This window comes from Bombina bombina, chromosome 3 (genome assembly GCF_027579735.1).
Source record: "Bombina bombina isolate aBomBom1 chromosome 3, aBomBom1.pri, whole genome shotgun sequence".
Classification (NCBI taxonomy): Eukaryota; Metazoa; Chordata; class Amphibia; order Anura; family Bombinatoridae; genus Bombina; species Bombina bombina.
This window is the reverse complement of record NC_069501.1, coordinates 632,161,263-632,233,351: the sequence shown is the minus strand read 5'-3', so window position 1 is coordinate 632,233,351 and position 72,089 is coordinate 632,161,263.

Genomic DNA, 72,089 nt, shown 5'->3' with positions numbered 1-72,089 from the left:
CTCTATTGCTGGGCGGCACAGGCGAAATACGTCCTAGACTGGCTAACGGGAAATAGTCATTTCACAATCCCAGAACTAGAGCGGCAGGTGGTTCAGCCTTGGTCGCTCTCTGTTCTTCCACATCTTAAGGCTGATAAGCTAGACAAATCTCTGATACATTATCCCCTCATGTCACAGCCTTTACAGGCATGGAGAAAAATATGCAGCAAATTGAAATGTAGTCATGAAATATCAAAGTATTTACCCCTGCAGGGGAATCCACACTTCGTGCCAGGCATGACCACGCAGACATTCAAGACCTGGAAGTCTTTGGGACTAGACAGGGTGTCCAAGATGCTGGAGGGCACTGGGAAAACTATATGTACTTTCTCACAACTCCAAACGACTTACAATCTGCCACGTACGCACCACTTCGCCTACCTCCAGGCTAGGCATTACGTCTTGGAGTTGGTTAACTCAGAAGAGTTCCCTGAACCTAACAGTGGTGTCCACCAACTCTGCAGCCTATACTCTCAGGGTTGCACTTCCATCTCCCCAATATACCAGACATTGTTGGCCCCCACTAATGGACATACCCTGGAATACCTAGGGGAAAAATGGACCGGAATTCTGAATGTTCCTATAGCCAAAGCACAGATCCAAAATAGTATTGAAAATGTTCGGAGAGCCACCTTGGCGATGAACATTAGAGAATCTCACACAAAAATATTGCAGGGCGCCTATGTGACTCCTCATCAATACAGAAAATGGGAAAGGGATCACACGGGGAATTGTCCGAAGTGCTCTAAGGCACAGGCATCCTTGTTGCATATGCTATGGGAGTGCCCTAGGCTGAAGAAGTTTTGGGGAATGATTTGTCATTGGCTACGTTCCCTGAACATACAAGTGGCAACGCTTACACCACAAATGGTATTATTCCTAGATACGCCTAAGCTGCCCAGAAATAAGACAGCTTTTCTACACAATGTCATTCTCCAAGCGAGGAAAATGATTCTGAAGTACTGGATAGATAGACGTGCACCAACCCTACTGCAGTTAAAAAATGAGATACATGCACAGCTGATACACGAACAGGCAGACACTTTGGGAGATATAGCAAACCGCACGGCACGTTTCATGAAGAAATGGGACACTTACTTACACTCACTACATGCTCCACAATTGGCGAGAATCTTATACCCCATACGCAATTCCGAATATCTGTTGGAAGCTCAGTTACGAGGAGAATGGAAGGTAGATCTTGCAGAATAGTAAATAGAGAGATATCGCTTCTTTAGTGGAAGGTGGGACGGGAGGTGGACGGGGAGGACTGACACCCTGGGGGAGGGAAGAGGAGCCGGCTGGCTGAGTAATAGGCGCATAAGGGAGGAGGGGGAGAAAGGGAGGGGGGGGAAACTTAAAAAAGAAAAACTGTGAGAGATATGTCATGTTGATGTAAAACCAATTGATGAATCAATGCTAGTTTGATACTCTGTAACAATCTTCCCAGGAATCGGGAAATGTTTTCTTTTCTTCTGTTTTGATTCATGTTATGTCTCTTCGCTGAATAAATAAAGAATTTAAAAAAAAAAAAAAAGGGAAATGTACTCTAAGTATTTTGCGGCCTCCTCCATTACATTAATCTTAAAAAAAGGCAGAGCCCCAGAAGATCCAGGATCTTACAGACCGATATCACTGTTAAACAGTGACTATAAGATACTAACCACTATCATAGCAAACAGACTCAAAAAAATATTACATAAAATAATCCATATAGACCAGGTTGGCTTTATGACGGGACGTAACCCAGCTAGAAATGTCCGTAAAGTGCTTGTCACACTAGACCAGTGTTATCAAGATGCGAAGCTAAATCCCAAAAAAGATCGCCCAGACTTAGCGGTGCTAGCAATAGATGCGGAAAAAGCATTTGATGCTATAACCTGGGATCATCTTTTCACAGTACTAGGGAAGTTTGGAGTGTAAGGGAATATCGAGTCTTTTATAAAACTTATATATAGAGAGCCAACATCTAACTTAATTATTAACGGCGAAATTACTCCAGATATTATGCTCAAAAAGGGTACAAGACAAGGTTGCCCCTTGTCTCCCATGTTATTCAACCTATCAATAGAGCCATTAGCTATTAGGCTTAGAAAAGAGCTAGAAGGTATTAAAATCCATCAGCAGAAGGTCGTGTTCTCCCTATTTGCAGATGACTTACTTCTGTTTCTCTCAAATACTCCTAATAGTATCAAAAAACTTTTGGACATTATAAAGCAATTCAGTGCATTTTCGGGTTATAAAGTTAATGTTGATAAATCGGAGATTATGTGGCTATATGGATCAAGCCAGAAGTGTAAAGACTGCCCATTCAAGGTAGTTGAACAGATTAAATATTTAGGCTTAACTATTACTAGGAACCCGAAACAATGGTATGGCAAAAATATTACACCATGTCTGGATAAATGTATAGCAGATTGCAAAAGATGGTGTAATTTACCTATTAATATCTCTGCCAGAATTATGTTAATAAAAACAATAATTTTCCCTCGAATATTGTATCTTCTGCAGAATTTACCTATTATATTAACTCAGAAAGATTGCAATAGTTATAATAGGATGTGCAATAGGTTTATATGGGCAGGAGGGAAAGTAAGATGCGCCACAGAAATAATAACTCTTCCCCTCAAGGCTGGGGGACTGGCACTGCCAAATCTCCAAGCTTATAATATAGCCGCATTATCAAAATATGTGATAGATTGGATTATTGAGGGAAATTATGTTTCCTATGGTCCGCTAGAAACAGAGATATGCGCTCCCTATGCACTGAAAGCCCTTCTGCATTGTGAACCTAAAAATCTCCCAAAAAAGATCAGGCAGCGGTTAACATTTAACAACATTATAACAGCCTGGCATAAACTGGGCAAAGGAATAGGAATAAACATCTATAAGTCAAGGTTTCTAACGATATTAGGGAATCCGAAATTCCAAGTAGGCTGTACCGAAAGCGGAGTCTTCCATAGATGGCGTAGGAAGGGCATTGCTAATCTGATACAAATCGAGGAGAGTATAAAACATATAGTTAAATCATTTGATTAATTAAAAGAGGAATTTCAGCTAAAAAATACAGATTTTTTTGCATATCTGCAGGTTAGGCACTTCCATAATGAATTACAGGCTAAATACGGGAATGACTGGTCATTAGGAGAACTAGATAAAATTATTCTAACATTTGCCCAAAAGAAATATGCGATCAGTATGATCTACAATCTCCAAATGAAATACAAAACAGAAACACATTTACAGACATTGAAAGATAAATGGAGTAAAGTACAGGTTATAGTGTCAAGGGAGGAGCTAACAGATAGTCTCAACACTGTCTTAAAGACAACCAAGGTTTCCACTTGGAGAGAATCACACTTTAAAGTAATTAATCAACTATATATTACACCTAGTAAAATGGCAAGATGGTATAAGAATTTGGATATGGCCTGCTATAAATGCGGCGCTAAATAAGCGGATTTAGAACATTGTTTGTTTGTTTGCCCAAAAATACGGCAGTTCTGGTATAAAGTACAATTCTGGCTAAATAGGTGGTTAGACCAAAAAATCCAAATAAACAATAAAATGGTGCTTTTTTTGTACCAGGGTACAGAATGGCACGAAAACCCCAGTCTAATCAATACGACAATTCTCTTAGGCAGATCATTGATTTTGGGCAATTGGAAAACCCCAAAAGCACCAAGTTGGTAAAAGGGATGAAGAATCAGATGGTTTTGGAACAATACGATATTGATCCAGATCTAAATAAAGATATAAAAAGGTTTTTCCATAAATGGCTAAATATAATAGAAACTGAATCAGTGGGTGTACAACTCCAAATTGTTAAACCTCTAATTAAGTCAAAAATAGTTAGATCCATGATTGCCAGGGGAGAATTGCCAGGTGCCTGGAGTACCCTGCTATAGGAGGTGGCATTGACCTCAGTAGGGGTGCTCGCTGTCTGCCCCCCGCCCCCCGCACACCAGAAATTAATTAATTGATCAGAAATTGACTAGCTCGTCATACGCAGATTGGAATCCACAATTGCGTTCATCTGGGTTTTTGCTATGTTTTTTTTGATTTGCTGGTTTATTTTTTTTCTTCCTTATCTCTTTTTGTTTAATTGTTTGTACCCTCTGAGGTTATATATGTAACAAAGGGGGATGTCAGAAAATTCTGTATAACGCTGGTTTGATGTGGGGGGCCAGAAAGATTATGTTATTGTAAGATGTATTATATTTATGTTGACGAATGGCATCGGCCCTGCATACAGAACCAAATGTATTTGTACAATAATTCATAAAACAATAAAAAAAAAAAAAAAAAAGATAACATCAAAACATGTATAAGGCAGTCACATCTGCGCTGTGGTAATTATCATGTAACTAAATTGGTAACTAATACAAACAGCAGAGAGTCTTTTAGGACATAGAACTATGAAACCTCGTTTTAAATTAAATAACAATAGTATTCCATCAGATAGTAATAGAAAGTGAGAAATTATTTAGGCCTATTTGGATATAAGGTACCAACTCTATAACAGTAGATATGATTAAGTACTCCTCTGATAAATAAGAGCCAATGTGTAATTGTATTCCTAGAATTGCAAAAAGAGAGGCACCTCTATTTCAGTTGGGAATCTACTATCGCATGGCCTGGCAGTTTATCAGGTGCCATCTGATGGTGGGTATAAGGGAATTTAACAGCGGGCGAGAGCCGCTCGAAGTGGGGGGATGGGAAGCAAAGCTTTATAAGTTAGGAAAGGGTTTTAGAAAGTAGGGAGCGAATAAAGTTTACACAAAAAAAAAAAAAAAGGGTAGAGGGGGGTATACTTTAATATAATATCTGGCCATATACTGCGGTAGGGGTATGTACTACAGAACTCATGCATATGTCAAAGATAACCTGAGTAATGATATCTTAAGTGATGTAGTTATATATGTACAGAGAACTTAGAGATGTTACAAGGGGCTCAGATAACAAAAGCGAAACATTAAAGTATAGGTACCATAAAAATAACTTTCACAGGGATTAGTAGTGTTAGAGTACAATGTACAATATATGCACTATCACCAAGGTATCTAGCAAGTTAGGTGCTATTACATCCAAAAAAATAGAGTACCTAAAGGCGTGGGCTAGTGGTGTAGAGCTATATATTATCATACTAAAATAGTTAGTCTGTAGGCAGGGATAAAACAGAGTAAGTGAACAAGGTTGTCATGAGCTAGGGGTGTTATAATACAGAGTAGCTTGTGCATCTTAGAAAAGTTCACAATCGTAGCAAGGTTAACATAGATTTCAACACATTATAAACATTGAAGACTGGCTAGTCCTGTTGTGTCCATCCTGTCTCCCAGGGTACTAACTACTAGATACTATTGTTCAATTGCTAAATATAGTTACTGCTGACAGAGGGTCAGTATACAGTATAGTCTATCAAGCAACCCCATAGGACTTTTAAGTAGGGCAGTGGTAAGATGGTTAGGGATACTTTTGCTGATGTTTTGAGATCATAGGCAGTGTTACGCCAGGGTGGCGTTTTATTGAGACCCACTGTGCAGTTATTAAATGTAAACTATCTGAGAATATCTATCTATGCGGCGCAGATGCACCTTAACTTACTATATTACCATAAACCCCTAAGCTATCCCCCATAATATATGAATAACAGTAGAAACATAAGACCTTCAGACTATTCCACTAGCCATCCTCTATCCAGGTTTTTTTTAAAAAAACATTTAAAACATATATCAATAGGACCAATGTTAAATATATGGGTACTAAACAAATAGTTCTCAGTTGTTGAAACAAGGTGATATGAGCTTATGCCTTAGTAGAGTCATTATCGGACATAACTGTCGTCATTAATGGAACAATGGGGGAGTCCATGTCACAAAAGCAAAGTTCTGCGAAGAGATAAGGCATCTCAGAGGATCTCACCCGATGCCAGATTTGTAGCGGCACTGCGATCGGGTCATGGTGGGAAGATTGCAGATCGTCTCAATTAAGAAGCCACACTTTGCTGGAGAGCCTGATGATTGCCACCTGCGCCAGCATCTGGACCATTTGTGGAGCCGGTATTCTGTAAAGGACGGATCAGGGTGATGTATCAGAGGGCCGGCCGCATCCCCCGACACAGACCCCAATACCCGTGCCAAATTTCCTCCAAAAAGGGCTCGTTCACACTGAGTAGTGTCCACTTCTGCACCAGCATTCCGCATTAACAACAGGGAGCAACTCCATGGCTGGACTTCATCTGTCATGGCAACTTTAGGTAACAGTAAGTCGTGTAGGTCCGGCTCGAGCTCCATCTTCAGAGTCGGCTCCCCTATGGATGAGTGAGAGTATTTTAGGGCTTTAGATCTCGACTCGGCTTGGGTGGTCGGAGCCAGCAAGAGGGGATCTATCTGGTTCGGATGTCTATCCGCTCCGCCTCAAACCTTAGCACAGATCCCAAGTCCTCCATTTTCGCGCAGTAATCTTTTTCAAAGTCCTTTAGCAGAGTAAGTATTAGGCAGTGTAGCTCCTCCATAATTGCTAATGGAGCAGGTCCTTATCGGTGCTAGTGTGACTCCTCTCTCGTTTTAATCCCCGATTATGTGTTTGATATTTTGGTGCAAGTGCAGCTTAACCCATGCTGCCGGGGGAAGGGTGAAAGGATTGCATAGTAGGCCACCTTCTTGTAAATCGATAAATAGAAAGAGAACACAGGAAAGTGTTCACAGCATTCTGTGCAGTGAATATTTAGGCTTACACTCTGGGAAACGACTTGGCAACAAGGTAACAAACTACACAGACCATTATCAATGCATTACACTTTAATAGGAAACACAGACCCTGAGAATAAACTTCCTCACTTACTCACTTGGGAATCAGTTCTGAACCTGACTCTGCCCCCACAAGTATGGCAACATGTAATTTCCCTCACTAAAAAAGCACTGCACTGTGTCACACTCTTTGAAACATATTACAAACTCTTAACGAACTGGTACCTCACCCCTGCGAGACTTACTCTCCCCTATGTTGGCGCAATTGTGGCAAAAAAGGAGACTCTCTACACATATGGTGGGAATGCCCCAAGTTAAAACCCTTATGGAGTACATGCTTCCGTACGCTAGGGAGATTAGGCATAACACTTCCTATAACTCCTTCTAATGCCCTCTTACACATAGGCATCACTAAATTACCTAAACACCAAGCATATCTAGCAATCTATTTGCTAACAGCTACTAAAGCGACAATAGCCAAGGCATGGAAAACTGAGACGCCCCCAAAATGGTCATGCATCCTAAACTATATGGCATACATCTACAATATGGAGAAACCTATCTTTTACTCTCTAAATAATTCAGACCTATTTGAATTAGTGTGGGCAGATTGGCAATCTAACCACACCACTACTTGGGCCCCGAACACTAGAGTAAACACACACTAGGTAACCCTCTCCAAGTACCATCCGCATATGAACCAAATCCCTGCCTCTAACAATTACCCTCCCGTTCCTTTCTCCCCAATCCCTCCCCCCCACCCCAGTTAACCCACCCCATCTGACTTGAGCTATATTTCGTTCACTTTTTCATTTTAGGAACACATTCTAACCTGACATATTTTTAATGTTCCAATTTTTCTGTTCATACTTTCTGTAGGAGCCTACGTGCTCCAAATCATTTAATATGTCACTGTTGTATTTGAGAAATCTTTACTAATAAAAATTTGAAATTTAAAAAAAAAAAAAAAAAAAAAAAAATATTTAGGCTTCAGTATGTAGCGGTATGAACACAAGATGCTGGGTATTTCGGGTGATAAATGGTGGGTCTCTTAATCTGCTCTCGGAGCCTCAGAAATTGTGACCGGCCATGTTCCTTGCTTAGCCACGCCCGAGATTCTCTTTTAATATAAATTCGCTATTTTTAAATGGGTATAAGACTCTCTCTCTAACATTCTCTGGTAAATGTAGTAGATATAGTTCCCTTTTCTTAATGAATCAAGATATCCTCTGTTCAATGTTTCCCTTAATATCTGCCTGTTCTATTAGCATTTGGGAGTGTAGTTTAGCAAGGAATTTCGGAAATGCAGGGATATCCTATCTGCCCAATGTTGTAATATCAGTTGTCTAGCAACCAGTATAGCTATATTAACTAAGGTGTCATATGAATATTTGCTGTGTTCCGGAAGTAGGAACAAGATTCGCTGCGCCGAAATAGTTATATGTGTTTTAGTCACCATAGTCAACCAATATGATATTTTGCTCCAGAACCACTTCAACTTGGGACAATCACAAAATAAATTAATCCAATCTGGATTCGCCTGATTACATCTGACACAGACATCCCTCGCTCCAGGTATCCATTTAGTTCTAGCGGCTGGGGTGATATATGCATGTTGAAGAATTTTAGTGTGAGTTTCTCTCAGGTTTGCAGATAATGTCAAATTCCTAATCTCTGTGAAACTATCTGTAAGCTTTTCACTATCTATCTCAATTGCCCTGCACCCAGACCATTTCAACAGTATTTTTTGAGTGGCAGATGCGTCATGGTGTTTGAGTATAAGGTTGTATGTGTTCGCCAGTTTAAATGATCCCTGTTTAGCCAGTGAGCACAGTGTTGCGATATGATTATTTTCAGTGTTAAGGAGGCCTTTACGTTTTTAATTGAGAGATATAATGTTGACCCTGGAAATATGGGAATCTGTATGTATTCGGGAGTTGGTAAGTGTTTTTTAGTTCCTGGAAAGGGTGAATATCCAGGGTTAGAGGATTAAAGAGTTGCCCAATTTTGGTAAGATTTTTCTCCTGCCACACCTTGAACACTTCCGTTGTGTACCCATGCAGGAAGGATAAATTACCCTGGATGGGGAGAAATTTGCTAGTCGTGAATTGAATTCCCCACAGCCTACACAGTTTAGCCCACGCTAGTATAATAATAGTATATGATGTTTGATTTTATGGGGCAGGACATTTAATTTTGCATGTGGCAAAAAGGCCAGATTCAGTGCATGTGTAATGCCAGTCTCCATGGTAGGGATCGTGAACTGTCCCCTCCCCACCAACCAGTCCAGCACAGTCTTTGTCAGTGTCGCCCAATTGTACCAAATGATGTTTGGTAGGCGTAGTCCCCCCCTTAATATATGGCATGGCCAGACCTTCTCTGCTGATCCTCTGTTTTTGTCCCTCCATATAAAGTGGCCTAAAGCAGAATGTATTGTTCTGGCGTTCTTTTGTGTTAACAACAAGGAGAGTATTTGTAATGGGTAGAGTATCTTGGGTAAGGCTATCATTTTGAAGAGGTGTATTCTGCCTGTCAAAGACAGGGGAAGTTTGTCCCATCCACGCAATGTTTCTTTAAGGTTTAATAATGCCTTACCTATGTTCAAGGAATATAATCTATTTGGGTCTACGTGTATGTGGATGCCAAGGTATTTGAATGCACCTTCTGTTATTTGGAGGCCAGTGTTATTAAGGGTGTTATGTTTTGAGTTGAGTTTTTTAACCAAGTGACCTCGACCTCCGATTTATCTTTGTTGTTTTTGTATCCAGAGAAGGTTCCGAAAGTGTCTATAATTGTCAGGGTTTTTTCCTGACTTGTTTGCCATGTGCTGCTGGCAGCCATTTTACTCACCTCTCTTGCTGACTTTGGTGCATTCTGGGAGATGCTGCTCACTTCCTGGACTTCCTTTTATGGCCAGACTGGTTTACATCATCCATGTGAGACAGGATGCAGTCTCAGAATTGTGATGTCATCACTTATTATTTAAAGAGCCTTTGTTCAGTATGCTTTGCCCTTGCGTTGTCTCAGACCTGTTTGTGAGAGCTCCTGTGTATTACCTGGCTGTCTGACGTCCCTCCTGGTTCCTGATCCCTGGCTTGTTCCTGACTCTGCTGTTCTCCTTGTTCCTGATTCCGGCTCGTCTGACTACTCGCTTTGGCTCCTGACTCGGCTCGTCTGACTACCAGCTCTGGTTTTGACTCCTGGCTTGTTATTTGACTTGTGGACTTTTTATTATTTTTTGCTATTAATAAAGGTGTGATTATTTTTGCACTTCTCGTCTCAGTCTGATTTTTGGCACCCTGACATTACGCAAGGGCCATGAATCCTGATGGTGCTAATCAACCACCTTTACCTGCCATAATTTCCAGGATGGATGAACAGGATCACCGCTTGGATCAATTTGCACTAGCCCTGCAAACCCTGCTGACTCGCACTGCACATTTGGACCAAAGTGTCCTGCAAGTTATGGCTGCTCCTGTTTCCACTGATGCACCTAGTCCTACCAGGAGCTTGTCCGGTTCTGCACCTCTACCTCAGCGATATGGAGGCGATCCTAATCAGTGCAGAGGGTTTTTGAACCAGGTGGGCATTTACTTTGAGATGTTACCTCATCTCGTTACTCTCTGACACAGCTCTTGCCTGGGCTAATCCCTTGTGGGAGACTAATAAACCTGTGATTTGAAATTACCCTGAATTTGTGGCCTCCTTTCGAAGGGTATTTGATGTTCCAGCTCGCTCCTCCTCTGCTGCTAAACGACTCATGTCCATTCAGCAAGGTACAAGATCTGTTGCTCAGTATGCCATTGAGTTCTGTACGCTTGCAACAGAGGTATGCTGGAACAATGAAGCCCTTGTTGCCTCCTTCTTTCATGGTCTCTCTGATGCGATGCTGCCAGAGATTTACCAGAAGATCTCGAGGCATTGGTGTCTTTTTTTATCCTAATTGACATCAGACTAAGTGAGAGGCCTTCTTCCAAGGAGCGCTTGTGGAAGCCTCTTGTACCGTTGTCTCCTACGTGTTCGTTCCCACCCATGCCTCCCTCTCCTCCCATGCCTCCTGGTCCCGAGTCACCAGGTACTGCTGAGCCGATGAAGTTGGGATTCACACATCTCTCCGCGGTGCAGAGGGCCTTTAGGAGGAGGGAGGGGCTCTGCCTCTATTGTGGGTTACAGGGCCACCTTTTGAAGTCTTGTCCTACACGGACGGGAAACGCTCACACCTAAGGTCCTGTCGGGGGCAGACCTTCGGTGGTTTATCCTTGTCCCCGGAACTGCTAAAGGAGAAACCTTTGGTCACGGTCGTCCTTTCCTGGGTGGACTCCTCCATAGTCACCCAGGCTCTTGTTGACTCCGGTGCTGCGGGCTATTTCATTGACCATGCTTTTCTATCGAAGCACTCCATTCCTGTTTTGCCTTGGTCCGTTCTGCTTGCTATTGAGGCCATTGATGGCAGGCCCCTTCAGCCCGCACTCGTTACTCATGAAACCGCTCCGTTGTCCATGGCTGTTGGGGCTCTCCATTTTGAAACCCTCCAGTTCCAGGTGATAAACTCTCCGCATTTTCCGGTTGTTCTGGGTTATCCCTGGCTCCAAAACCACAATCCCAGTCTCGACTGGCGCAGGTCTGAAATTTTGTCGTGGTCTCTGCAATGTATTTCCACTTGTCTTCAGAAACCAGTTAAAGTCTTGTGCACTTCTTCAGTATCTCAATTGCCAGAGGAGTACCGAGAGTTCCTAGACGTTTTTGACAAGGTGCGTGCCGGTACGTTGCCTCCTCACCGGTCTTACGATTGTGCCATAGACCTGCAACCCAGAGCCATTCCTCCTCGGGGGCGGGTTTACCCTCTGTCTGTTGCAGAGAATTGTGCTATGGAGGAGTATGTTTCCGATGCTCTGTCGCGGGGGAGCTACTGTCTTTACTAAGCTTGATTTGAGAGGAGCGTACAATCTCGTTAGGATCAAGGAGGGCCACGAATGGAAAACAGCATTTAACACCAGGAGCGGGCATTATGAGTATCTTGTAATGCCCTTTGGCCTATGTAATGCTCCTGCTGTTTTCCAGGGATTTATTAATGATGTCCTATGAGATATGTTGCAACAGTGTATTGTGGTGTACTTAGATGACATCCTCATACACTCACCCACACTTGAGGCTCATCGTTCTGATGTTACACGGGTTCTTCAGAGACTACGTGAGAACGGCCTGTTTTGTAAACTTGAGAAATGTGAGTTCCATCAGACTCAAGTAAACTTCCTAGGTTATGTTATCTCCGTTGCAGGGTTCTCCATGGATCCTGACAAGTTATCTGCAGTTCTGCAGTGGCCTCGCCCAGTTGGTCTTCGGTCTATTCAACGTTTTTTGGGGTTCGCCAATTACTATAGAACGTTTATTAAAAACTTTTCTTCCTTGGTCAAACCTATCACAGACATGACCCGTAAAGAGAATGATCCACTCCATTGGTCACCTACTGCCATTAAGGCCTTTGATAGTCTTAAGACTGCCTTTGCTGCCGCTCCAGTTCTGGCTCATCCTAACCCTGCCCTGCCTTTTGTTCTTGAGGTCGATGCGTCTGAGACTGGAGTAGGTGCTCTCTTGTCTCAACGTCCTACACCTGACGGTTCCTTGCATCCATGTGGTTTCTTCTCTAAGAAATTGTTTCCAGCGGAGTGCAATTATGAAATTGGCGACAGGGAATTACTGGCCATAATTTTGGCACTCAAGGAATGGAGGCATCTTGTCGACGGTACTAGCGTGCCAGTGCTCATTCTTACTGACCACAAGAATTTAACTTATCTATCTGAAGCAAAACGTTTGTCGCCCCGACAGGCCAGATGGGCGCTATTTTTGTCTCGGTTTAATTATGTGGTCTCCTACCTGCCTGGTAGTAAGAATGGTAGGGCTGATGCCCTCTCTCGACAATTTTCACCTCTGTCCAAGGAGGAGTCTGTACCTACTCCAGTTATACCTCCTGACCATATTTTGGCTACCATACGTACTAATTTGACTTCTCCCTTGGGGGAGGAGATCCTGGCTGCACAAACCAATGCACCTCCTGAGAAACCTAGTGGTAAGTGTTTTGTTCCTGAGAATCTTCGAACTAAACTTTTGCACACTTACCACTATCCTAAAGCTGCAAGTAGCCACTATAGATAGAGAGAAACTATTAAAAAACAAAAATAAAAATCATAAAAGAAATGTCAATATGAATGATAATTCAGAAGACTTGTTCATACCATTTATAACAGATTTCAGCTCACAACATCTAGAAATTAAAAAAATTCTAAAGAAACACTGGCATCTACTCAAACAAGATCAAATTCTAGGCCATAATCTCAAAAACCAACCAGATATTATATTTAAGAAAGCTAGGAACCTTAAAATGATACTCTCACCAAGTGAATTTAAAAGGGGTAAACAAGTACATGATAGAGACCTTTTAGGTAATGAATTGAGTGGATATTACCCTTGCAATTCCTGTAAATCCTGTTATTAGATGTACAAGTAGAAACATTGTATATTGTATACAATGCTCTTGCTCACTTTTCTACTTTGGACAAACAAGTAGAATGCTCAAAGATAGAATACGTGAACATCTTTTAAAAATTGAGCATGGAGCCTCAGACACCAAATTATACTCCCATTTTAAAGAGATACATCAGGGAAACCTTAAACATCTCAAATTCTGGGGCATAAAAAAGCTGACTATTAATAAAAGGGGTGGCAACATGAATAAACTACTTATGAGGAAAGAAGCTGAATTGATATTCCACTACAACACTCTATACCCTCACGGTTTAAATTCAGACCTGAATTCACTTATATAAGAATTTATAAATAAAAACTCATGAACAAACATCTTGGTACCATATACAAGTGCTAGAAAGTCTCTCCATTTAATCTACTACATTCCAAAATATGTTTGATTTTATGAAAAACTATGAAAACTATAGAGGGAACAAAAAAAAAAAAAATCTCTTCTAACATCAAAAAAATCTTTTCTAACATCAAAAAATCTCTTCTAATATTAATATTTTCTTTTTATCTAGGCACATTATTTTATGCCCTACCAAAAACAACACAAAAATTTTTTTCAAGAGTTTTCAAAATTTTTAAGAGTTCTCCCCTAATTCATACTCATATTTAATTGATATATATTTTTTTCAATCAATCCGAAGTAGTAATAGATAACCTAAAGTAATCACTATATATAATGCTGATAAGCTTCCAAAATATTTTATATATTCTTACATCTATTTTTTACACATCCAAGTCAGATTAGGTAAATTCAAACAACATCTGGCCTAAAAACATTTATCTAATTCATACTAAATTGTTTAAAGTTTATATGTGATATCATACATTCCAATATTATTTAAAAAATATCACATAAAATTGAACTAATACTTTAGTTTAACTTAACATTTTTATGTTCTATTCCATTAACCGCATTTAAATTCATCTATCCAACTAAAGCGCTTTCATATAAAGCACTTTGCTCTATCTACATATTTCGAAACATTGTTTCTTATTTGATGCTTTAAAGTGTCTTCTCCATTCTCTTTTTATTTTTATCTTTATTTTCCTTTGTCTTTTTTGATTCTATTTATAAATATTTTTCCATTAAACTGGTTGTAATTACAACCGGAACAAACATTTCTAACTTTTAAATTAAACATCTGACCACTGTTAAAAACATAGTGCTCACTTACTCTATATATTTGACTATTGTCGTCATTTCCCTAAGGTGTATATGGAATCAGCAATAATATGAATACATGCACTATAGTAAAATACGGTATCACACATATCAGTTTTTTCTAAGTTCAAACACATTACACCTTTGAGAGATCGATATAGAATACTTACACACTCTATATTTATGCTTCATATTTATTTTAATGTGACTCCTTGTACATGTGTAGACACATTTGTTGTGCTGTTTGTGACTATTGTATTTAAAGAAAAAGTTTCCCATACAAATGGAAAACATTTGACATGCTTTCAAACTTGAATGGCATCAAACACACCTGTGAATCTGATTGGAAACACACCCACCAAGGAGGGAACCTCTCAACCAATAAGGAAGATGTTACAGACATTTAAACCTGGATTACAACAGAACGAGCATCTTGATAAAGGCCTATTGGGCTGAAACGCGTAGATTTGCTCTTCTACTTCCAATCTTTACCTTTGATACAAGTGGTTACAGTAGGTACGGCGCAATATCTCTCTCACACAATATAGAGTGGCTGATATTTGCTTAATAATCCGGCCCATGATCTGCTTACCGCTTGTTGTCTATTTGACAATTACCTCAATACATCTGGGGTTTCAAGCAAGCTCCTGACTCTCATACTGGTAAGGGCAACAGGACTCGTTTGGTATAGCTGTGAAACTAATCACCAGAAGTCAGCTAATACCAGGACCTACCCTTACACCTGCTACTGTGGCCATTATCTTAGGACGCTGCAAGATTAAGCACTGAAGAATTACATAAAATAATAGCGTGCTTTCTATACCGATACTTGCTTCATTCACACCAGGAGAATCACTCTGCACAAAGTCACGGGACTTAATAACAACGGACAACTTTACATACATCAGAGACGGTAATTTGTGTGCCCAATTTGAGAACATTGCTCCATATTTAATACGGACACACTTGCATTTTATGCTGCCATAAGTATCCAGCAAGCCAGCTTTTTTTCTTGCTTTTATATCTCAATAGTTTTAATTCAATATCATTGGTTGTGTGCTAATAACCTGGAATCACTATTTGATATTCTAATGTATTTTATGTCTTATATCATCATATTGTTTTAAACTAGTGCCGGCACTATACTGTTATCCCATTATTGTATATTCAATTTTATTATTCGATCTATACAGATATATTCTTTTTTAATAAACAGCATTTACACATCACTATATCAGTATAGATATACCGTATATATTTAGAGCTCTTTGCTTTCATTAGCGCTACCCTGCAGTCTTTTCCATGTTTTATCTCATTAGCGATTTGGAGATTCGTTAATGTTCTGGGTTAGCTACAGAGCCTGAGAGTGTTAGTATCTTTTACACTATTCCTTTCAGTTTTACTTTTATCTCCTGTTTTAGATCCACTCTCTCTCTTTTTTCTGTACACAATTTAGTGTCATATTGTTATTACCAACATTTCTATCAACACATGCATATTAACCCTTTTATCACTAATTTCATGACCTCATTCTTTAGGCACTTTGATTGAAAGTATTTTTTTCAACTTTTTCAAATTTGAATCATACCCCTGTATTTGATCTTGTATCAACATTTACAATATTAGGTATTAACATTAACATTATTTATCAACATTAACACTATTATGTTGGACTTCACTCTTTAAGCACTTTGATTGAAGATATTCAAATTTTATTTTCTCTTTTCTCACACTCACATTTTATTTTCACTTTTCCCACATTCACATTTTATATTTTTATTTCTTTGGGTTTAAAATAAGAATAACCTCTAAAACTGACAATTGAACCAATATTTTTAATATTTTTATTGACCTCACCTCTAAAAACACTTTGTTTGATAGGAATTTATGTATATGACCCAATCCCGGGTAGATTAATTTTTTGTTAAAGATTTTTTCCTTATAGATGTTTTAATAATAGTGGGACACTCTTTCTGTTTTACAACCCACTGTAGATTTATTTTGTTTATTATTAATTACATCACAGTCACTTTCACTAGAAATATTAGGAAAGATTTTCGTTTATATAATTTTCTCTATACATCTATAAAATGGAGATCTTTGCACAGAGGGACAAGATCTTGAAAAATATTGCTACTAATATTACAATCACACCAGAAGGTCACACTGAATAAAATTTAGATTAAATTTTTTCTGATCTTGAAAATCTACTCCTTAAAGAAATCAAACACACACTGGAGATAAAATATATACAAAACTATATAAATCTAAATATGGTACCGAGAGGTTTAAGGCTCAAAAAGAGCTGCACATTCACCCTACCAGACACATTATCTAGCGAATGGTTCGAAACATTAGAAACAGCATCCATAGGACTTATGAAAATAATTATTAAAGCTAGACAGATTCACCTTACAGATACTAAAAATGAAATTGATACGTTAAAAAATACACTTAATAACTCAGATATTACTGAGGAATACAAACAAATACAACTAGATATTTTAAGCAAACTTTCAGAACAGAAGGAGAATATTATTACAAAAAAAAAATCAAAATTTAATAGAGACACTGAAGACTACAAAGGGGCAGAAGAGAATAGTACCCATACGTGAACATCTTTTAAAAATTGAGCATGGAGCCTCAGACACCAAATTATACTCCCATTTTAAAGAGATACATCAGGGAAACCTTAAACATCTCAAATTCTGGGGCATAAAAAAGCTGACTATTAATAAAAGGGGTGGCAACATGAATAAACTACTTATGAGGAAAGAAGCTGAATTGATATTCCACTACAACACTCTATACCCTCACGGTTTAAATTCAGAACTGGACCTGAATTCACTTATATAAGAATTTATAAATAAAAACTCATGAACAAACATCTTGGTACCATATACAAGTGCTAGAAAGTCTCTCCATTTAATCTACTACATTCCAAAATATGTTTGATTTTATGAAAAACTATGAAAACTATAGAGGGAACAAAAAAAAAAAAAAAAATCTCTTCTAACATCAAAAAAATCTCTTCTAACATCAAAAAATCTCTTCTAATATTAATATTTTCTTTTTATCTAGGCACATTATTTTATGCCCTACCAAAAACAACACAAAATTTTTTTCAAGAGTTTTCAAAATCTTTAAGAGTTCTCCCCTAATTCATACTCATATTTAATTGATATATATTTTTTTCAATCAATCCGAAGTAGTAATAGATAACCTAGAGTAATCACTATATATAATGCTGATAAGCTTCCAAAATATTTTATATATTCTTACATCTATTTTTTACACATCCAAGTCAGATTAGGTAAATTCAAACAATATCTGGCCTAAAAACATTTATCTAATTCATACTAAATTGTTTAAAGTTTATATGTGATGTCATACATTCCAATATTATTTAAAAAATATCACATAAAATTGAACTAATACTTTAGTTTAACTTAACATTTTTATGTTCTATTCCATTAACCCCATTTAAATTCATCTATCCAACTAAAGCGCTTTCATATAAAGCACTTTGCTCTATCTACATATTTCAAAACATTGTTTCTTATTTGATGCTTTAAAGTGTCTTCTCCATTCTCTTTTTATTTTTATCTTTATTTTCCTTTGTCTTTTTTGATTCTATTTATAAATATCTTTCCATTAAACTGGTTGTAATTACAACCGGAACAAACATTTCTGAACTTTTATATTAAACATCTGACCACTGTTAAAAACATAGTGCTCACTTACTCTATATATTTGACTATTGTCGTCATTTCCCTAAGGTGTATATGGAATCAGCAATAATATGAATACATGCACTATAGTAAAATACGGTATCACACATATCAGTTTTTTCTAAGTTCAAACACATTACACCTTTGAAAGATCGATATAGAATACTTACACACTCTATATTTATGCTTCATATTTATTTTAATGTGACTCCTTGTACATGACTAATGTATTTAAAGAAAAAGTTTCCCATACAAATGGAAAACATTTGACATGCTTTCAAACTTGAATGGCATCAAACACACCTGTGAATCTGATTGGAAACACACCCACCAAGGAGGGAACCTCTCAACCAATAAGGAAGATGTTACAGACATTTAAACCTGGATTACAACAGAACGAGCATCTTGATAAAGGCCTATTGGGCTGAAACGCATAGATTTGCTCGTCTACTTCCAATCTTTACCTTTGATACAAGTGGTTACAGTAGGTACGGCGCAATATCCCTCTCACACAATATAGAGTGGCTGATATTTGCTTAATAATCCGGCCCATGATCTGCTTACCGCTTGTTGTCTATTTGACAATTACCTCAATACATCTGGGGTTTCAAGCAAGCTCCTGACTCTCATACTGGTAAGGGCAACAGGACTCGTTTGGTATAGCTGTGAAACTAATCACCAGAAGTCAGCTAATACCTCGGTCCCAGGACCTACCCTTACACCTGCTACTGTGGCCATTATCTTAGGACGCTGCAAGATTAAGCACTGAAGAATTACATAAAATAATAGCGTGCTTTCTATACCGATACTTGCTTCATTCACACCAGGAGAATCATTCTGCACAAAGTCACGGGACTTAATAACAACGGACAACTTTACATACATCAGAGACGGTAATTTGTGTGCCCAATTTGAGAACATTGCTCCATATTTAATACGGACACACTTGCATTTTATGCTGCCATAAATATCCAGCAAGCCAGCTTTTTTTCTTGCTTTTATATCTCAATAGTTTTAATTCAATATCATTGGTTGTGTGCTAATAACCTGGAATCACTATTTGATATTCTAATGTATTTTATGTCTTATATCATCATATTGTTTTAAACTAGTGCCGGCACTATACTGTTATCCCATTATTGTATATTAAATTTTATTATTCGATCTATACAGATATATTCTTTTTTAATAAACAGCATTTACACATCACTATATCAGTATAGATATACCGTATATATTTAGAGCTCTTTGCTTTCATTAGCGCTACCCTGCACTCTTTTCCATGTTTTATCTCATTAGCGATTTGGAGATTCGTTAATGTTCTGGGTTAGCTACAGAGCCTGAGAGTGTTAGTATCTTTTACACTATTCCTTTCACTAAAGCTGCAGGTAACCCAGGCAAGAACCAAATGATTTGGTCTGTCACTCGACAATTCTGGTGGCCAGGTCTTCGTTCTGATGTTGCTGCTTATGTTGCCTCCTGCTCAGTTTGTGCACAGAATAAGACTCCTCGACGTCTTCCTGTGGGTCTTCTTCAACCTATTGCTAATGGTGAGCGTCCTTGGACACATCTTTCCATGGACTTCATTGCCGAGCTCCCTGTTTCCAATGGCAATACTGTTATCCTTATGGTGGTTGACTGTTTTTCTAAAATGTCACATTGCATTCCCTTGAAGAAGTTGCCTACCGCTCAGGAGCTTGCTTCAATTTTTGCCCGTGAGGTCTTCCGTTTACATGGGTTACCCAAGAAGATAGTGTCAGACCGGGGTAGCCAGTTTGTCTCCAGATTTTGGCGTTCCTTTTGTGCTCAAATGGGGATCCAGCTCTCCTTCTCCTCGGCATATCACCCTCAACCCAATGGGACTGCGGAACGGTCTAATCAAGCTCTGGAACAGTTCCTCCATTGCTATGTCTCAGATCATCACAATAATTGGTCTGAACTGTTACCTTGGGCAGAGTTTGCTCATAATAGTGCTATTAATGCTTCCTCCAAGTTATCCCCGTTCATGGCGAATTATGGGTTTCAACCATCCTTGTTGCCCGATTCATTCATGTCTCAGGGTATTCCGGCTTTGGAGGAGCATCTCCAGCAACTCCGTTCCACGTGGGTGCAGATTCAGGATTGCCTCGTTCTATGCAGCGCCAAAAGTTCCAGGCTGATCGTAGGCGTCTGCCTGCACCTTCCTACCAGGTTGGTAAGAGAGTTTGGCTGTCCTCCCGCAACTTGAACCTTCGTGTGCCTTCCAATAAACTGGCTCCCCGTTATGTTGGTCCTTTTCGAATACTCCGACGGGTCAATCCTGAGGCCTACGCTCTTGACCTTCCTCCTGCAATGCACATCTCCAATGTTTTTCATGTCTCCCTCTTGAAACCATTGGTTTGTAATCGGTTTACCACTGTGTTGCCTCATCCCCGTCCTATCTTTGTTGACAACCATGAGGAGTATGAGGTCAGCAGCATTATTGATTCTCGTATGTCCAGGGGTCGTGTACAGTATTTGGTTCATTGGAGGGGCTACGGTCCAGAGGAGCGTTCATGGGTTCCCTCCTCTGATGTTCATGCTCCCGGCCTCCTCCGTGCCTTCCATGCCCGTTTCCCCAATAAGCCTTTTGTCCTCCCGCGGGGGAGGGGTCGTTGAGGGGAGGGTACTGTCAGGGATTTTTCCTGACTTGTTTGCCATGTGCTGCTGGCAGCCATTTTACTCACCTCTCTTGCTGACTTTGGTGCATTCTGGGAGATGCTGCTCACTTCCTGAACTTCCTTTTATGGCCAGACTGGTTTCATCATCCATGTGAGACAGGATGCAGTCTCAGAATTGTGATGTCATCACTTATTATTTAAAGGGCCTTTTGTTCAGTATGCTTTGCCCTTGCGTTGTCTCAGACCTGTTTGTGAGAGCTCCTGTGTATTACCTGGCTGTCTGATGTCCCTCCTGGTTCCTGATCCCTGGCTTGTTCCTGACTCTGCTGTTCTCCTTGTTCCTGATTCCGGCTCGTCTAACTACTCGCTTTGGCTCCTGACTCGGCTCGTCTGACTACCAGCTCTGGTTTTGACTCCTGGCTTGTTATTTGACTTGTGGACTTTTTATTATTTTTTGCTATTAATAAAGGTGTGATTATTGTTGCACTTCTCGTCTCAGTCTGATTCCTGGCACCCTAACACAATTCCTTTACTGAGGATTTATAAAACTGCATTAAAGCACTAAAAATGGCTCAAGCATTAATTTGCGATGGAGTAATGGACATTATTAAGATCAATGTAAAAAATATGTCTATGGCAGTGCTTGCAAGGAGATCTTTATGGTTAAAATCTTGGTAGGTAGACATGATCTCTAAAAATAGACTGACTCTTTCCTTCCAAGGCAATATTCTATTGACTCCTGACTTGTTATTTGACTTTTGGACTTTTTATTATTTTTTGCTATTAATAAAGGTGTGATTATTGTTGCACTTCTCGTCTCAGTCTGATTCCTGGCACCCTGACAATAATATCAAGGACTTAAGGTATATTTGATTGTGGATTTTCTATGAATAGGAGGATAAATGCTGCCTGACACCGTTAATATTCATCCCGTCACTATGCTACCGAATGAAGCAGGCCAATGGCTCAATAGCCAGGTCAAAAAGGAGTGGGGATAGGGGGCAACCCTGTCTGGTCCCCCGCTGCAAACCGAAGGGAGTGGACAGTCCGCCATTTATGATTATCGATGCTCTAGGAGCTGTATATAAGTTTTGGATAAGATTAAAAAAGGTGGCAGTAACACCGAATCGGCTCATGGATGTATATAGGTGGTCCCATTCAATTCTGTCGAAAGCTTTTTCGGCATCTAGCACCAAAAGACATGCATCCTGTAGGTCAGATTGTTTACCGGATTGGGTTCTATACCAATAGTGGGAGGTTATCGATAAGGTATTTCTGATATTTACCACGGGTGATTGTCCCGTGACAAATCCAGTCTGATCTATATGAACCAGTGAGGGGAAGGCCATTGCCAGTATATCTGCTAGTATTTTCGTCAGAAATTTGTAGTCGCTGTTAAGCAGCGAAATCGGTCAGTAAGATGAAGTGAGTGTGGGATCTCTGTCAGGTTTAGGCAGAATAGAAATATTGGCCTCTGTGAAGCGTACATTAGGTTGTACCTTATTCATTAAATAGTCAGAGTATAGTGACAATAGTGTGGGACTAAGCTCTTTCTCCAAATGTTTATAATATTTAGCCGGCAGTCCATCAGGGCCCGCTGCCTTACCCATGTGGAGGTGTTTGATCGCCCTGGATGCTTCTTGTGCATGAATTTGGGACATTCAACTGTTCCCTCTGTTCATCTGTCAGAGTAGGAATCCTGATGGCCCTAGAGAACTTGTCTTTTTTCTCCTTGTCTATATGTTGCTGGGAATATAATGACTAGTAATATGTGACAAATTCAGCCATAATCTCCCTCGTCTGTGAAGTCATACCCGAATGTGTTTGCAGTGAGGTTATATATGATTTAGGGTTATGATCCTTGACCAAATTGGCCAACAGTTTGACCGCTTTGTTGCCGTGTCTGTAGAAGTGTCCTTGTCTGTGAAGGTTATATCTATTATCCTGTTGGACTAGAAAAGTGTCTCTGGTTTTTTTTTAAGTCATAGTAAATCTGCCTCGTTGAACAGGAAGGAGTAGAAAGATAGTTATTATATGCTTCTGTTCGTTGGGATAGAAAATGTCTGTCTATTTTTTTGGACATTTTGTTATGGTGAGCTGTAAAAGATGTGATATTTCCACTCATGACCGCCTTAGAGGCATGCCAGAACAGATCCTGCTCCTTCCAGTGTTGTGCATTATCTGTGGCGCACTGTGTCCATGCTTGCATAAGACATTGTCGAAATTCTACATTATTATAGAGATAAGATGGAAATCTCCAGGTCTTGTTAGTGTGGTCCTGTACTACTAGTTGTAGCCTTAGATGTATTGGGGCATGGTCTGAGATTGTTACCTGTCCGATTGTGGGTGATTGAATCTGTGGTGTTAAAGCAGCAGAGGTAAAAAAATAGTCAATGTGCGATAAGGTGGTGTGTGTTTTGGAAACGTAAGTGTAGTCTCTCTGTTCTGGGTTTTGTGCCCTCCAGGTATCCACTAAACCCAAGGTTTCCCTGAACATATTTATTAATTGGGTATCTCTCTTGTATCTGGAGGTATCCTTTGCGGTCATAGAGCGGGGGTCCCTGAACCTGTCTAATGGTAAGGCTTGAGCCAGATTAAAATCTCCTCCTACAAAAGCTAGGACAGTATGCGTTGGGGCCATATACATTGCAGAGGACATAGGCAAAGGTATGTATGTGCATCATTGTGATTATGTATCTGCCCTCACCGTCTATCACGGTATCTGTAAAATAAATTGGTATGCCTTTTCTGACCAGTATTGCTACCCCTCGCCGTCTGCCCTCTGTTGGTGTATAAACTATGCTATATCATTAGCATTGATTCATAGAGCCACACATCTACAAACAACCCCCCCCAAACCTCTCCTCTTGAGTCGTCGGTATATTACCAGAAGAACTGCAGCATAAGTCATAGCAAGGCAATAAATCAGAATTACTTCAACCCCTACATTCCCAATAAGACATGTCTCCTTACAAATTGGCATTTGGGAGGAAGAGTGACATAGTGCCCTCATCCCTCATATCATGTCAAGGACAAGGTGGTAATTCGTGGAGTAGGGCAGGGTGTCTTCTACAGTATGTGGTAAAGTGCCATAAAGTCTGGTAATGTCAGGTGGACATCCAGTTGTCAGCTTCAGGGCCCTATTGTTTTTTGTTTAATGGGGGATGTGATACCCCCAATTTTCCAAGAGGTTAACTTAAATCTGCTCGTCACATTGGCCATCTCGGAGAGAGAAAAGATGAGTCTTTATTTGTAAAAAACCAGCAGAGTAAAGGGAAGGGAGAAAAAAAAAAAAGGACAACATATAAACGATAAAACAAACATAATCAACCCAGCCCCCATTGGCCCGCCCTTCTCCTGCGGCCCTGAGGTACAACCCGTGGAAGAAATTACCTTTACAAGGAGGTAAGATTAATATAAAAGTAGTTACCTATCGTACTCTATTCAACTGAGGGGAGAGTCTCAGCAAGGAATTTTTCTGCTTCTCTGGCAGAGTAAAAAAAAATGTATTTGGTTATTGACCTTGATCCTTAACTTGGCTGGATATATTAAGGTAGCTTGGATACCTTGATTAATAAGCTTCGTACAAATAGGGGCCCCTTGATTAATAAGCTTCGTACAAATAGGGGCCAGGTCTCTCCTCTTTGCAGCTGTCTCAGCAGAAAAATCTTGGAATAACATTATTTTTGCATCACCAAGAAAAATGGGTTGATTTTTTCTAAAAGATTGGAGGTATGTAACTTTATCTTGGAAATTCAATATTTTTGCAATGATTGGTCTGGGTCTAGGATTCCCTTTGCCAGTTGTGGGCCATCCTAGCCCATGTACCCTCTCTAGTACTATTTGTGTTTGAGTAACAATTTGTAACAATTGCGGAAAGGTGACAGTTAGTAATGTATTAAGGTCTTCATACTGCTTTTCCTCTGGTACTCCAATAACTCTGAGATTATTCCTTCTGGAACGATTCTCTAGGTCTTCTAGCTCACACTGAAACTTCAGGAGTGTTGAATTCATAGCTTCTAGTTTGATATTATGACCCCCAGAGAGGTTCTCCAAGTCCAAGATTCTTTGCTCTGCCTCAGATAATCTGCCAGAAAATTGCCGAATTTAATTTGTTAGCAATGAGATTTCTTGCTTGATCTCATCTTTGAGAAGATCAAATTTGGGAGCCAGGGCCTCGGAGATACTTGAAACCAATGTTTGTACATCCAAGGGCTCATTTAAATGTGGAGGGTTTGTAACTGTAGGGTGTACGTCCGCCGAGGTTGTAATAGCAACAACTAAAATCAATGCTTTGGTGGTAGATAGAGCTCCACATAAAAATCAGACACCCCAAGTCGTCTGAATGATTTACTAGTTATAAAAAATTATTTTTCTAATATGTGTGCGCCTGTGTAAAAAACACTGGCTAAATATCTACCAAACAACAATGGTCTTGAAAATTATTTAGGTATAAAATTATATATATATAAAAGAGTATATGTAAATGTATGCTTAAAAGAGGATGTCAATAAACGTTTTGAAAGAGTAGAAGAGTAAATTATTTGTTATTATCACTGCAATAATACTTTACCAATAATACTGGTTAAAAATAATATCCATTTATTGAGGTCACATATAAAACAATTTAAAAGATTGTCTAATAGTATGTATATATGTATAAAGAAGTTGGTACCAACCAAAAATAATAAAAATAATTACAAATATTCTCAAGTCTGTAAAAGTATATAGTGGATAAAATACAATACAATTGTACGATTCAAAATCCTATCAACATAAGAATCATATAAACAAAGCTTAAGCAAAGGTTTGCTATTTGCAAAGAATCATGCAAACAAGGCTTCAGCAAAGGTTTGCTATTTAGTGTTAACCTTTAGAAAAAATAAACTTCTGTTAGGGTAAAACAAACAAAAGTTTAACATAAATTAAGACCACTTTATGGTTTTTCTTTAACACTTCTGACAGTACACACGAGATTCAATATTCTCTAGTGTGTAAATTAGGTGAATAGTGTGCAGTTCTGGTTACTTTCAACACTTTAGCAGTCTTTTGTAATGCAAATCTAAAAGGCACAATCTTATATCTTTTAGTTCCATTTTCTAATAAGGTACCTTATTTACACCCGCGAAGGTCCAAGTGGTGTGTGATCACAGTTATACACCAGTATATACCGGTAAATTGCAGAAAAGAGACTTCTTTTGGAAAAGTTTCTATAGTGTTTTCCAATGCTGTTCCGGCGTGTATGTCTCCTGGTGTGCTCCTATGTCACTCCTTGTCCGGTTCCGGGCACGCCCACCAATTGCGGGATTGACAAATGGGCAAATAGCAGCGATGAGTATGTAATCCAGTGCGGTCTGTTCAAACAACTGTTTTGTTGTAGCAGTCTGTATCCAAGCAACGCGTTTCAGCTCTAGGGAGCCTTTTTCAAGCTATGACAGACGTGCTAGGGGCCTCCTTTTAAACCCTTCAAATTATGCCTAATTGGATATCCTATTGTTATTAAATGAATAAACGTCCTTTGATTGTTTTAAGGCAACACTTGTTTCAGGCATATAATTAGAATCATTTGTATTCAGAAACCAACTTAGTACTGAATACGTTAATTGAGTGTCCTATTTGATTGGTTTTTGTGGTTATAAAAACAAAGCATATTCTTAGTTCTTTGTTACACCTTTGTTGAAGGTCTAAAGTTTTTTTTATAAAAGACAGCATAAATTTGATAATGGATTTAACTAGCAATTGGTATATATAAAAAAGACAGTTGTATATATTTATATATTATAGAAAACCAGCATCATTAGAAATTGATTATTAATTATGGCATAAAAATGGCTTAAAGAAAAAATGGTTTAGAAAAAATGGTTTAGAAAAAAAAATATATATATATATATTAAATATCAGATTCTTTAAAATAGTTCATAAAAAACATTATTATTTGTTTTTTTTAAATTGTTTTTATAAAAAGCGCATCTACTAAGAATTTTTTTTTAAATATTACAAAATTAAATTTCTATTTATAAAATCTAGATAAAATTTGTTTCAAAACGTTCATAAAAAACTATTTACATCAACTGATATATGTAAAAAAACAGATTAGTAAGTGTGATAAGCAGGTATAAATATATATATATATATATATATATATATATATATATATACACATAGAGACAAACTATGTATACATACATAAACATGAATATACAAAAATTGATGAATATGTATACATATATATAATATGTGTACGTATACAAAAAATACTTAAGTGTTTGTTAAAAAATGAATGGAAGAGGTAGTCTCCCTACGATTCTATGGAACCTACTTGTGCATGGCAAAAACTACTTTATTTTGAACAGGGACATTGTTTTTTTTTTTTTTTTTAAATTTCTTTTTATTGAAGAGACATAGGAGCAAGACAGCATATTCACATGCATTCAAAGTAAGATTACAGAGGAGAAGTTACAGCAGAGTTCTAGATTACATTATAAGCATCGATATACAGTTTTCACATATTTCCGAGAAAAAATGAAAGATACTTATGTATTTAGAGGTACATAAAGCCTGTTCAGGGATTTTCTTATGTTGCACCCATGTCCCTAAATTTTATAATATCATCAAAACTAAACTAAGCTAAATAAAACCCAAACTAAACACTAACTAAAATAAAAACAAAACCAATCCCCTCTCCCCCCAAGAACATGGATATATATATTTCACCCTGTAAAGCCGATTGATAATGTGGTCTCACAAGTAAAGGTTCAGTGTCATAATGAATAATGGTTGTGCGCGAGTGTTGGCCAATTCGAGATACGCCATAGCCCGTGGCTTGTGGACCAGGAAGAGGGATCTACAGAGTAAGACCGTAAGGATCATTCTTTTGACCTGGAGCTTGTGTTAGATAACAGGGAATGTTTGGAAGCTAGAAAAGTAAAAGACAAAAGGATAATGTGCTGAGGTCTATAGGAGTAATACCGCTGGGAGCTAGAAAGTTTACCTCTGTATTTATGCAATGGGAGACATCCAGAGGGACAATACCTCCAAGAATGTATAGGCAAAAGAAACTTTTGGCAGCTTGAAATATACAGATATGCTCAAAGTGGGGTGTTGACAATTCGACTTGTATTTGTGTTGTCAGCAGTATAAATGGGTACTACAGATGGGTTGGGTCTACAGGTGCAGCAGTCCGGCGATTAGTAGTTTACTGCCATAGGATCTAGAAGGGGGGGGATGGGGGGCATGGGGTAGGGGCTCCCTGCCCAAGTGTTAACAGCGTTAGTACCCCATCAAACAAAGTTGTGAGACATGGGAACACGACAACATATACAATCAAAGTAAGATTACAGAGAATGAGTCACAATCAGAGTTCTAGATTAAGGACTACATTATAGGCATCGATATACAGTATTCGCATATTTTTGAGAAAAATGAAAGGTACTTATGCATTTAAAGATATATAAAGATTGTTTAGGCACTTTCTTATGTGGCACCCATGTCCCCAAATTTTATCATATCAACAGAACTAAACTAAGCTAAATAAAACTCAAATTAAACACTGACTAAAATAAAAATAAAACAAAACCAAACCTGGCTAACTATCTATGTGCATAGTTTCTCATGTTACATTTATGGAGAGCCAACTGATCAAGAGCCCGTTATGTAAGGCAGTAGAGAAATAAGATATGATTGTGTCCATAAAACAAAACAAAAAAAAAACAAACAAACAAAAAAACAGTATGATCTTTAACAGCAATATGCAGGACAGATAACACCACGTATATTTATGTTTTCATAAATGCCACAACTAAAGCTTTTCACAACTGGCACCATGGAGTCCTGTACAGTCATAGATTACACAGTGAGCTAAAAAGCTAGCAAGGCAGTCAGAGTATAATAAAGTCATTGTTATCAGTTAGTTATGCCCTTATTGAACAGACAAAATAAAATAAACAGGGCGATATACTAGCCAGCATTCAAGACAGTCGATCAGTCAGTCAGCCAATGCCCCTTGCTCTGCAGTCATATTCGGCACTGTCCTGAACATGGATTCTCAGTGTCGGCTCATGTGCCGATACAGGGCGTCTTGCTATAGCTCTGCAGAAACCTCTCCAAGCTGCTTCAGGTTTAATGGTAAGTGGTGTAGATGTAAGGTTAGTCGTACCTTGATGGTAATTTTGCCATCCCCCACGCTGAACCGCGAACCAGTGCTGCAGGATAAGGGAATTCTTAGTGTGCTTTATAGGGCTATAGGAGTAATAGGCAGTGCTTCCCTTATTGCTCGGGTCCTTGTGGTTATGCACCAGAGAGTGTGAGGGGGGCGACGGCAAGCCCCAATACAATTCACAGTATGGCTCAGCAGAAAGTTCCAGTAGCTGCAGGCGTAGGGGAGCTGAGGTTGTCACTGGTGTCTCCATCACTGCCCTCAGCTGCGCAAAAGCCAGGTCTGGAAGATCGCTCGTTGTCTCATTTGGGTAGGATACAATATCATACGTTGTAGAATGCCGGACAAGGCCAGTGTGATTTGAAGTGTCACTCTCCGACTGAGGGGTTTGTTCCGAAATATTCAGTGCTGTGCAGAGATTTGTGCAGGAGGATATAAGCAGATCCAGCCTAGGCATGAAAAAGGCTTTTATTTCAGCCAATACTTGGAGGGTTGCATCCATTTCACCTGTAATGAGGGTTTCCACTGTGCCGGTACACCTCATGGCAGTAGCTTGCCTGTCACTGTGTTGCGTCCCTTTCTAGATATGCGGTTACAAAAGTATGTACAGTGTGGCAGCAGAGCACACGCCACAGCGCCAAATGACCTTCTTAGTCTTATGCTGCGACCGGGGGCTAGGGCAGATGGAGTGCCCTTCACAATTAAAATATCGACTGGCGATGCCCAGGGCAGGGTCTCCCAGTAAGATGTGTGATGTGGGGGTCTGGATGGCTTGGAAATACTTTGAAAAAAACCACTTATTTAGCCGATGATAGCGGAGCTCATGCAGCTTGCTTCCATCCAGAAGTCCCCAGGGACATTGGTTTATGTAAAAAAGCTCCTCAATTCTATTTCTAAATTCAGACCTTGTGGGTGAAGTGTGTCTAAGTTGTAAATCCATTTACTTTCTAACTGCAGTAGTCTTTTTTGATTGTCCCCACCTCTTTTTTGTTTTTGTAATTTGGCTATACCCGTATAATTAAAAAATTTTAGGTTACCATTATTACAGATCTTAAAATGTTTTGGGACGGGTAGGTCCTTATTTCTATCTTCATCCATATTTTCAATGGATAAGATATGTTCACGTATTCTCTTGCGTAGGGGACGTTCTGATTTGCCCACCTACTGTATTCCGCATTTGCATTGGATCATGTAAACAATGTTTTTATCAGTACATCTTATGCAGTCTTGGATTTTAAATTCTCTTTTGTTTATATGTGAGACAACTGATTTACTTTTCTTGGAATGTCTACATGCTTTACATATGAAACATGGGTAGAAGCCTTTTAGATCCTGTCCTGTTAAATCTTTATCTATCTTTTTTTGTTGTTTGATTTGAGTTGGGGCAAGTATATTTTTTAGGTTGTTTGCTTTTCTATATATGAACCTCGGTTTTTCAGCAATGAGAGAGCCAATAATTTTGTCTTGTTTTAGCATATGCCAGTGTTTTCTCACTATTTTTTATGTCATTCTATGATTGGCATTGAAATCACTTATAAAAGGGATATTTAACTTATTTTGTTTCAAATGGGCATCATCTCTAGATTTTTTATTATTATTATTTAGTAAGGTTTTTCTTTCCATTTTCCCTACTCCTTGTCTGATGTTCTCTACGAATTCCTCACTATAGCCTCTCTCTATAAATTTTGACTTAAGTATTTTAGACTGATTATCATAGTCCTCGGGTCTATTGCAGTTTTTCATAACCCTCATCATTTGTCCCTTTGGGATGTTATTTTTCCAGACTTGGTGATGGCAACTACTTGATTGAATTAAGTTGTTGCTATCTACTGGTTTGAAGTAGGTTCTTGTATTAATAGAGCCATTTTCAATGTAAATTTCTAAATCCAGGAAATTTAGCTTTGTGTTACTTATTTCTTTTGTAAAACGGATATTTAAGTTATTTTTATTCATTTCATTGAACATTATTTCAAAACGTTCAGCTGTCCCTCTCCAGATAATTATTACATCATCTATATACCTTTTATATAGGACTAGGTTTGCACCCAGCTCTTGTGTGTCTAAAAATTGTTTTTCCCAAACTCCCATAAAGAGGTTGGCATAGCTGGGTGCAAACCTAGTCCCCATTGCGGTTCCACAGATCTGGGTATAGAAAAAAAAATCTTCAAATAAAAAATAATTATGACTCAAAATAAAATCTATACTCTCTAAAATAAAAGCGGAATACAGTATGTGGGCGAATCAGAACGTCCCCTACGAGAGAGAATACGTGAACATATCTTATCCATTGAAAATATGGATGACGATAGAAATAAGGACCTACCCGTCCCAAAACATTTTAAGATCTGTAATAATGATAACCTAAAATTTTTTAATTATACGGGTATAGCCAAATTACAAAAACAAAAAAGAGGTGGGGACAATCAAAAAAGACTACAGTTAGAAAGTAAATGGATTTACAACTTAGACACACTTCACCCACAAGGTCTGAATTTAGAAATAGAATTGAGGAGCTTTTTTACATAAACCAATGTCCCTGTTCAAAATAAAGTATATATTTTTTAATATTAGTTTTTGCCATGCACGAGTAGGTTCCATAGAATCTTAGGGAGACTACCTCTTCCATTCATTTTTTAACAAACACTTAAGTATTTTCTGTATACGTACACATATTATATATATGTATACATATTCAGCAATTTATGTATATTCATGTTTATGTATGTATACATAGTTTGTCTCTATGTGTATATATATATATATATATTTTTATACCTGCTTATCACACTTACTAATCTGTTTTTTATGTACGTCCGCCGAGGTTTCCAAGGTAGGCTTGTTTTCCTCTCTCTTTGTCTAACCGCCATAACTGAAGGTGAAGTTTTAAGGTGTGAATTTAGAAATGTATCCATGTGAATGTGCCCGTGAAGAAAGAATAAGTTAATTAAAAAAAAAAGGGTGAGAGAAGGAGGGAAAAAAAAAAAGACTGGGTGAATATTAGTGGATAAGTGATCGTGAATTGTGCCACGCAAATTATTAGTGATTAGTGAATTTCAGTTCAGTTAGGGAGATTAGCAATTCGCTCTAACCCAGAACAACCGAGGCGGGAATCAATAAAGGAGCCTTTTGCAAGTGATTATCATTCTAGTTTGAGGCCTAGCAAACAACTCAAGCTGGGTTAGGAACCTTCTCAGGGTCTCCCCTGAGCTCTGTGTAATTACTTTATTATTCTCTTCTTTCTGAAGGAGTTTACCAGGGGGTAGGAATTAGTAAATGACCTTTCCCAGATTTATTTGTGTGTACGGGCAGGGTCTTTAGTCTAGTCTGTTTTTATATATAACCCACAAAATAGTGAGAGATAGAGTAACAGCTAGAGCAGACCCTCTTATTGTTGGAAACCCACTAGGAGATGAAATATTATGGCAATGAAGGAGAGGGTACTAGTATTTAAATTACATTTTTAGAAAAACTTACAATACTTTTTTTATCTGAATCTGGGGAAGAGAGGCTTTATCTCATAAAATTGTACAACCCAACCCCTATATTTATGGTAGGAGTTTAGATGAAATAAATTATCTCTCTCGAGAGTGTGTAGGGATCCCTCCTGAACAGAAAAATTTCTATGATCAGCAGTAAAAATAATTACATATACAGCTTATTCCTTGTGTGTACAAAGAAAAGTTGGGTGAAAACATACAGATAACCAAAAAAAAAAAAAAAAAGGAATTGCAATTATTGTTAATAACAGGGTTATGATGGCAAAGCTAAGCAATTTTTTTACAAGGAAGCGTCCAGCATAATATCCAATTTAGTAAAGTGAAGCAGGATAGAGTTTATACTTGCATTTATATTGAAACCCTGCTAATAAAAAAAATACCAAGAGGGTGCTTTACAGATATCATACAAGCGAAAAACAGAGAGTTTAATTATTCAGAACATACTCCCAGGAGTTCCTTTAATGGAATACAGTCAATGTCCAAGGAAACAGTAAAGCAGACCAGTAGTTAACCGGTTTATAAAGTGAAGCTGTGCTCCTTAGTTTTCTGCTTTTCCCCACATCCCTCCTCTTGCCGCAGCCTTTCTGCCAGATCAATGCAAAGATCAGTTATATTTTTAGATTTGAAAAAATAGCTGGCAGATATCCACCACAGCATTCAACTGCTAGCAGGTAGAAAGAAGGAGCTATGTACCGTGTAATGGCTGAAAAACTCAAGTGGCTAGGGCAGGGGGGGAGGGAAAGCATAGACTTTCAAGTCAGTATCATACCGTAGCCTGGAGAATGCTGCAAAAGAGATAGCCGATCAGGTGCAGAAGCAGCCCTCCTCACGCAGCACCGGTGTGAGGGGGAGCTGAAAACCAGCGAGCAAGTGGGAGAAGACAGCGTGGAGAAGGTGCCCAGACCCTGAGTGAAGCGGTCAGACAGTCCCCGGTCAAGCTGAATGAGAACTTACTCACTTGGAGCAACAGCGACCAGGAAGCCAAAGTCAGCCCCACACCCCTCACGCAGCACCAGTGGGAGAGGGGTAACCGAGCTGGGACAAAGTAATCCTCTGGCCTTCTCTACCTCTATGTCTCACCCCAGGCACACGTGATCAATCGGCGAAAAAACGGACCAATACCCACACCACAACGGCAGTGTGAGAGACGGAAACAGCGGATCGATCCTCCAGAGCAATTCAGATTAGACGCCCGCAGTGAGTAGCCTATACAGGGCGGGGAGATAGACCCACAGGGAGCCGCAATGAAAATGTTCCAGCCCAGATAGGCCCACAGCTCAGTCGAACAGCCTTCCAGTCCCACAATGGAAGAGGTACTCAGCAATGAAGGTAAGCCCCCCTCACGCAGCACCCGTGGGAGGGGGGGGAAACAGGGTACGTTTATGCTGGTTGTCTGAATAGAGATACTTTTTCAATGAGAAAGCAGCAGCTTTGGTAGCCGATACGATTTGGTATAGTTATAAGGAGAAGATAAGTCCCTTCAGTTACTGCAATATGCAGCTCAGTGCAATGTCAGGGCACTTTGTAAGGTTCCAGCAGCGATGTAAATTAGGCTAAACAAGCCACCCTGAGTCTAGGGGTTTGGGCGAGATTAATTTCACCAACAGCTTGCAAGGAAACATGGAGCAGGTGTATCACATGACCTCACACCCACGCTCCACCTCCGGAACCTCCAGGGCATGTCCTCAGGGCCCTATTGTTACATGTCTGCCTAGACGTTATATTGGTCAAGTGTGTCACATTCAGTGTCTCGTGACGGTCTGGGTTGCTAAGAGTCATGGTCCCCAGACATTTTGTCATGGCATAAAATTTAGAACTAAAACTTTGAGGTATCACACTATTAACCCGTTCTGTAGTAAAGGAATATATCCAACCCCAAATACTACAGTTTAGAACAATCAAAAACAATCAGCAATAAACATTTTGCCTATAGAAGATAGGCCATAGCAATGAGATACTTAAAACCCAAAGTTCCTGTTGTTGTAGCTCAGCCATCTCCTTGCCCTCTTTCCGATGCCAAGAAAGCCTGCACAGCTGCCGGTGTGGTGAAGAACCTAGGGCCAGATGGAGTCTGCAGTCTCAGTTTGGCTGGGTAGATCAAAGCTACCTGACGGCCTTATTCATGTAAGTTGGAGCAAAGTGGTGAGAACTCTTTTCTTTTTTTTGTTACTTCTGCAGAAAAGTCTTGGAATAAAAGAAGGCAGTGTTCCTCAAATAGAATTTCTTTTGTTGCCCGAAAAGCTCTCATCACAGATAATTTCTATTGGTAGTTAAGGCATTTTAGGATCACTTGACGAGGTCTTGCATTTAAGTTGTCCAGTTTCCGTCCCGGTCCCAGTCGATGTGCTCTTTCTATGTCTAATGGAAGACGGTCTGGGGGGATACCCAGCAGCTTTGGGAAGGTTAATGCTGTAAACTCCAGCAGATCTTTGTCTTTAATAGACTCAGGTACTCCAACAATGCGTAGATTATTCCGCCTGCTGCGGTTCTCCAAATCCTCCAGACGGTCTTGGAGGAGTTGGTTCTGCTTCAAAAGATATTTCAGAGAGCCTTCTGATTCATGTTGTTTGTCCTCCACTTCGGAGATCCTACTTTCAGCAGATGGGAGTCTGGTAGAAAACTGTCTGACTTCACTTGTTAAAGTATCTATGCCAGCTTGTAAGGTATCCATTTTTGGTAAAAAGAAAGCTTTTAGCTCTTGTAGTAAATTCGGACTCTCACTCACTGACATTGCTTCAGTGTCAGACTGGTGCTGTATAATGGATTGTGTGTCAACCGCCTACCGCAGCTTCCTCTCAGAACCCTTGGGTTTGCTACTTATAGTGGCTGATTTTGTGGAAGATAGCCTCTGAAAATATTTACCTACTTTCATAAGGTATATAGTGTGGTGAGAACTGTCATAGAAAGTGCAATTACAATATATTATATATCAGCAAATCCTAATGTCTGTAGTCTGCTGCAATCTCGACCACATTAAATTATTATCGGTTATTATTATTATCGGTTATTTGTAGAGCGCCAACAGATTCCGCAGTGCTATAAACAAAGGGGGAGTACAACAAAACAATTATAGGGTAGAGGGCCCTGCCAAGAGTTGCACTGTTGTAGTCAGCTCTTAAGAAGGTGATCTACAAACAGCTGGACTATTAGGCTTACATGCTAAGAGGGTTCAGGGGATTGCAGTGGAGGAGAGGATTAAATATAATGTATAGAAACGGTTGGTACCTGTATTTGTGAATTGCACATCTATGTGGGCACATTTAGTACACTTCCTTTCTCTACTCTACTGTGTACAAAAAAAAACAGTGATTCAATAAGTCATGCCACTGATAAAATACGTAAAGCCTTTTCCTGTAAGAAACTGTAATCCTGTATTGACTGTTGCACGCTAAAATAAGATCAATCTTCGTTTACCCCATACATATGCAAGATACTTTTTAATAGGGTCAATATTCAACCAGGAGCAATCAACAGTATATATGTAGATAAAACTCACTTGTATCCAGTTGCGGTTGTTCTCTACAGAAAAGTTTCAGGTAAACCGGTGATGATCCTAATCCTCCATAGAGTGCAGTGCAATAGTACAGACACTGAGAAATTCAAACAGCGTCCTGGCTTGTGATCCAAGGTGTGGTGAGGGCTCCCCTACGCTGCCCTCTTCAAGCAAACGAATATAAGATACAAACTTTATGACACCATTGCGGATGACATTAACCCATAAAGTGATAACAGATAGGCTGATGAAATGTGATTAAAACATCCAATTTATTGATATATTGTAGATAAAAATAGCAAGGCACAGTATACACAGACCTGAATTACTGCTGACGTGTTTCCTGCCACATTCGGCACTTCATCAGAGCTAGTAAACAGGTGTGTAAGGACTCCTTAAAATAGGGTGTAACACCTCCCACACCTGGTGTATAGCAAAATTCATGGGGAGAGACTGGGTGAGTGGCTTGATGCCCAACTACAACCTGTGGTTCAGTCCCTTCCAGAATTTTTAAGAGACACAAAACATCTTATTAGATCTTTAGATGGTTTTGATTGGCATTCAGATTACAATTTTGTAACAATTGATGCCATGTCACTTTATTCGTGTATACCACACGATTTGGGTATCAAAGCCATGAGTAATATTTTACGGAAATACTTTAGTTATGACAGTGACTTGATTGATTTTATGTTACAGGTGACTGTGTTCTTATTGACTCATAACTATTTGATTTTTGATGGCATTTTTTATTTACAACAGAGAGGCACTGCGATGGGGGCTAAATTTGCCCCCTCGTATGCCATCTCTGTATTTAGCTGATTTTGAGGACAAAAAACTTTTTGGTGTACATAATTTATTTAAACAGAATATCGTCTATTACACACGTTATATAGACGATATGCTTATTTTCTGGAGTGATACAGAAAGTACCTTGACTGAATTTGTGAATTATTTAAACCAAAATGATGCTAATCTCAAATTTACTTTCAGCTTCTCAAGAGACAACATATCCACTTTTGGATGTTAAACTGCTATCTTAACAGAGGTCTTTAGAAAGGAGATATCTGGCAACACCATTCTGAGAGCAGACTCATGTCATCCACGGCATTTGAAAAAGGGTATACCCAAAGGACAATACATACGCCTGCGGAGAAACTGTAGCAATTTAGAGATTTACAAGAAGCATGCAGGAGACTTAACCTCTTGATTAAAAGAGAGAGGCTATGATGAGCAGACTCTCATTGATCTAGAAAATCAAGTTGGTAGATTCAATAGAGATAATGTACTCAAAGATAATTCAAAGAACAAAACCAAAAGAGAGGGTATTAATTTTATCACCACTTTTAGTAGGCAGTTTGAAGTAATCTTTAAGCTCATCAAAAACAGATTACCTATTCTAGACAGAGATGTAGACTTAAAAGACATCTCCAATGATTGCAATTTTATCTCACGCAAGGCTAGAACTATTGGTGATATGGTTAGAAAAGATTTCAGTAAGAAAAGTGTGACGTCAATGACAGCTAGAAATTGGTTATCTCCTAAAGCTGGCTTCCATAAATGTAATGTAAGACCTTGCAAAAGCTGCAGCTATGCTACGGTCGGTGATGTTTTTTCTTCTTCCCGAACCGGTCAGGTTTACAAAATTAAGGATTATATTTCATGTACTTCAACTTTTGTTATATATCTCTTAACTTGTAATATTTGTAATTCCCAATATACTGGATTAACCTCTAGGATGCTTAAAGACAGAGTGAGGGAACATTTACTCTCTTTGAAGGCTGAGGTACCCAAAACTCTGGTTGCAAAACATTTCGCTTTACATGGCGACAAAACTGCTAGTTTCAGCTTCCAGGGTATAGAACATGTTACTTTGGGACCTAGGGGTGGTGACAGGTATGCAGCTCTCAGTAAACGTGAGGTTTTCTGGATTCATACACTGAAATCGGGTGCCCCTTATGGTATGTATAAAGTCAGTGATATCAAATTATATATCAGCAAATCCTAATGTCTGTAGTCTGCTGCAATCTCGACCACATTAAATATAATATATAGAAACGGTTGGTACCTGTATTTGTGAATTGCACATCTATGTGGGCACATTTAGTACATTTCCTTTCTCTACTCTAGCACAGTGTGTCTTTATACATATTGGCATTTGACTCTGTATACCAAGTTACACATTGGTGGATGGGATTGGAAAACCGTATGCTTTTATGTATTAATATGTGCCTATAATTTGTGCATCCTCTTACTTAAGATCGTTATAAGTCTCTGTTCATTATGTCTTCTTCTTCTTATTATCACGTATTTGTAGAGCGCCAACAGATTCTGCAGCGCTGTAAACATAGTCGGTGTACAGGATAGCTTTTGTAGGGGTCAAGTGGGTATTATCAAATACCTGATAATAATAATAATAATAATAATAAGGTATATAGTGTGGTGAGCACTGTCATAGAAAGTGCAATTACAATATATTTCACCAGGTGGCACTGTAGCATTGTGTTAGGCAGGTATTTGTGATCCACACAAGTTAAGAAAGTTCCCTCCAGATAGGATCTTATGGCCAAATACAGCGGGCACACTGTGCACAAATAAAGGAGAACAGTTGCTTTCAGTAATTGTGTAGTCACATAAGCATTACATAAAACTGTGTAATTTTGCTTGCATGGATGGTTATTAGATGTGCAGTAAAGCAATCCGGTCTAGAAGATAGTCCCACAAAGGATAGGTACAGATAGGCTCTGCAGTGAGCTATGTCCCGGTCTGTGTAGAAAAGGGGGGGGGGTGATGGCGGTATGTGATGCTGCTCTGCCGGTGCTTAATAAGTAACAGCCCCACCACACAAAGGCAAATACGTCTGCAATGTACTTATTAAAAGACAAGCTGCTGTGAGGGCAAAAGTCCCGGTGTGAGGAAATCTATGGGACCGTAGTCCTGTAGTAATTAATTGCTCAATATGTATGATCCGATTCAGGGCCAGGCGTTTCTAGGCCACGTGGCGCCCCTTTTATGTCTTCGGCCCTGCCGAAAGTGTCTAGCCTCTGTAAAAAAAACGGCCCAGTGTTTCTCTCCCCCCCACCACTGATATCACCTGGCTGGTTTTTGGTGGGTTCATCAATCGCTGTCCCAGATAAACCCGCCTGCAGGAGGTATACCGTTGTGTGGGACCTGGATGTGGCTGTGGGCCAAGATTGCACCCAGAGCGGCTATACCATAATCGTAACTCGACTTCCCAGGCAGGGCGATGTAACGGCCCTTCATGCTATTCCAACCGGCTGGTCTGTCCTAGAACATCCAGCAAGGTGTCTGCGTGGGAGTAGGTGGATTGGTGCACATTTTCAGGCTTTGCAGTCGGAGCTCCGTGTATCTGCGACCATCCACTAGCTCCGCCCAACCGGAAGTCCAGGGCATTTACTTTTATCACCGATTTTGCTTTGATCTTAGTTGAAAGCAAAAGCTAGGAGGTTCATATGCTAATTTCTTAGACCTTGTAGACTGCCTTTAATCTGAAAGTATTTTGACCACTAGAGGGCATTAATTCATGTGTTTCATATAGATAACATTGAGCTCATGCACGTGAAGTGACCTAGGAGTGAGCACTGATTTGCTAAAACGCAAGTCTGTCAAAAGAACTGAAATAAGGCGGCAGTCAGCAGAAGCTTAGATACAAGGTAATTACAGAGGTAAAACATGCATTATTATAACTGTGTTGGTAATGCAAAACTGGGGAATGAGTAATTAAGGGATTATCTTTCTTTTTAAACAACAAAAATTCTGGTGTTGACCGTCCCTTTAATATCATAACTTGAGTTGGCACACTAGGACCATCTGTCTTTTGAGACATTCAGGGACAGACAAAAAAAAAATTCTCAGCAAACATAGCAGATTTAGCACAGCGGTTCTCAACCTGTGGGTCGCGACCCCATCGGGGGTCGAATGACGATTTGCCAGGGGTCGCCTAAAACCATCAGAAATTAGTTTTTTTTGTCAGTTAGTAGTTTCTTATGAGTGACGAAAACTTGTCGGTGGGCTGGGCTATGTGGATATGATATGATACAAACTAGAACTTAAAACTACCTGAGAGCTTTTGATACATTTGATACATTGAATATGATATAATAGCAACCTATAGGCCGTTAATGTTATCCTGTTAGTTGGAGACTGAATAGCCAATTAATTTTGAGTGAATATATAACGTTAGGGCGGTTGCGCAAATTGCTCAAATATACTGTATGATATCCTCAATTATAAATGAGTATTTTACTTAAAGTTCTAAAAACTGATGTATATGAATGTTTGTCTATAAGTATTAGGGATACAGTTAGAAATCGTCTGACTGTGTTCAATCACAGCGGTATGCAGGAAGGAGGTCGCCTTTGAGCGTATAGACTTATTGTGTGTGCTCCATACGTGTATGCCTGTATGCCCCCCTACACTGACAATATTCCATAGTCTCTCATAGCTCACACAGTCCTTTTTTTAATCTACCAGCTAACTACCTGGCTGTCATTAAAATAGTGGAAGTGAAATACCCCCTATTGTCTAGTAGTAGTAGCTGTATTTTTAAAGGTGTTGTGTATGTTGCATATTTGTTAATAAAGTGTTTCTTTTTATCCAAAAGTAAATTTGATATAATTGTCATTCGATAGATGTTGACAGACAATTTAATCATAATGATTTCAAACGTTTAAATTTTCATAACTTTCCTATTTATAACTTTTTACATTACGGTATATCGAACAGCACGCCTTATGTAACATACGCTGTTGCAGGGACTTACGCACTTTGTGAAGTAATTGAAATCACATCCGCAATTTTTAAAGCATAAAGATCCTAATTATTAAAGGATAAAGAAACATTTTATTAGTGAGCCCATGATAATGGATCATGGAGAGAAGAAGGTTAAGAAAATAAAATATAATGAAGATTTTTTAAAGTATGGTTTTACTTCAATAGTTGCAGCAGGAATTGAGAAACCGCAATGTGTTATTTGTAATGAAGTTCTAACGGCTGAATCTATGAAGCCCAACAAACTGAAACGTCATTTTGATAGCAAACATCCAAGCTTTGCTGACAAGGATACCCAGTATTTTAAAAACAAGGCTGATGGTGCCAAGAAAAGCAGACTTGATACTGGCGGCACAACCAGTAAAACCTAGCAGCCATTGAAGCTTCATATTTGGTGGCTCTCAGAATCGACAAAGCTAAGAAACCTCACACCATTGCCGAGGATTTGCTGTTGCCAGCAGTCAAAGACATTGTTCGAGTCAGGGATAGGCACAGGCAAAGGCTGTGGCGGACATTTTCCAAAGTACAGACCTTAGTGAAGGACACACACCAAGGTACATTTGAAATTAAAAACATTATTTTATTGTGTTTGGTGTTATTATACTGATGCAGATACCACTGATCCTATAACCAGCCCTCTTCTGGCTATACCCATGTGGCAGTGTCACTACTGTGTCATAATATAGTGCTGGGTGTTATTATACTGATGCATATACCACTGATCCTATAACCAGCCCTCCTCTGGCTATACCCATGTGCCAGTGTCACTACTGTGTCATTATATAGTGCTGGGTGTTATTATACTGATGCAGATACCACTGACCCTATAACCAGCCCTCTTCTGGCTATACCCATGTGGCAGTGTCACTACTGTGTCATTATATAGTGCTGGGTGTTATTATACTGATGCGGATAACACTGACCCTATAACCAGCCATCCTCTGGCTATACACATGTGCCAGTGTCACTACTGTGTCATTTACATTTTATAGCGCTGGGTGTTATTATACTGATGCAGATACCACTGACCCTATAACCAGCCCTTGTCTGGCTAAACGCATGTGCCAGTGTCACTACTGTGTCATTATATAGCACTGGGTGTTATTATACTGATGTAGATACCACTGACCCTATAACCAGTCCTTGTCTGGCTATACCCATGTGCCAGTGTCACTACTGTGTCTTTGTATAGAGATGGGTGTTATTATACAGATGCAGATACACATCCAGTATTTCACTCAGGCTTTATTTATTCCATAACTTATCACCCAATATCACTAGCAGTCTCTTGACAAGCAACCCACTAACTTTATTCACACTACATATTTTTTATTCCTATTATTTAATCTGAAAGAAAAGATATACTAAGGTTGTGGTGGACACTGCAAGGGCTAGTCACGGACACCTTGCCTATCCCTGGTTCGAGTTATGATTAGAGCTGAATTTGTTACGAAATTAAGTGCAATTTCCTTATCTACCGACACTGTCAGCAGAAGAATAGAGGACGTCTGCTGATATTATTCATCAGGTATTTCAGGAAATGAAATCTGCTCCACTTGGAATATTTAGCATCCAGCAGTGGCGACTCTAGGAACAATATATAGGGGGGCACATAAGATACCACAGTCAAAACTGGGGGGGCACTAATAATTTTCACCAGTAAATCATACCACTGAAAATAAACTGAGTATATATATATATATATATATATATATATATATATATATATATATATATATATATATATATATATATCATTCCAAAATACAAGAGTAATGCATTATGCAATGATACCTTTTTATTGTACTAACCGAAATACTTAAAAATATAAGCTTTCAAGAGTTTTCCTTTCTTCCTAGACCTGAGAGAGAGAGAGGAAAACACTCAAAAGCTTTTCTTTATAGTTTAAAGCAATTTCAGCAAACATCAGGGCTCTGTAATTAATCCCCTCCCTATGTTAAATAAGTCACTAATGAAGACCAATGAACAGACCCTGAGTGTTTGTTGGGGTGTGTGTCTGTGTCTGTCTGTCTGTGTCTATATAATACTCCATGTACCAATTTACACAGCCAGCCCCTACTTCAAAATACACACACACACAGAGACACATAAATACACACACATACATAAATACATACACACACACAGTAACACACATGCATGCATACATACACACATAGTAACACACACATGCATACACACACATAGTAACACACACATGCATACAAACACAGTTACACACACATGCATACATACACACACATGCATACACACACACACATAGTAACACACATGCATACATACACACACATGCATACACACACACACACACAGTAATACACACATAGTAACACACACAGTTACACACACATGCATACAAACACACAGTTACACATACATGCATACATACACACAGTAACACACATGCATACACACACAGTTACACATATATGCATACATACACATAAATACACATACACACACAGTAACACACATATGCATACACACACATATGCATACACACACAGTTACACACACATGCATACATACGCATACACAGACACACACATACACAAATACACACATAAACAACATACATACACACATACTTACATACAAATTCATACATACAGTTACTCATACATACACAGTTACACAAACACACATACATACATACACAGTTACACACATACATAAATATACACAAATAGGATCCTTTTTATTGCAGAGATCCCCAATAAAAAATTGCACCTGCTTATTCTGAAATCCCTGACGAATATCAAACACATTGAGAGAGTACCCTTTATCTAACAAACCCTCTGTTATGGAGCTATTATGGTCTTCATATCATTTCTATCTATACATGAAACACCCTCCACCATATTGTCCTAAAGAAACACTACCGCCAATTACTGTATATTTTTTGCTGGCTGCCAGCAGAGCTCAGCTGGGACACTCTGATTCGCAGAAAGTAACAAGACTTGGACCTGGTCAATAGAACGTGTGGACTTTCGCTCGTAACTTATGGCTACAACTTCTACAAGTAATGCCACACGCTTGCGTTGCTAGACACTGTTGCTGCAGCATATTTATGCGTTTTTGCGCTGCGCATATTATTTAAAAATTACTACTACCCATAGCAGCACATAGTACCACCCTGACCCTACATATTTCTCACTCACTTCATAAATAACAAGCAGCCCCGCCGGCAGGCCCGGCGCTTGGCATAAGGCATGTTAGGCAGATGCCTTAGGGCGCTTCAGTAGAAGGGCGCAAAATTAGAGAAACACCATTGTGATTTTTTTTTTTTACATTTTGAACACCATTGTGATTTTTTTTTTACATTTTGCTGTTACAAGCATTAACGCTCAAGTTCTTCAGCTCTAGTCATGTTCCTAACCTGTCACAGCACCAGGAACATGACCGGAGAGGAAGAGGGAGGAGCCAGTCAGCAGCAGTCATAGCTAGGAAGAGAGCGGGAAGACAGGCAAGAGCGCAACAGGCAGAGGCAGCTAATTTAAAAACACAACCCAAAAGATCTAGGAACCGGGTAAGTTTGCCTCTGGTGTTTATTGGCAATGGCACAGTGACAAGGAAGTAGCAGGACAGGTTTGATTTAAAGTAAGTAGTAGTTAACTAAACTACCATACTGCGTTCAGAAACTACTGATATGCTTTATATTCCGTGCATGCTCAGAGTCAAACAGATATCAAAAACAAAATAAGTCCTTGATGGAGGTGCGCCTATGGTGACGAATGTAGCAAACAATCCGATATAAGGCTGCTCTTCTGTAGCGTGCGTAGACGGTTAGGAAATCTGTAGTGGGGAAACAGGAAGGCGCCAATAGGGTGATAACGTATAGACCCAGACAGGTGAGTATAAGGAGAGAAAAGGTACTCACAAGCAGGGCGGCACTTGAACGTGCCTAACCAAGCGGGCCGGGACCACAGCGTCGCCCGGGAGACTCACAACGGCAACAACACCAATCCTCGAGCCGGACCAAGTTCCGTGTGGCCAATCAGGAACGCTGGATGATGACACACCTCCCTCTTCGTATGCCGATACTGAACACAGGCATAGAGGGTAGGAGACAGGAACAAACTGTGTAAGGCTCTCCCGAATACCGAGAGCTTGATTCACACAAGCCAACAAGGTTAATCGCTTCCTTAGCATTGGTTAACAGCTAATCCAATGCAATGTGTGTGTGAATATTCACACACACATTGCATTGGATTAGCTGTTAACCAATGCTAAGGAAGCGATTAACCTTGTTGGCTTGTGTGAATCAAGCTCTCGGTATTCGGGAGAGCCTTACACAGTTTGTTCCTGTCTCCTACCCTCTATGCCTGTGTTCAGTATCGGCATACGAAGAGGGAGGTGTGTCATCATCCAGCGTTCCTGATTGGCCACACGGAACTTGGTCCGGCTCGAGGATTGGTGTTGTTGCCGTTGTGAGTCTCCCGGGCGACGCTGTGGTCCCGGCCCGCTTGGTTAGGCACGTTCAAGTGCCGCCCTGCTTGTGAGTACCTTTTCTCTCCTTATACTCACCTGTCTGGGTCTATACGTTATCACCCTATTGGCGCCTTCCTGTTTCCCCACTACAGATTTCCTAACCATGCTCAGAGTCAGCACAATATATAAAGTATATCTGTGGTTAGGAAGTTGTTTCTGAACGGAGCATGGTAGTTTAGTTAGTATGAGTTAAATGCAGCTACTTCTTCTTCTTACAGTGACTGAGGCTCAGCTGCAGACTGCTTGTTTCCCACTCCCCTTTAGAGCTGGCTAAATTTACATTATTACACAGGAATGATTTTAACTTGTACTAGTAGTTAAAATAATTCCTGTCCGTGTCCTGTGTAAGGATATAAATTTAGCCGGATCTAAAGGGGAGTGGAAAAACAAGCCATAGACAGCCGAGCTTAAATCAATGTAACAACAAGAAAAAGGCAAAAGCAGCTGCAGGTAACTGGCCTCCTCCCCCAGTCACCCTTCTGTAGCAGCCGATAACCTCCCCTGGATAGGATTCCTACAAGTTTTTTTGTGCTGTGTTTTCTTATCTGCTGCACTACTTCCTCTGCAGGAATGCCATTTATTAAGGCAGTGGTTCCGTGTCAGCCTTTAGCAGTCATTGTCATGATTGTGATTTGTAGCAGAGTTTAGTCTGAAGTTACAATAAAGTTAGAAACAAGATGGAAGTTCATAGCATTAGAACTTGAATCATAGTATTGCCTGAAAAAAAAAAAAGACTTTATAACTGTTCACATGCACAGAAAAAGGTTCATTGGAAACTGGGTTTATTGATATAATGTATACCAGACTGTCCTTGGGTTTTACAACACTCATCACCCTGCAGATCACCCAGCAGCTAACTCACACAGCATAAAGCTTCCTATGCTATCTGTGTGCTTTGATAAGCATCTCTCTGAAGACTAATACATCCCAGGGGGAGGGGGTGTTAGAGCCCTTACTTGCCTTGTTTAACTATTCATAAACAAAATAGTTTTTAGGACATTTCATTTGAGCAGAACTGCAAAAGGAAAACCATTTCCCTATGGAAGAACTTTCTAACTCATGTTTTGACAATGAGTTTCATATTATTTGGTAATGAGTTTCATAATGGGGTTATAAAAAGTTTTTAAGGATATACCTTTTTATAATTTTTGCTTAAGAATGTGAAGAAAAAAGGCAATGGCAAGAGCTTTTATTTAAATTGGCTGTATGCACTCTGCTTCACGAAGGGAAGCAGTCATAATACATTGTGGCATAAGGCATGTGGAAAAGATATGTCCCCCTCCCTTATTACCTATTTCTTTTATATATATATATATATATATATATATATATATATATATATAAGCGATAGATAGCAATTAATGGGCAGAGCCATCTAAGGGGTGGGGCTCATTGTCGGGGTGTTATGGTGTTGTGGCGGGGGATTGGGGGCGTCAAAATACACCTTCGCCTGAGTAGGCAAAAATCCTTGCACCGGCCCTGCCCGCCGGTACCTCAGAGACTCACATTCACATACCGGGTACGGGCCACTCCATGCTGAAGATGCTCCGCCTCCAGAAGTAAGCCAGCCAGGTACCGGGACTCGAGGCAGAGTGACAGCAAATGAGAGGTGGATTGTGGGAGGGACTGATGATGAGTTAGAGGCAGGTAATGAGGAGCGACCCGCAGATTGTAAAAGGAGCACTTAGAGGGAGGGATAATCACAGAGCAAGGATAAGGGTGGTGAAGTCTAGGCAGGATCATAGTGGTATATTATCAGGGAAAAGCTGGCAAGAGGAGAGGTACACAAACGCTGTGGCCTGACGGGGGGGCAGATGGGGGGCAAAGGAAATTCTAGGGGGGGGGCAATTGCCCCCCCCATTGCCCCCCTGTAGCGACGCCACTGGCATCCAGCTTGATGAATCTACAGATGTTGCAAACTGTTCTCAATTACTGGTTTACGTGAGGTATATTAATGATGGCTACTTTAAAGATGAGTTTATTTTTTGCAAACCTCTTGAAACAACAACTACTGCGTGTGATGTATTTGACACAATTGGTTAATTTCTGGAAAAGCATGAGATCTCTTGGGAAAAGGTTTGTGGTGTTTGCACAGATGGTGCTCCAGCTATGCTAGGATGTCGGTCTGGATTTCAACGTTTGGTATTTAATGAGTCACCAAAAGCCATCGGAAACTCACTGTATGATTCATCGACAAAAGTTAATCAGCAGCCAATAGGATGAGAGCTACTGAATTCCTATGACATACTTTCCAAACTTACCTGACACCCCGTTTGCACTTGCTAGAAGTCCATTCACAGTCAAAGATATTCCTGAGAATGCACAAAGAGGAGTTCATTGAACTCATTATCAGCGATGCAGCAAAAAATGATTTCTCTTCGATGTCAGTTATTTAATTTAATTTCCAACAACATATCTTTGTGAAACAGGCTTTTTCAAGCTTGTTGGTTATCAAGTCTAAATACAGAAGTAGACTTGATGCAGGTGCTCTTGTAAAGACTGCCCGAGAATTTCTGATCTGGTGAGAAAGAAGCAACCTCAGCCTTCGCACTGACGCTTATGTAAGTTTTTTGATTTGTGGTTTCACAACACTTTACTGTTATTATAGTAGGACTGTCTAATTAAGACGGTTACCGTTGTTACGCTTTGTTTTAATATTTTAACATGATTATACAATACGGTGAATACAGTTCAATACACAATGAATAAGAAATAAACAGAAGTCGTAAATATTTGATTCGATATTGTTAGGGGTTGCCACAAATTTGGAAATTTTAGCAAAAGGTCGCGGAACTAGAACGGATGAGAACCGCTGATTTAGCATATGACAATTCAGGAACTTGCGGCAGACTTCTGCAAACACTTTGCTGTGCCTTGAAAAGTAAACAACAAAATAATTAATGGCAGGCTCTGTCCCCAACTTCCTATCAGCAGTTTCCTGGAAGCCATAATATAGTAGGCTTAAAGTGCCATATAAATACTAGACATACATTTTCTGAAGAAAAAAAAGCTTTCTGACGGAAATGTTAGTGGCAAATATTTTAGGGAACCGCAACTTAATAATTGAAAATATAATTTTTTTTTATGAAGAAAATTATTTAATTCTGTAACTAAGTAAACTGCATGTACCAAATTTTGGGATATACAGTAAGTGTACATAACTAGCCAAGGGCTGGAAAAGATACATAAGAAAAATGGAAGTGTATGTATGTATATGAGTATATATATATATATATATATATATATATATATATATATATATATATATATCCCCACAATTACCATATATAAGTGGGTTACATAATCCCAATGTGTATTCAGAAGCAGTACTGGACCATCTGGATAGACAAGGTATTCCAACTAGAACAGGTATTTAGCAGACAGGCTTGGAAACAAATCCATGACACTAGTTAGGATTGCGGCATATGGATGAGGGTAACAAGATAAGTTGTACCTTCTGAAACAATTCCTCTTGTCCACTCTTCTCTCCTTTCATTCTTATTAGTTAGCTAAGGGGCAGTGGTAAAGGAAGAGCAAAATCAGAAAATTGAATACAGAGGCTATCAAAATCAGAAATTAAATAAACAACAGACATCTCTATATATTTTCCTATCACTAAGACAATACTTACAAGGTGGTAATACCCCCTCTCTAGAAAGGGCATGGGCATTAACAAAGCATGCCCCCTTTACAGTGGCGGCTGGTGAACTTTGAAGGTGGTGGGGCACTAGACCACACCCCATTAAATAAAGCCCCACCCCTCAGATAGATGGCTCCGCCCACAAATATAAAACATATATATATATATATATGAAATAGGTAATAAGTGAGGAAGACATATGTATAAATTATACATATGTCCCCCTGCCTTATTACTTATTTTATCCAATTACATGTACCTTATAGTTCTACATATTTGTCCCATGTTTACTTCATTCCCATATACCTTGTGCCACAATGCATTCTGACTGCTTTCCTTTGTGAAGGGCTCTAACCCCCTTCATCCATCCGCCCCTGGAATTTATTAGTGTTTGCAGTGACCAGAGCTGCATAGCAAGCACACAGATAGGAAGCTTTATGCTGTGGGATTTAGCTGCTGTCTAAATGCTGCCTGTCAAGATGATATGCGTTCAGCACACAGAGCTAACTCACACAGTATAAAGCTTAGATTCATCTGTCTAACAGTGCTGCAGGGGAGGCTGTTGGTTTCCTCCCTGATTCTACTGGTTCTGAAAGGGACCTTTGGAATAAATACTTTTATAGCCACTAATCATTTTTTAAAAAGGTAATAGGATTAATGACTAACATTACCACAAGGTTGGCCACCTAGTAAAGAATAAGCAAAGCATAATACAATACATTTTCCTTTTATAGGATATGTAACCTTTCAGTTCACTTTTGCTCTAAACAAAGAACTAATTTAGTTGAGCAAAGTAATTTTGCTTCCATGAGCCCTTAAAAAATTAATATTTCCTGAACACACACAAATCGGAGGATTTCATCTCCTATTGAAGGGTGACTATGGGAGGAGGAGGAGGAGGAGGCCAGTTACCTGCAGCTGGCTGCGCCTGCCGAGTGCTTGTTATCACACTCCCCCTTAGAGCAGGCTATACACATTGCGTTGACACTTCATTTATATAACAAGGCTGGTGACTATCCAGCTATGGCTGGACACGATAAATGAAGCAGCGCTGGAAGAGATCTGCATAAGGGGAAACTAACTTTGTATTTTTCACACTTAGAAATAAGTGCATAGAGCTTGTAGCCTATACTTCTATCTATCGCACATGCGGTGCGATAGAAGTAAAAAAAAAAACAATTTTTTTTTACAAATTTGGTCTGGAACCCTTTTTAGATAAATAAATATATATTTTCCAATAGGGAGCTATTGGAAAAATTATATTTATACAGCCAAAAAGGTTGTTTTGTTTTCCCCCTTTTTCTCAGAGGGTTCACGTGCGCCGGTGCTCCTATAGAGGAGCCTCCACTGCCCCTTTACCTATATGAGACCTACCTGCCTTCCCACTTCCGTTTCTAGTAATATCCATCAAAGGATAACAAAGAATGGTGGGAACCCTAGTAACTATAGTCTAGGTCAGGCGCTGGCAACCTTTTATCAGCATTGTGCCAAAGTAATACTATAATGTGAACATTTGTGTTAGCCTTATATTTTGTATAAGGTTTTGGAGATAAAAAAATACTTATATAATATTAATAATAAAGACCAAACATCAGATTGGATTTCTGGCTCAACAACCATTATGTTAGCCACATAACTACTTCAGATCAGGTCTTCTGTCACCCTATAGTTATAAGAGACCTCAAGTCTTTGTCACCTGGTTCCTCTGTTAGCCCGTAACCTTAATTTCTCCTAAGCCTCCCCAGTTGCATTATCTTTCTTTGGGTTCAGTAGCATGTTGTGTGTTGCTGTATCAGTTAGAGTGCCACATTCAGCAAAAGTGCTATAAGTTGCTGAACCCTGGACTCTGTTATAGGCCAATAAATAGTAATTTATGTGGTTGATGATTTAATTATTATTAACTTTGTCAAACCTATCCAGGTGAGAAGAATGCAAAGTTTTTACCATACCAACAAAGGCTAGCAAAAAAAAAAAAACACAAACGCACATACTGTAAAAAAAGTGTATGAATAAAAGTATTAATCACAGCATTACACAACTCCCCTTCTCAGTGGAAAAAATAATATCCCAGGAATAATCTAGATTTTATTAAAGACACAGACAAATTTGCTTATCTCTCATTTTTTACTACTCAGGCAGCTTTTAAAAGGAACAATAATAAAACAGTGAAATTAATAGAAAAATATAATTTATGCTTACCTAATAAATTTATTTATTTCATGGTGTTTTAGTCCAGGAGCCATTACTCCTGGGAATCCCACCCCTGCTCACTAGGAGGAGGCAAAGATTCCAAAAGTTCCAGAAGCACTTAAACTAGTCTGACGTATAGCCAAGCAAGAAGAAAAAGAAAGGTAGGAAAGAATAAGAGCAAAAAAAGAGCAGGGAAAAAAGAAGAGGTGCATGCTTGAACTTTTACCGAAAAAAAAAAAATACAATAAAAAATAATAATCAGGGGGGGGGGGCGGAGCCGGCAGCTGCCATGAGTGCAGCGTAAATCCGGAGCTCTGAGTTGGCAGCCCTAAAAACATCAAGTATCCCACTACAACTTTATCTAAATTGCACCAGATATGGCCACAACTACTGCTGATAGACCAGAGACACTGGATATAGCTGCATAACTCCGGTTACTATGCGGTAATAGAGGAAAGGGACTGCTTAAACCCACCCTGCACCACACCCGACCGGGAGAGGTGAACTCCCTCCTCACATCAACCGGAGCATGCCGACTGCTTTGTGGAGACCAGCGAGAGGTTAGATGTTACCGGACCCTACCTGACAGCCTCATTGGTGATAAGTTCTCCTCTACATTGCGGTTGCTGTATAGACCGCTCCGGAAGTGCTCCAACCACCATTACGCTCCGCATGTCCAAGCTGACCGCAAGTATCACTGATAAACCCTCTTATTACCACACTGCAATAAACGAGGGCTCCGGCCACTTACCTGGGGAGATTCCTGGTGGGGGACCGGCGCTCTGAGCCAACGCCATTACATTAGATCTGAATTTGATCAGAAACGGAGCGTCTTCCCGGAAGTACTCTAGCCACCATTACAGCTTTAACACTATGCTGCGCCATAATCACAAGTAGCTGACAGTGACAAGTAGGGATACCCTAAGGAGAGCCCCAGATACAGGGAGTGCAGAATTATTAGGCAAATGAGTATTTTGACCACATCATCCTCTTTATGCATGTTGTCTTACTCCAAGCTGTATAGGCTCGAAAGCCTACTACCAATTTAGCATATTAGGTGATGTGCATCTCTGTAATGAGAAGGGGTGTGGTCTAATGACATCAACACCCTATATCAGGTGTGCATAATTATTAGGCAACTTCCTTTTCTTTGGCAAAATGGGTGAAAAGAAGGACTTGACAGGCTCAGAAAAGTCAAAAACGAATAGCCAAGAAGTGGGGTGATAAAAAAAAGTGCGAAAGCATATAAAATAAGGAATTGGAATAGTTGTGCTTTATACAAAAAAATCATAACCACCACAAAAAGGGTGGGCCTCATGGACTCTTGCTAATATGAAAGAAATGAATTTATCAGGTAAGTTCTTACATAAATTATGTTTTCTTTCATGTAATTAGCAAGAGTCCATGAGCTAGTGACGTATGGGATAATGACTACCCAAGATGTGGATCTTTCCACGCAAGAGTCACTAGAGAGGGAGGGATAAAATAAAGACAGCCAATTCCTGCTGAAAATAATCCACACCCAAAATAAAGTTTAATGAAAACATAAGCAGCAGATTCAAACTGAAACCGCTGCCTGAAGTACTTTTCTACCAAAAACTGCTTCAGAAGAAGAAAACACATAAAAATGGTAGAATTTAGTAAAAGTATGCAAAGAGGACCAAGTTGCTGCTTTGCAAATCTGATCAACCGAAGCCTCATTCCTAAACGCCCAGGAAGTTGAAACTGACCTAGTAGAATGAGCTGTAATCCTTTGAGGCGGAGTTTTACCCAACTCGACATAAGCATGGTGAATTAAGGATTTCAACCAAGATGCCAAAGAAATGGCAGAAGCTTTCTGACCTTTTCTAGAACCGGAAAAGATGACAAATAGACTAGAAGTCTTTCGGAAAGACTTAGTAGCTTCAACATAATATTTCAAAGCTCTAACAACATCCAAAGAATGCAACGATTTCTCCTTAGAATGCTTAGGATTAGGACATAATGAAGGAACCACAATTTCTCTACTAATGTTGTTGGAATTCACAACCTTAGGTAAAAATTCAAAAGAAGTTTGCAACACCGCCTTATCCTGATGAAAAATCAGAAAAGGAGACTCACAAGAAAGAGCAGATAATTCAGAGACTCTTCTGGCAGAAGAGATGGCCAAAAGGAACAAAACTTTCCAAGAAAGTAATTTAATGTCCAATGAATGCATGGGTTCAAAAGGAGGAGCTTGAAGAGCCCCCAGAACCAAATTCAAACTCCAAGGAGGAGAAATAGACTTAATGACAGGTTTTATACGAACCAAAGCTTGTACAAAACAATGAATATCAGGAAGATTAGCAATCTTTCTGTGAAAAAGAACAGAAAGAGCAGAGATTTGTCCTTTCAAGGAACTTGCGGACAAACCTTTATCTAAACCATCCTGAAGAAACTGTAAAATTCTCGGAATTCTAAAAGAATGCCAAGAAAAATGATGAGAAAGACACCAAGAAATATAAGTCTTCCAGACTCTATAATATATCTCTCTAGATACAGATTTACGAGCCTGTAACATAGTATTAATCACAGAGTCAGAGAAACCTCTTTGACCAAGAATCAAGCGTTCAATCTCCATACCTTTAAATTTAAGGATTTGAGATCCTGATGGAAGAAAGGACCTTGCGACAGAAGGTCTGGTCTTAACGGAAGAGTCCACGGCTGGCAAGAGGCCATCCGGACAAGATCCGCATACCAAAACCTGTGAGGCCATGCTGGAGCTACCAGCAGAACAAACGAGCATTCCTTCAGAATCTTGGAGATTACTCTTGGAAGAAGAACTAGAGGCGGAAAGATATAGGCAGGATGATACTTCCAAGGAAGTGATAATGCATCCACTGCCTCCGCCTGAGGATCCCAGGATCTGGACAGATACCTGGGAAGTTTCTTGTTTAGATGAGAAGCCATCAGATCTATTTCTGGGAGTTCCCACATTTGAACAATCTGAAGAAATACCTCTGGGTGAAGAGACCATTCGCCCGAATGCAACGTTTGGCGACTGAGATAATCCGCTTCCCAATTGTCTATACCTGGGATATGAACCGCAGAGATTAGACAGGAGCTGGATTCCGCCCAAACCAGAATTCGAGATACTTCTTTCATAGCCAGAGGACTGGGAGTCCCTCCTTGATGATTGATGTATGCCACAGTTGTGACATTGTCTGTCTGAAAACAAATGAACGACTCTCTCTTCAGAAGAGGCCAAGACTGTAGAGCTCTGAAAATTGCACGGAGTTCCAAAATATTGATCGGTAATCTCACCTCCTTAGATTCCCAAACCCTTTGTGCCGTCAGAGACCCCCACACAGCTCCCCAACCTGTAAGACTTGCATCTGTTGAGAATATAGTCCAGGTCGGAAGAACAAAAGAAGCCCCCTGAATTAAACGATGGTGATCTGTCCACCACGTCAGAGAATGTCGTACAAACGGTTTTAAAGATATTAATTGATATATCTTTGTGTAATCCCTGCACCATTGGTTCAGCATACAGAGCTGAAGAGGTCGCATGTGAAAACGCGCAAAGGGGATCGCGTCCGATGCAGCAGTCATAAGACCTAGAATTTCCATGCATAAGGCTACCGAAGGGAATGATTGTGACTGAAGGTTTCGACAAGCTGAAATCAATTTTAGACGTCTCTTGTCTGTCAAAGACAGAGTCATGGACACTGAATCTATCTGGAAACCCAAAAAGGTTACCCTTGTCTGAGGAATCAATGAACTTTTTAGTGAATTGATCCTCCAACCATGATCTTGAAGAAACAACACAAGTCGATTCGTATGAGATTCTGCTAAATGTGAAGACTGAGCAAGTACCAAGATATCGTCCAAATAAGGAAATACCACAATACCCTGTTCTCTGATTACAGACAGAAGGGCACCGAGAACCTTTGTAAAAATTCTTGGAGCTGTAGCTAGGCCAAACGGCAGAGCCACAAACTGGTAATGCTTGTCCAGGAAAGAGAATCTCAGGAACTGATAGTGAGCTGGATGAATCGGAATATGCAGATATGCATCCTGTAAATCTATTGTAGACATATAATGCCCTTGCTGAACAAAAGGCAAGATAGTCCTTACAGTTACCATTTTGAATGTTGGTATCCTTACATAACGATTCAATATTTTTAGATCCAGAACTGGTCTGAAGGAATTCTCCTTCTTTGGTACAATGAAGAGATTCGAATAAAACCCCAGCCCCTGTTCCAGAACTGGAACTGGCATAATTACTCCAGCCAACTCTAGATCTGAAACACATTTCAGAAATGCTTGAGCTTTCACTGGGTTTACTGGGACACGGGAAAGAAAAAATCTCTTTGCAGGAGGTCTTATCTTGAAACCAATTCTGTACCCTTCTGAAACAATGTTCTGAATCCAAAGATTGTGAACAGAATTGATCCAAATTTCTTTGAAAAAACGTAATCTGCCCCCTACCAGCTGAGCTGGAATGAGGGCCGCACCTTCATGTGGACTTAGAAGCTGGCTTTGCTTTTCTAGAAGGCTTGGATTTATTCCAGACTGGAGATGGTTTCCAAACTGAAACTGCTCCTGAGGATGAAGGATCAGGCTTTTGTTCTTTGTTGAAACGAAAGGAACGAAAACGATTATTAGCCCTGTTTTTACCTTTAGATTTTTTATCCTGTGGTAAAAAAGTTCCTTTCCCACCAGTAACAGTTGAGATAATAGAATCCAACTGAGAACCAAATAATTTATTACCCTGGAAAGAAAGGGAAAGTAGAGTCGATTTAGAAGACATATCAGCATTCCAAGTTTTAAGCCATAAAGCTCTTCTAGCTAAAATAGCTAGAGACATAAACCTGACATCAACTCTGATAATATCAAAAATGGCATCACAGATAAAATTATTAGCATGTTGAAGAAGAATAATAATATTATGAGAATCATGATCTGTTACTTGTTGCGCTAAAGTTTCCAACCAAAAAGTTGAAGCTGCAGCAACATCAGCCAATGATATAGCAGGTCTAAGAAGATTACCTGAACACAGATAAGCTTTTCTTAGAAAGGATTCAATTTTCCTATCTAAAGGATCCTTAAAGGAAGTACCATCTGCCGTAGGAATAGTAATACGTTTAGCAAGGGTAGAAATAGCCCCATCAACTTTAGGGATTTTGTCCCAAAACTCTAATCTGTCGGACGGCACAGGATATAATTGCTTAAAACGTTTAGAAGGAGTAAATGAATTACCCGAATTATTCCATTCTCTGGAAATTACTTCAGAAATAGCACCAGGAACAGGAAAAACTTCTGGAATAACCACAGGAGATTTAAAGACCTTGTCTAAATGTTTAGATTTAGTATCAAGAGGACCAGAATCCTCAATTTCTAAAGCAATTAAAACTTCTTTAAGTAAAGAACGAATAAATTCCATTTTAAATAAATATGAAGATTTATCAGCATCAACCTCTGAGACAGAATCCTCTGAACCAGAATAATCATTATAATCAGAATGATGATGTTCATTTAAAAATTCATCTGGATAAAGAGAAGTTTTAAAAGATTTTTTGTGTTTACTAGAAGGAGGAATAACAGATATAGCCTTCTTAATGGATTCAGAAACAAAATCTCTTATGTTATCAGGAACACTCTGAACATTAGATGTTGTTGGAACTGCAACAGGTAATGGTACTTTACTAAAGGAAATATTATCTGCATTAACAAGTTTGTCATGACATTTAATACAAACAACAGCTGGAGGAACAGCTACCAAAAGTTTACAGCAGATACACTTAGCTTTGGTAGTTCCAGCACCAGACAGCGATTTTCCTGAAGTATCTTCTGACTCAGATGCAACGTGAGACATCTTGCAATATGTAAGAGAAAAAACAACATATAAAGCAAAATTGATCAAATTCCTTAAATGACAGTTTCAGGAATGGGAAAAAATGCCAAAGAACAAGCTTCTAGCAACCAGAAGCAATGAAAAATGAGACTTAAATAATGTGGAGACAAAAGCGACGCCCATATTTTTTTAGCGCCAAAAAAGACGCCCACATTATTTGGCGCCTAAATGCTTTTGGCGCCAAAAATGACGCCACATCCGGAACGGCAACATTTTTGGCGCAAAAGAACGTCAAAAAATGACGCAACTTCCGGCGACACGTATGACGCCGGAAACAGAAAAGATTTTTTGTGCCAAAAAAGTCCGCGCCAAGAATGACGCAATAAAATGAAGCATTTTCAGCCCCCGCGAGCCTAACAGCCCACAGGGAAAAAGTCAAATTTTTAAGGTAAGAAAAATGATTGATTCAAATGCATTATCCCAAATATGAAACTGACTGTCTGAAAAAAAGGAATGTTGAACATTCTGAGTCAAGGCAAATAAATGTTTGAATACATATATTTAGAACTTTAAAAAAGTGCCCAACCATAGCTTTAGAGTGTCACAGAAAATAAGATTTACTTACCCCAGGACACTCATCTACATGTTTGTAGAAAGCCAAACCAGTACTGAAACGAAAATCAGCAGAGGTAATGGTATATATATATATAAAAGAGTATATCGTCGATCTGAAAAGGGAGGTAAGAGATTAATCTCTACGACCGATAACAGAGAACCTATGAAATAGACCCTGTAGAAGGAGATCATTGAATTCAAACAGGCAATACTCTCTTCACATCCCTCTGACATTCACTGCACACTGAGAGGAAAACCGGGCTCCAACCTGCTGCGGAGCGCATATCAACGTAGAATCTAGCACAAACTTACTTCACCACCTCCATAGGAGGCAAAGTTTGTAAAACTGATTTGTGGGTGTGGTGAGGGGTGTATTTATAGGCATTTTGAGGTTTGGGAAACTTTGCCCCTCCTGGTAGGAATGTATATCCCATACGTCACTAGCTCATGGACTCTTGCTAATTACATGAAAGAAAATCAAGCGTTTCATTCAAAATAGTCAACAGGGTCGCAAGAAGCGTGTGGAAAAACCAAGGCGCAAAATAACTGCCCATGAACTGAGAAAAGTCAAGCGTGCAGCTGCCAAGATGCCACTTGCCACCAGTTTGGCCATATTTCAGAGCTGCAACATCACTGGAGTGCCCAAAAGCACAAGGTGTGCAATACTCAGAGACATGGCCAAGGTAAGAAAGGCTGAAAGACGACCACCACTGAACAAGACACACAAGCTGAAACGTCAAGACTGGGCCAAGAAATATCTCAAGACTGATTTTTCTAAGGTTTTATGGACTGATGAAATGAGAGTCTTGATGGGCCAGATGGATGGGCCCGTGGCTGGATTGGTAAAGGGCAGAGAGCTCCAGTCCGACTCAGACGCCAGCAAGGTGGAGGTGGAGTACTGGTTTGGGCTGGTATCATCAAAGATGAGCTTGTGGGGCCTTTTCGGGTTGAGGATGGAGTCAAGCTCAACTCCCAGTCCTACTGCCAGTTTCTGGAAGACACCTTCTTCAAGCAGTGGTACAGGAAGAAGTCTGCATCCTTCAAGAAAAACATGATTTTCATGCAGGACAATGCTCCATCACACGCGTCCAAGTACTCCACAGCGTGGCTGGCAAGAAAGGGTATAAAAGAAGAAAATCTAATGACATGGCCTCCTTGTTCACCTGATCTGAACCCCATTGAGAACCTGTGGTCCATCATCAAATGTGAGATTTACAAGGAGGGAAAACAGTACACCTCTCTGAACAGTGTCTGGGAGGCTGTGGTTGCTGCTGCACGCAATGTTGATGGTGAACAGATCAAAACACTGACAGAATCCATGGATGGCAGGCTTTTGAGTGTCCTTGCAAAGAAAGGTGGCTATATTGGTCACTGATTTGTTTTTGTTTTGTTTTTGAATGTCAGAAATGTATATTTGTGAATGTTGAGATGTTATATTGGTTTCACTGGTAAAAATAAATAATTGAAATGGGTATATATTTGTTTTTTTTTAAGTTGCCTAATAATTATGCACAGTAATAGTCACCTGCACACACAGATATCCCCCTAAAATAGCTATAACTAAAAACAAACTAAAAACTACTTCCAAAACTATTCAGCTTTTTGGGTTCATTGAGAACATGGTTGTTGTTCAATAATAAAATTAATCCTCAAAAATACAACTTGCCTAATAATTCTGCACTCCCTGTATACCTATGCAACCTACTATCGATAGCACCAATGTAAATATTCACGTTCCCCGAAAACTTTCTATAGCTATTTGGCAGGGAATGAGGGATATGAATCTTTATGATGCTTGGAGATTCATGCACCGAGAGAGGAAAGACTATACCTTCTTTTCTCACCCCAATAAATCTTACAGCAGACTAGATTATATCCTTACAAACCAGAGCGGCCTCTCCCACATAAACAGATGCAACATAATAACTACTTTCTGGTCAGACCACTCATCTGTCCAACTTAAATTCATCTGGCCCAACACCCCCCTCACCCCATACCAGTGGAAGATGGATGACAGCCTTCTCGACCACCCAGACTTAATCCCCAAATTAACTAAATCCATTGAAGAATATTTCACCATAAACTCACACTCGATTGATAATAATTACACAATTTGTGAGGCGCACAAGTGTGTACTCCGTGGGGAGCTGATCAAAATAAAAGCTCATCATACACAGACTTATCGCAAAAGGTACCAAGAACTAACAACCAAATATGCACAGCTTGAACACGCAAATAAGAAATCCCCAACAAACACTAACATTTTAACTGATATCCAAACAATCCGAGAGGAATTAGACAACTTCTTGGACATAGAATACCAATCCCAACGAAAAAAAACTAATAGCATGTTCTATTTTGAAAATAATAGAGCAGGTAAACTTTTAGCCAGAGCATTAAAGAAAAAACTATTCAAATTCCACATCTACGAACTTCAAAACCCTAAGGGGAATCCACTCCAAACTACTACTATACCTCACTATATAACCTCCAGAAAGAAGTCAACTTAACAAACCAATATCCCCCCCGGAAGTTCAAACAGCCATTAAAACCCTAAAAATTGGAAAGAGTCCCGGGCCAGATGGCTTTACAGCCAAATACTATAAGACCTTCTCGGCCATCCTGACACCCTACCTCACCATGATGTTTAATGAAGTAACCGACGACAATCCCTTTCCATCTTCAATGTTAGAAGCCCTAGTGGTGGTGCTCCCAAAGCCAGGTAAACCCCTAGACATACCTGCAAATTTTCGCCCCATCTCCCTCTTGAATTTTGATGTAAAACTTTTTGCAAAGGTCATAGCCACCAGAATAAACCTAATTTTACCCTCAATCATACACATTAACCAAGCCGGCTTCACACCCTCAAGAGAAGCTAGAGACAATACCACTAAAATACTAGACCTCATGGAATATGCAACTACCCAAAAAATCCCGTCGGTATTCCTATCTATGGATGCAGAAAAGGCCTTTGATGGGCTAGATTGGTCTTTTCTGAAGCAAACCATGCACACATTCGGCTTTCCCCAAGAAATCATAGGAAAAATATTCACCCTCTATAATAACCCACAGGCCAAAATCAAATTAAATGATTCCATCTCATCCCCTTTTAAAATTGCAAATGTAACAAGGCAGGATTGCCCACTTTCGCCTCTCCTATTTATAATGGCAATGGAAGTGCTTGCCTTGCATGTCAGAAATAACACCGACATTCAAGGATTCGAGATCGGACCAACAACATATAAGATAACCTTATATGCGGATGACATCTTCTTAATGTTAACAGAACCCGAGAAGTCATTACCCCATCTGATGCAAACACTACAAATATATGGTATATATTCCAATTTTAAAATTAATATCTCAAAAACTGATTTACTGTCCACTCACACTCAAATGTAATAGATAAAATCCAACAGAGATACCATTTCCGCATACAGCCCAAGGCCATCAAATATTTAGGAGTATATGTCTCACCATCTGTAGAAACCATAATTTCCCTAAACTATAAAACCCTCAATTCGACAACTCAAACCACTCTTAGCTCATGGAACCTTAAACCCCTCTCTTGGTTAGGGAAAATTAATGCGATCAAAATTATCATTTTACCTAAAATCTTATATTTCCCAATTCCCCTTCCAGAACACCTACTATTCTCCTTGCAAAAACAAATTAACTGCTTCATATGGTCGCACAAAAGACCCCGCATTGCCACCTCTACTTTATACCGCCCAAAAGAGTTAGGAGGGATCGGAACCCCAAACTTACTGCGTTATAGGCAGGCAGTTTTTCTAACACGAATTGTAGACTGGTGCAAACACTCCATGAATAAGGAGTGGATCCAACTAGAACAATTACTCTCCGATAAGTATTACCTGTGCGAGAACTGTTGGATCCCCAACACCCAACGTAAATTATTACACACAACTCCAAGGATGGTACACGAAACCTTTAGACAATGGGACAAAATACTCAAGAAATAACCTACAGTCTCTACCACATACTCCCCCCTAACACCGGTCAGCAGAAAAACACCGTTCTCAGTCATGATGAAGACAACTAACACAACCCATCTCACCCCCTCCATACAAAGCTCAAACCCACATCACCTTTTATATAAGGATAAAGAAATTCAGCCACAGCAGGCAATTTGTGATACCCTCGGGATGCACTTTCAAAACTGGTATACTTACACACAGCTGAAACATTATCTATCGACACACCCTTGTAGATCCCAGTTAAAAAGGCACCTCTCACACTTTGAAACAATGTGCGTTCAACCTCACCCTCAAAGGGGAATTTTATCCTTAACATATAAAATGCTATCACAGGTGTCCCATTTGGCACCCCCTACATATGTGACTAAATGGGAAGCGGACTTAGACACTACTTTAGACCCATCTGACTGGACTATCATCTTCCATCAAATGACGAAAGCTTCCTCATCGATTTCGATGTTGGAAATTAATATTAAATTACTAAGCAAATGGTACTACACACCTGTCCAACTACACCACTTATTTCCCAATATGACCACCATGTGCTGGAGGGACTGCGGGGGGACGGCGACTTTTGCACATATTTGGTGGACTTGCCCGATAGCAATGTCTTACTGGCTGTCCCTTAAACCGGAAATGGAAAAAGGTTTTGGGCGCACCCCTTCCACTCACTCCCTGGGTTTTTCTTTTCAACAAATTCCCCAAAATCACATGCAAATTAAAACAAACACTTCTCACTATCATGATCAACTCAGCAAAAAGATTAATCCCACTAAACTGGAAAAAAAATAATTTACCATCTCCTGCAGTATGGAAAACAAAAGTAACACACTTTCTTCATTTGGAGAAATACCACTATACCCACACCAAGCGAGCAGAAGAATTTCATAATATATCATTCTTATAGGAAGAATATGTAAATAGTCAGTAGCTACCTACCCCCTCACACCCCCCCAACAATTGACCATACAACAAATACCCTCATTTTCAATTTCTCTAAACCTAATGATTTAACATATCTGCATAACATGGTTAACTTATAATAGTCAGGAGGATGTCATTCTTGCTACTAGTTCACTCATAGATAATTTACATATCTAGGTGGCGGCTGATTGGTACTCGTCATCTAACCCAACAATAATAGCTAACCTTGAGTCTATTGTCATAAAAACAATTGTATAACTGTAACAATGTTTTATTTACTGTAACAATTAATGTCAATTTGAACGTTTCTTTTATGTTTTTCATTGTATATCTTGGAAATATCTTAATAAAATCATTTAAAACTAAAAAAATAAAATACAAAAAATAATAATAATCTATCAAACAATGGGCGGGTCTTGTGGACTCTCACTACCATGAAATATCAGGTAAACATACATTATATTTTCTTTCAAAATGGTGGTGAGAGTCCACAAGCCATTGCTCCTGGGAAACTTATACCCAAGCTGTGGAGTAATGAATGCAGGACTCAATTAGATTTGTATATATTTTATTTTATTCTTTATTGAAGCAAAATAAGGATAAAAAAGCAACATTTCGGGTCCACCTGACCCTTAAACATTTTAAAACAAATTAACATCCTTTTTACTGCAGCTATTCTCCAGTAGTCAAACTCCACCCACCATTTGCCTTATTTAGAGAAGAAGCCAGATGCTCGCACACTCTCACTCATACAGATGCACACACACTCTCACTCATACAGATGCACGCACACTCTAACTCATACAGATGCACACACACTCTCACTCATACAGATGCACGCACACTCTTACAGATGCACGCACACTCTCATACAGATGCACGCACACTCTCATACAGATGCACGCACACTCTCATACAGATGCACACACACTCTCATACAGATGCACACACACACTCATACAGATGCACACACACTCTCATACAGATGCACACACACTCATACAGATGCACACACACTCTCATACAGATGCACACACACACTCATACAGATGCACACACACACACTCTCATACAGATGCACACACACACTCATACAGATGCACACACACACACTCTCATACAGATGCACATACACTCTCATACAGATGCATGCAGTGATAGACACTCTCATACAGATGCACACACACACTCATACAAATGCACACACACACACACTCATACAGATGCCCACACACACACTCATACAGATGCCCACACACACACTCATACAGATGCCCACACACACACTCACTCTCATACAGATGCACACACACTCTCTCATACATATGCACACACACTCACTCTCATACAGATGCACACACACTCACTCATACATATGCACACACTCTCATACAGATGAACACACATACCGATGAACACACACACTCACTCTCATACAGATGCACACACACACACACTCTCATACAGATGCACACACACACACACTCTCATACAGATGCACACTCATACAGATGCATGCCGTGATGCACACACTCATAAAGATGCACACACACACACACTCACTCTGATACAGATGCACACACACACACTCATACAGATGAACACACACACTCATACAGATGCACACTCATACAGATGCATGCCGTGATGCACACTCTCATACAGATGCACACACTCTCACTCTCATAGTCATACAGATGCACACACACTCATATACAGATGCACACACACTCATACAGATGCACACACACTCTCATACAGATGCACACACTCTCATAGTCATACAGATGCACACACTCTCATACAGATGCACACACACTCATACAGATGCACACTCTCATACAGATGAACACTCTCATACAGATGAACACACTCTCACTCTCATACAGATGCACACACACACACACTCTCATACAGATGCACACACACTCATACAGATGCACACACACTCTCATACAGATGAACACACTCTCACTCTCATACAGATGAAACACTCTCTCACTCTCATACAGATGCACACACACACTCAGTCATACAGATGCACACACACTCATACAGATGAACACACTCTCTCACTCTCAGATGAACACACTCTCTCACTCTCATACAGATGCACACACACACACACACTCTCATACAGATGCACGCAGTGATACACACACTCTCATACAGATGCACACACACACACTCTCATACAGATGCACACTCACTCTCATACAGATGCACACTCACTCTCATACAAATGCACACACACTCATACAGATGCACACACACTCACTCTCATACAGATGCACACACACACTCTCACTCTCATACAGATGCACACACACTCTCACTCTCATACAGATGCACACACACTCATACAGATGCACATACACACTCATACAGATGCACATACACTCATACAGATGAACACACACTCACACAGATGCACACATACACTCTCACACAGATGCACACACTCTCATACAGATGCACACACTCAGTCATACAGATGCACACACTGCTTATACAGATGCACACACTCACTCATAGTCATACAGATGCGCACACACACTCATACAGATACACACACTCTCATAGTCATACAGATGCACACACACTCACTCTCATAGTCATACAGATGCACACACACTCATACAGATGCACACACACACTCTCTCTCATACAGATGCTCTCAATCTCGTACAGATGTACACACACTCACTCTCAGTCATACAGATGCATACACACTCTCATACAGATGCACACACACATAGTCATACAGATGCACACACACACTCACTCTCATACAGATGCACACACACACTCACTCTCATAGTCATACAGATGCACACACTGCTCATACCGATGCACACTGCTCATACCGATGCACACACACTCTCATACAGATGCACACACACTCTCATACAGATGCACACACACTCTCATACAGATGCACACACTCTCATACAGATGCACACACTCTCATACAGATGCACACACACTCTCACTCTCATACAGATGCACACACACTCTCACTCTCATACAGATGCACACACACTCATACAGATGCACACACACTCTCACACAGATGCACACACTCTCATACAGATATGCATACACTCATACAGATGCACACACACTCTCACACAGATGCACACACTCTCATACAGATATGCATACACTCTCATACAGATGCACACACACTCACTCATACAGATGCACACACACTCTCATACAGATGAACACACTCTCACTCTCATACAGATGAACACACTCTCACTCTCATACAGATGCACACACACACACACACTCTCATACAGATGCACACACACTCATACAGATGCACACACACTCTCATACAGATGAACACACTCTCACTCTCATACAGATGAACACACTCTCTCACTCTCATACAGATGCACACACACACTCAGTCATACAGATGCACACACACTCATACAGATGAACACACTCTCTCACTCTCAGATGAACACACTCTCTCGCTCTCATACAGATGCACACACACACACACACTCTCATACAGATGCACGCAGTGATACACACACTCTCATACAGATGCACACACACACACTCTCATACAGATGCACACTCACTCTCATACAGATGCACACTCACTCTCATACAAATGCACACACACTCATACAGATGCACACACACTCACTCTCATACAGATGCACACACACACTCTCACTCTCATACAGATGCACACACACACTCTCACTCTCATACAGATGCACACACACTCTCACTCTCATACAGATGCACACACACTCATACAGATGCACATACACACTCATACAGATGCACATACACTCATACAGATGAACACACACTCACACAGATGCACACATTCTCATACAGATGCACACACTCTCATACAGATGCACACACTCAGTCATACAGATGCACACACTGCTTATACAGATGCACACACTCACTCATAGTCATACAGATGCACACACACTCACTCTCATACAGATGCGCACACACACTCATACAGATGCTCTCATACAGATACACACACTCTCATAGTCATACAGATGCACACACACTCACTCTCATAGTCATACAGATGCACACACACTCATACAGATGCACACACACACTCTCTCTCATACAGATGCTCTCAATCTCATACAGATGCACACACACTCACTCTCAGTCATACAGATGCATACACACACACATAGTCATACAGATGCACACACACACTCACTCTCATACAGATTCACACACACACTCACTCTCATACAGATGCACACACACACACTCACTCTCATACAGATGCACACACACACTCACTCTCATAGTCATACAGATGCACACACTGCTCATACCGATGCACACTGCTCATACCGATGCACACACACTCTCATACCGATGCACACACACTCTCATACCGATGCACACACACTCTCATACCGATGCACACACACTCTCACTCTCATACAGATGCACACACACTCATACAGATGCACACACTCTCATACAGATATGCATACACTCTCATACAGATGCACACACACTCACTCATACAGATGCACACACACACACACTCATACAGATGCACACACTCACTCAGTCATACAGATGCACACACTCACTCTCATAGTCATATAGATGCACACACTGCTCATACAGATGCACACACACTCACACTCATACAGATGCACACACACTCACACAGATGCACACACACTCACTCAAACAGATGCACACTCACTCAAACAGATGCACACACACTCACTCTCATACAGATGCACACACACTCACTCTCATACAGATGCACACACACTGCTCATACAGATGCTCTCACTCATACAGATACACACACTCTCAGTCATACAGATGCACACACACTCACTCTCATAGTCATACAGATGCACACACACTCATACAGATGCGCACACACACTCTCATACAGATGCACACACACTCACTCTCATACAGATGCACACACACTGCTCATACAGATGCTCTCACTCATACAGATACACACACTCTCAGTCATACAGATGCACACACACTCACTCTCAGTCATACAGATGCACACACACTCACTCTCAGTCATACAGATGCACACACACTCAAACAGATGCGCACACACACTCTCTCATACAAATGCTCTCAATCTCATACAGATGCACACACACTCACTCTCATAGTCATACAGATGCACACACTTATACAGATGCACACACACTCTCACACAGATACACACTCTCACTCTCATAGTCATACAGATGCACACTGCTCATACCGATGCACACACTGCTCATACAGATGCACACACACTCACTCTCAGTCATACAGATGCACACACACTCACTCTCAGTCATACAGATGCACACACACTCACTCTCAGTCATACAGATGCACACACACTCATACAGATGCACACACACTCACTCTCAGTCATACAGATGCACACACACTCACTCTCATACAGATGCACACACTGCTCATACAGATGCACACTCACTCTCATAGTCATACAGATGCACACACTGCTCATACAGATGCACACATACTCTCACTCTGTCATACAGATGCACACACACTCTCATACAGATGCACACACACTCACTCACTCTCAGTCATACAGATGCACACACAAACTCATACAGATGCGCACACACTCTCACTCTCATACAGATGCACACACTGCTCATACAGATGCACACACGCCCTCACTCTCATAGTCATACAGATGCACACACTGCTCATACGGATGCATACATACTCTCATACAGATGCACACATACTCTCACTCTCATACAGATACACAACACAGATACACTCAATGACTGCACATTACACAGAAGCTCTTTAACAATGTATGCTTTGAATTTCGATTAGGAGACAGCTGAATGAAAAAAGCACAGGTTTATTAAAGGTGGGAACCTCCACTAGGACATCCACTAATAAACTGTAATACATTTAGAAATGCCCTCTGTCAGATGTGTAAAGAGAGCTAGAGAACTTTTTTCCATTTCAAAACAATTTAATATCTAATATATGGCCAAAGTATTAGATATTAAATTAAACAAGCAAAAAAATTACTTAAAAGAAAGATAATTGTCTCAGCATTAAAAAAAGAGAAGTCTGTGATGCTCTGTATACAAAACATTAAACACACACTGCAGTATTCAATATATTAGTATTTGTACTTTGGATGGTTATACACTACATTAAAAAAACTAAAAACTAACCCTATCCTGGCCATTTAAGCTGTTTATTTGATTGGAATGAATCACTATTATTAAGGTTGAATGGCAATATCTATTGCTTGCTGCTGTACAAGAATCAGATTAGCTCAAAGCAGCAGTCTTAGATCGTTTGACTTTAGTCTAGTGTGATGTTATGTAAACAGAGGAAATAAGAGCAGGGAAGAGGGGATACTACAAGGAACAGACCAGCTAGCTATTCAGACCTCTATAGACCTGACATTCTGACAACAATATATAAGTTACTCACAGCAGCTAACTCCAGCGTTCCCTCAAGCTCCACCCACGTGATTCCTGCAGCAGCACCAGGGTAAAAAGATTCTGTGCACTGCTGACTGCTGTGGGGGAGATCAGGAGGTGATCTCTTGAAATAATAAATGAAGATAATGTTTGTCTACACAACTTATCTATGGCTTAAATCTTGCATCCTTACACTCAGTGACAGGATGATTTGTGAGTGATTTACTAACACTGTTGTTAGGAAAAATCGGATGGCTGACTATTGTTATTAAATGACTCACAAATCATTCTGTCACTGACACACTGAGTTGATCCACAAATTATTTTGAAGAAACAGCACACCTTTGCTTTTTCAGTGGGGCACGGAACAAAAAAGGACTTGCCAGGTACCAGTCAATCCAGATTCAAAGAGTATTCCAGCCACCAAGTTTTCTTAAAAGACCTTTATTTCACATGGGGTCCCAAACAAACACCAGGCTCTTAATCATGTATAATTAGATACACAGGTGTATGCCTTATATACCCTTACCTATTATTCTACATCCTGTGTTAGAATCCAACTGCACAACAGTGCCATCTTGTGGATGCAATAATTCAATGCAACTCCAAATTCAACACAGGAGGTGAATAAACACATAGATAAAATCACTTTAAAAGACATATACAACCAAGTACAAATTTAAAAAGAGGAACAATGCATAGCAAAATTATTTCAAACAGCTGATGTTATTTATGTTGTCAATAGAGAAAAAAAGAATTTTATCTTAATACATTATCACAGATTTTATCAGAGAAAAAGACTCCAGTCAAAATCTTTGTTCATACCCTTTGGCTTCATGCACTCTAGTTTATATACCCAGAACATCTCTCTCATTTTTAATAGTCGTTCCCTATCTCCACCCCTTCTAGGCCTATCTACTTGTTCAATAATTTGAAACCTAAGTTGACTGATATTATGACCTATAGAGAGGAAGTGAGAGGAAACTGGCGCTTCTTTATTCTTACATCTGATATTAGATTTGTGTTCAGTTATCCTCTCCCTTACCTCTCTACAGGTCTCGCCAATATAAATTTGGCCACACGGACATTTAATAAGATAGATACAGTATGTAGCCCTGCATGTGAGATACTTATTTATTTTATATTTCTTCCCAGTAATGGGATGATAAAAAAAATTCCCCTTTGATCATAGAGCTACAGTGGGAACAATTCAGACATGGGTAGCAGCCATATCTCTTAGGCCCAATAGTTTTCTGACTCTCTTGTTTACAGCTACCAATATCTGAATGTACCAACTCATCTTTTTTTTTTTTTTCAAAAGATTTATTAATTTCATACATCAAATACAAACTTTAAACAATCAATCTTTCCAGATTTTTAACAGAATAATAGAATATCATTTTCATAATCTATACCTTTTGTTTCAACTAATATTTGATAAAATATATATTTGCTCTATTTTAACCATTTTGTTGAATAAAATAAATAAGAGAAAAAAAACAACATATTATTGAAACTTTCCATTAAAAATAATAAGAGAAGAGATAACATTTTCCCTTCCCTGATACCAGAAAGACATAAAAATCTAACATACCTTCTGTCTTTTCTCCTTTTCAACCACAGAAAACAAAAAAGAGATTTCTATGTTGATACCTTCCCCCTTATAAAAAAAAAAAAAAAAAAAAAAAGGGCCTTCCTCTCCTCCTCCCCCCCCCCTGATCTATAGCCTAGTCTATTCAGCCCCTTCAAAGAGCCATTCCCCTCTCAACCTGCAGTTTTCCATATAGACTGTATTTTTAAAGTTACTAATTATTTTCTTCTGCTCTTCAGTTTCCCTAGTTTTAATCCAATTCTCCCATTTGTTAAAAAAACGTGTTATGTTAGTATCAATATAGTTTAAAATATCTTGTAATTCTATAAGAAATTGGTGGTGAATAGCTTCCCCAAGATTATCAAAGGAGGGGGGTTTGACAGTCTTCCATCCTTTCAATATAAGGTTCCTTGCTATCAAAATTACCATCGTTATAAATTTCCTGTTTTGCAGCTGTTCTTTTTTATAATGGAAGAAGAAAATCTGTTCTGGTTGTAAGAGATTTTGATTTTGATATACTTTGCTTAGCCAGTAATTTATCTTTCCCCAAAATTTATGTATCTTAGGGCAGAGCCAAAAGCTATGTATCAAATTTGTCTTTGGTTGTTTGCATTTAGCACAGATCGTTCCTTCCCCCGTGCCACCCCATTTAGCAATCTTCTCAGGTGTAATATACACCATCCACATTAATTTTACATGCTGTTCACGCATAGGGATAGCTAATGATGCCTCCTCCACTCTCTCCACGCTTTTTAATATTATTTGCGTGGTGAGATTCGGAAAGAACAGTTCTCTCCATTTTGCAACTCCAGTTTCTATATGTTGTTTATAATTGATATTATTTATTAGATTGTATAACGGTGATATGGAATATTTACCACTTTTAATAAGATTTATTACTGGGACTAGTGGCAAAAGATCCCAATTATTCCCTTGTATTTGTATTAGTTTCAAGCAATAATGCCTAATTTGTAGATAGGAGAAGAAGTGTTTCTCTGAAAGAAGATATTTATTTTTGATTATTTCAAAATCTTCGACCTGAGTTGTTCCCTGGTTGTTTTTTGTTATTTGAATACAGTGGCGTCGCTACAGGGGGGCAATTGCCCCCCCTAGAATTTCCTTTGCCCCCCTGTCAGGCCACAGCGTTTGTGTACCTCTCCTCTTGCCAGCTTTTCCCTGATAATATACCACTATGATCCTGCCTAGACTTCACCACCCTTATCCTTGCTCTGTGATTATCCCTCCCTCTAAGTGCTCCTTTTACAATCTGCGGGTCGCTCCTCATTACCTGCCTCTAACTCATCATCAGTCCCTCCCACAATCCGCCTCTCATTTGCTGTCACTCTGCCTCGAGTCCCGGTACCTGGCTGGCTTACTTCTGGAGGCGGAGCATCTTCAGCATGGAGTGGCCCGTACCCGGTATGCGAATGTGAGTCTCTGAGGTACCGGCGGGGCTGCTTGTTATTTATGGAGTGAGTGAGAAATATGTAGGGTCAGGGTGGTACTATGTGCTGCTATGGGTAGTAGTAATTTTTAAATAA